The sequence below is a fragment of the Arachis hypogaea genome, chromosome 16 (assembly GCF_003086295.3).
Source record: "Arachis hypogaea cultivar Tifrunner chromosome 16, arahy.Tifrunner.gnm2.J5K5, whole genome shotgun sequence".
Classification (NCBI taxonomy): Eukaryota; Viridiplantae; Streptophyta; class Magnoliopsida; order Fabales; family Fabaceae; genus Arachis; species Arachis hypogaea.
The window spans coordinates 142297951-142368879 of NC_092051.1; the positions used below are offsets into that span (position 1 = coordinate 142297951).

Consider the following 70929-nt stretch of genomic DNA (forward strand, 5'->3'; position numbering starts at 1 on the left):
AATAACCATCTTGAAGCTCTCAAGGTCCTCATGCAAAACATATATTAGGCATTGATGTAACATCTGAAATAATATTGTTATGAAAGAAGGACACCCTGCATACGCTGATACACAGAAGCATAAGAATAAAGCAGCTTATTTAATTATATATGCTGCTAACATTCCAAGATTTTAGATCTTACATATTTGTGACTCTTTGACACGAGAGAAGGTATACCCTGTTCATACCTGAAGAAATTAAGAGGATCAACCTTGGTCTTCACATGTGCCAACCTACTGAAGTTGTTCTTGAAATACTTCTCACCCCAAACGCTAGCTTACTTATAGCTTGAGTAGCCATTAATGTTATTGACCCCAATGCAAGGTCTCTATAGTTGACATATGCAGCTCTAGGAGACTTTGAAACAAAAGGTTCCATATAGCTATATAGCCTTCTAAGTCAAATGATGTTCCTTTGTGCTGCTTCATCCCCTTCTTCCTGCCGAAAAACTAGGTAAAGAACTAAGCACTAGTTTCCAGATCTGTCTGAAAAGGGAAGTTCAGACTCAGAAATCTCATCCATTCTGCCCCCAAAAGGAAACAATTGCATAAATACACCTTTGCCCTCATCCTTCTAATGACTATTTGTTACCCAGATCGAACATTTTAGTCCCAACAAAAATTAATACACATATCAATCCCCAATGTTTTATTCCGACAGACAAATCAGTCCCCAATCTATTTTCCGGCAGAATAATTATCCAGATCAGTTCCCAAAGATTTTAAAAATGAACATTTTAGTCCAAAAAAAACTAATGTACAAATCAATCCCCAACATTTCTCTCTGTTAGATATAATAGTCCTCCGTCCAAAAATAAAATAAAATAAAATAATTATTATTATTAATTGAACAATAATATTATACTATATTTTTTGGACAAAAATAATAATAAATTTATTCATTAAATTTTTATATAAAAGAAAAAGACTTGCATATTTTTTTCTAATTTATTAGAAAAAATCTCTCTTCAGAAAGAGAGAGAGAAAACGACGGGGTCATTTTTTTTGTTCCTAAGCGTATTTTTTTGTGCAAATCAAAACAAAAGGAGTAAACACTCAATCTGGTCCTTGTCCATTTTTACAAAGGATAAAGCGATCCCTGTCCAAAAAAAATGGACACTTCGACCCTCAACCTTTTTATTTTGGGACGATATGATCCCTCTGTTTAAAAAATTATTTAAATAATAACAAAAATTGATTTTGTGAGGTTTTATTTGTATTTTGTGAGTGAATGGGGGTGGTACCTGCAAAGACACTCCGATGCCTAAGTCAGCAAAGGGTTAGCAGGTCTAGAGAGTATTGGAACTTAGAGATACTTGAGGGGTGTCAGTGTATTTATAGTGGTGAGCCAATAACCACCGTTGGAGTAGTGCCACTTTTCTAGGGTGTTAACCGTCCCTTTATCTTAGGGAAGTTAAGATATTGCTTCGTGAAATGGTTAGAGAGATTTTAGGGGCAGTTACTCATTCAAATGAGTGTCTATCTGTCAGTTAATCCTCGTTCCCGACTTCTTTAGAGCAAGTCGTGACTAGTTCCGACTTCGTGGCGACTAATCTGGCGAAAGATGAGGCCAACCCTTTGGGTTGGGCCTTTTTATTTGGATCCTGGGCCTTATTCGTTGGGCCAGGGTATGAACAATAATAATAATAATAATAATTTTATTTTATTTTTGGATGGAGGACTGTTATTTCTAACAGAGAGAAACGTTGGAGATTGATTTGTACATTAATTTTTTTTTGGGACTAAAATGTCTATTTTTAAAATCTTTGGAGACTGATCTGAGTAATTACTTTGCCCGAAAAAAAATTGGGGACTGATTTGTCTGCCGGAGTAAAACCTTGGGGATTGATCTGTGTATTAATTTTTCTTAGGGACTAAAATGTCCAATTTTAAAATTCTTGGAACTGATTTGGGTAATTATTCTAAATTTTATTTGTTGCATGTACATAAAAAGTTGAAATATAATTTAAGTAAAAAAGATTTCATATTATATATCAATAGTGACATGTATTAATTGGGTCATTAAATAAATCACGTGTATTTAAATTATATTTTAAATTTTTAAATAGTGGATAGTTAAAAAAGCGGTAACCATATTAATAGTGGGCAGTTTAATAGTTTTAAAGTCTATCATTTAAAATGTACTAAAATTGATCAAACATATCTATTTTAATCTCTTCTATCAATTTTTTATGTACTAACCATTTTATATACTAATTGCATGCCAAAAATTTGCATTATTGATATTATTAATATTTTTTATTATTTTTATTTTTTTTTAAAATAATACATATGTAAACGATATAAGAGAGAAGTATTTATTTTGATAAATATTTTTTAAATTATTTATTTTGGTAATTATTACATTTATTTAATTTATAAAAATAAAAAATCCAAGGAGGTTAGCATTTTTAATGAAAAAAAGAATGGAGAATTAACTAATATAAGCTCAAATACAAGGAAAAAAATTTATTTATTTAACGTTTAATTTTATAAAAAATTCAATGTAGATCTTTAAAAATTTTCTTATAAAGAGTATTTTATATACAATATTTTTGGAACCTAAATCTGGGTTTGCCTCTAAGTATTACCATCAAAATCCTAATGAAAGAACCAAATAACCTAACAATCTCTATACTATAATATTTACTATTTAGTATTTACCCAATTCTTATTTATCTTTTTATCCTTAATTTCATTAAAATACTTCAATTACTCGTCCTTTTTAAACCCTAAAACTAACAGCTAAGTCAATAAGTATTGATTCCCTCTTGTTCCACAAAAGAAATAGCAATAACCGTGCAAGCCCTTTCCTGAATTCACCGAACTCTCTTCTGTCTCCGGAAACTTGGATCCCAATTTCACTCTCACCAGCTTCTGTCGCGATCTCAGCTTCAGACTCAAAATCGATGACAGCGATGCTCGAAAGGTTCAGAGCCTACATGATGGAGAAGAAAATAAAACTTATTGGTGGCATCGTTGAAGCACCAAATGTTGAGAATATGATCTTTCCTGAGATGATTCCTCCTAGCAATGTCGCACCAAGAAGAACTCGCTAGATTATAAGTTGATGCAGAGGTCATATTCCACTTCTTCAGAACCTGATCATGGCACACTTCACCTGATGGTTCTATGAGCCCTACTTGCATCCCAATCAAGCGCCCCTTCCCATCCCGAGCCTCAAGAATCCTCAGAATCTCCGCGTCTTTGTGTGCCAAGAACTTGCACTCCTCGTTTATCTGCTTCTCCGGCATTGCTAACCGGCTGTTATTAGGCTCTAAATCTGTCTTTGTTAACTTCCGCTGCATCACAAAAGTTACATCAAATCCTCCCAGTGAAGCGATAATCGCCTTGAAAATTTCCGGAAGCTCTGGAATATCAGTCTTTGTTGTTGATGTAGATGCCAATGTGGGTACTGTTGAAGGCGATGATGCAGCATTCTTCTTACTCGGCGTTTTCTTGCCTTTATTCTCTATCATGCGTGCCTTTCCAAGTGAGTGGTGCTGCTTCAACGCTTTGGAGAACCTCTTGAGTACCGCATGGTCCTCTTTGCCATAGAGACTCTGATTTGCCTTAATTGCTGCCCGGTTCACCTTGCAGTACTCCTGATCCTGCAGGGACACTAGGACATCAATTCTTGTAAGGCGGAATGGATTCGGAGCCATAGCTTCTATTGTTTTCAAATCCAGCTTCAACAACTCCTTCAACGTTTTCTTGCTTCTCATCTTGGCAACCATGATGACACTAGAAACACTTTCCAAAAACAGGCTAGACTTTCTTTCACAAGAATGTGAGACTCTTGAATCAGAATTTATAGGATGTGCTTTATTTATAGTTTAAGGCTTTAAGCTATGATAGAATTAAATACTTTCTGTTTTTAAAAAATCAATTACGGAAGATTTTGATTGATTTTAATCTGTGTAAGTTTAATTTAAGATATGATATGATAAGATTCTGTTTCAAAATAATTATTTGATATGATCTTAGTCTTTAATATCTCAATTGGCAGGTTTAACTGGACACAACACAAGTTTTCACTACTTCGTTTTTGTTCTTTCCAAATTGGTTTTCATTTAAGTTTAACTGGATAGTGATACACGCAGTTTTAACTTTTAATTGAATGTTAGATATGATTTGAATTTTGATTTGAAAAATTTTCTTCTGTAAGGTTTTAACTGATTTTTCAACCCAAGCATTTTTCGATCTCTTAACTGATTTTTTTTCCTCGTAAAAAAAAGAAACGGATTTTCTTTTATTTCCCTTTTTTTTATCTCTCGTCTTTTTGTTCTCTGGTCTTCTTGTTGAAAAAAAAAAAAAAACAAAGAAAACAAAGTTTTGGAGAAACAATTCCTCATTTTTTAATATCTTGACTTTGTTGATTTCCAATCTTTTTTACCGAGACTAGTATTTAAACAAAGTTTCTACTACACTTTTTTTTAGTGTTTCCTGTTAGTTGATGTGGGTATCTTTTCTATTCATGTGTTGTGCAGACCGGACTATTTGTATATGACATTTTCTGCAGTGAGTGCTTTTGAGTTCTGAGAATTTGTACTGATTCTTTGAAGAACAAATGTCACAAGCTAGTTGAACAATAATGACAAAATACTACTTTAATTTTATGATATCTCTCTCCTTTCATTTTGTTTCTTTAACAAACATGAGCAGTGGTATTCATTCTGCAGCAATTGGTGTCCTTTGTTTTGTCATGTCAAGAATGAAATTTGTTCCCTCCAATTTCCCTCTCAACCTTTCAAACTTAAAGCAGTGTGGTAAGGTAAGGCAATTCAATTTCTAGATGTAAGCCTTTATTGGCATAATTGAGTCATTTTATCAGTTTATCAGTTTATCCAATTCAATCTCTCATTAGAAGTATAGATAAATGTAAAGCACTTGTTTAAGAGCGATTGAAAATATTACATGGATGGATATTAGTCTGCACTCACTGCAACATATTGGTTGCTACTTTTGGCAAATCATGTTCTTTGGGTTATACAAATCATGTGTTATTACATCAATGGTTCTACTCATATTAAACCGGCAGATTCTCAAACAAGCAGAGTCCTATAAATAAATCTTTGGGTTAAGTGCTACTTGGCCTTTAATGCTTACTTTGATCTGAAATTTTGATTAGTCCAGATATTGATTATTCTTCCCCTCATGACAGAGAGAGGTTTTCTGCATAGTCCATGAGAAATTTGGTGCCTCTTTAAGTAACTAAGTAACCAAGTCCTTCAATTCGGCCTTTCATTCTCTCCTCACTTCTTGCTCCAACCACGTACACTTCTTTGTTTTCATTTACTACCCCTAATAGCACCTTTCTATTTGTAAAATTGATCACTAATCTTCCACGAGGATTTAGGTTAATATGATGCTGGTACCCTTGTATTTTACCCTTACTTTTTTCATGCTGCAGGATCCTAAATACTATATGCTAAAGGAAGACGTCAGTCCTTGTATATTTGGTCCAGTAGAGAAGCAGAGATGGTCTTATGCTTGTGCAAAGCAAATGACCGATAGGCTAATATATGGTAAAGAATCTACTTTTTCTCTTTTTAATGGACCCTCAAACTGGGAAGAAAGTCTGCTATGTCCAATTTCCTCAGAGATTTGATGGTATTGATACACATGATCGGTATGCTAACAGGAACACAGTTTTCTTTGAATCAGAATTTATAGGATGTGCTTTATTTAGAGTTTAAGCTATGATAGAATTAAATACTTTCTGTTTTTAAAAATCAATTACAGAAGATTTTGATTCATTTTAATCTGTGTAAGTTTAATTTAAGATATGATATGATAAGATACTGTTTCAAAATAATTCTCTGATATGATCCTAGTCTTTAATATCTCAATTGACAGGTTTAACTGGACACAACACAAGTTTTTACTCGACTTCGTTTTTGTTATTTCCAAATTCGTTTTTGTTCAAGTTTAACTGGACAGTGGATACACATAGTTTTAATTGAATGTTAGATATAATTTTAATTTTGATTTGAAACTAAATTTCTTCGGATTATCTTTTATTTCCCTTTTTTTTCCTCTCTTGTCTTTTTGTTGTTTCTAAGTTGGTTTTCACTCAAGTTTGACTGGATACTCATAGTAGTTTGAAGTTTGAAATAAAACTTAAAATTTAAATTTAAATTTTATATTTTATTTAAATTTAAATAAAGATAATTCTGTATTTATATTTATATTTTAAAGTTAATAAATGATAAAATAAATAAAAATAGCAACTTAAAATTGAAAAACAAAATGTAAATAAAATGTTAAATTGCTCTAAAACTTTTGAGTTGATGAAAGGTAGATGCTAGGAGAACGAGATTATCGTTTTTAACGGAAAAAATGAAAATTTGAATAATGTAAACCAAATACAAGACAAAAAAAATATGATTTAATTTTATAAAAAATTCAATGTTTATTGTATATGGTTAAAAGTTCTTAAAAAGAGTATTTGTGTGTACAATATTTTTGAAACCTAAATTTGGACTGGCCTCTAGACATTGCCATCAAGATCCTAATCAAGAATCAATGAAATAACCTAACAATATCTAATACGGTATATTTTTGCACAAAAAACGTAAATAATAGATCTTTTAATTTTTTTTAATAATATTACTCTAGTTAATTTTTTTTAAATATTTGTAATAGTTGCTGGTTGGATTTTGAAAGCAAAAAAGAGGGAGAGCGCTCTTTTCGCCGTTTAGCCACCTTCACCACTCTTTGCAAAAGATTTGTGATCGTTAATCATTACTCATTCTTTTTCATCCTTTAATTTCCAAATAACCGTTTATTTCTTCATTTTTTTTCCCTCCCTTATTACTTTCCGTTTTTATCATTCTTCTCAACAGTACAATGTTTTAAGTTCATCCTTTCACCACCAAAGAAAGAAAGAAAAAAAAGAAAGATAATATGTAATTTTGGAGAACATTTTTCAGAAATAATAATAATAATAATAATAATAATAATAATAATAATAATAATAATAATAATAATAATAGAAGAAGTAAGAATTACTTAGAAGAAAAATAAAAACAATGGGTTCGATTCGGACGATGATGATGACAAATTGACAATGTTATACTTTTCATCGGTTTTCATGTTAGTTTCGGGAGAGAGAATTTTCATGAAGCTGGAAGGGTCAAGATTCAATGATACGAGGGTTATGCTTATGAGCAGAATTTAGTTACCAATAATTGTAGTTATATCATTTACGAATAACATTTTTTATACATTTTAAATATAATAGATTATCTTAAACCTATTTTGCAACTAAAATATCCAAATATAAATTAATTGTCATATAATTAATTATTTTAAGAATGCAATTATAGAAATAAGACCCCTAAATTTAAATAAGTCAAAGTATTCCCTTTAGATAACAAATGTCATAAGTCAAATTAGTTTTTTGAAATTCTTAGAGACTAACTTGACGCGTGCACATATACAGCAGATTCTTTTACAACAATACAACCTTTACAAAGCAATGAGAAATTAAGATACAAAGGTGAATAGGGGTTTCAAGATCTCCATTATTTGTCACATTATTCTGTTTCATGAAGCTGCACATAAGGGAAAAAAAAATGTACACAAGAAATACAATTATTAATATGGTACAGGTATACGAACTGTAGGGGGTGCTGACTCCATGTCTTCAACAATAAGATTGAAGAGAGCCTTCGTTATACGGCCTGCTTTCCCTGCAAGGAATACATAAACAAATTTTGGTTCAACGGGATTAGGGAGAGTCCAGAACCCAATCGATTGGGGCCGAGATTCAAGTTAACAGATTAATGTGATAAGTGATAACAAAAACGACTTGGATGCTTCATCTTAATCTGAAACTTTAAAGAAGTGAGTTTATGGGTGTTTCCATGTGATCACAACTCACTTGAAATTCCAACAAATAAATAAATATATAGATCATTTCATGAAGATGAAAGTATGACATTCAATCTGCTAATTATTACAAGAAATGCACAATGGGAACTATCAATATATAAAGTGTAATTAAGCTACATCAAATCTGTTAAATTATTATTAGGATATGGCATTTCAAAAACTAACCAAACATAAACCAAAATTGTCCTGCATAAAATGTTAAGCTCCATATAACTGAGAATATACACTTCTTGCAGTTAGTTACAATGTACAGGAAAAAAATTATAAGAATGAGAAAAAAAAAAGGATTCTTTGGCATGATCAAGCTATTTACACCACCAAATATGAGGGCAAGAAAATTTGAGTTTTTTCTTTATCCTAAGCAAGGAAGGAGCCCACATTTTCCTGAAACTATATCCTATACTTATTGTTTACATCAGTAGTTGTAGTTTCAACAAACCAGTAGTAACAAGAACAAGATACTACCATAGAAAGAATAGATGGCAATTTTTAAAGAAACACAATAACAAGCCATTGAAGGAACTCCCGCATAATCCACCTAAGTTCTTATGACAAATTGTCTCTGTTAAAATATATATATATATATAGTGATTCACAAGAAATTCATATCATTTTTGGAGGAAGTAATGAAAGAACTCACCATCTCCAATAACTTGCTCATCCCACTGCACTACAGGGCAAACAAGAACGCCACTGCCAATAAGCATCATTTCAGCGGCACTCTTTCCTTCCTCAACAGTCACATGTTTCATCCTTATCCCACGAAGCTTACCCTTGCTCAACAACTTCTCGGCAAGCGTCAAAATTCTCTTAGCTGTGCAGCCACTAAGAATTTTATCAAAGTGGGGCATTATAAGCTCCTTCTCTTTAGTCACAAAAGCCACATTCATATTAGGCCCCTCAGCAACAAATCCCTCGTGATCAAGCCAAATGCCGGCAAAGGCACCAGCTTCTTCGGCTTCCATCTTCGACAGCACATTTGGGAGGTAATTTACGCTCTTAGTTGTTGCAAACTGTGGCGGTTTAATGGGTATTGATGAAGTAACAACTTTAACTCCCCTGGAACTAGTTGATGACAATGACAGATCCTGTATTACAATTGCATATAGAGAAGATTGGTGGCACCCTGCAGGGGATAGCTGAAAATCACCGGGTCCTGATGAGAGCCAGTATCTTAGTGATCCTTTTCGACATTTGGAAGCACTTACAGTTTGTATGAGGATTCTTCTTATGCTTTCGCGATCAAATGGAGGATCTATCTTAGACATGGATGCTGACCTCAAAAATCGATCAAGGTGTTGATCTAGCTCATACAGGTACCTGTCATGCACAAAATACATCACTTGGAAAGTGGAAACATCTTTTTGTAACTACTATATCCTTTTTTAGTTGATGGAGACATGCACAAGCGAGGAAGTGAATATCTTTCATTAGCCAAGAATTGTACACTGCTTGTCAACATACCACCCATGTGGTAGCAATGTGACTCACAACCCATCCAATGGTGGTTGGGTAGTATGTCGGCTTGGAATACAATGAAAGCTACATTCAAGGAAGAGTATCTGAAGAGATTCATCATATAACATCCACATGTAAAATTGGAGAAACCCAGCCTCTATTCTCAAATAGTACAAATGCAAACTCCAAAATGAAAGAGTGGCATTCATGAGTTGGAAATTACTGACCCATCCATTATTGCTGCAGTATCGAAGACACCATGGCCCCTGTGTACCATGTGGTCGTCCATAGGAATAACCATAACAGCAGGGTCTGTCGTTACCCCACCAAAAATGCTTGAATACATGGCAAGGTATTGTTGCTTGCCTTTTATTGTTTCTCTGAATGTTTTCAACCTTTCAATAGCCTTATACATGAAATAAATAAATAAATAAATATTTTCTGTTAGTTTTTATCAGTAATAGGAAAACTGAATATATCGTTCAAAAGAGAGGACCATCTTTGTATGTGTTTTTCTTCTAATCTAATGTGTCCATTAAACATTGATGAATAATTAGAATTAGGTCACAATAGAAGTTTATATTATAAGAAACTTCCAACACCTCTTCTTCCAGTTCCCAAATCTATTGTTAAAGAGTTACAACAAATTTTCACTTTTTTTTTTTTCCCTTTAGGTGTTTTGATTTAAACTATTGCTAAAGTGAATAATCCAATAAGAGAAATGCTAGGGGCAGCAATTTTGGTGTTTTGTAACCATTAATTGGCTATTAATTGGCCATTAATAGTATTTTTAATAGTGTGAGATTACATCTAATGGTGGGAGATCACTCACTTTTGTTTTGATGGTTAAGTGCTGGCCAAAAAACACAAAAGTTGCTGGCCCTAGACTTTTCCATCCAATAATTCACAAAGAAATGATTACAGGGAAATAGTTGAAGTCAAAAGAAAAAATGTTAGACCTCATTGCAAGATAAAAGTGGAACATCAAATACTTGAGAAGTAGCACCTGCAAAGTCAAGGCACTCACTCCTTTAGTTTTCCGGAATCAAATCATCAATAACCATTAACCGTATGTTTTCTTATTTGCAGAATCCAGAAAGCATCTGCAATTTAAACGAACAAATTTTGAGTAGTTAGTGACATACCAAACAAGCCTCCACCTCCGCCTCCGACTCCGACTCCGGAGTAGTTAGAATCCGTCAGAGAAGTTGTTATTGGGAAGAAACGGCGTTGGCGGTGTTCCACTTTCGAAAAGGAGAGAGTTCGCGGAGCGTAATGAAGAGTGGAATTGGAGAATAACGGAACGGGATTTTGTGGAAGGAATTGGAGCCGGAGAGAAGCCATGGCTCAGCGGTTTTCGTTTCGCTTTTCTGCTTTGAAGGTAACAAGCTGACTATGTCTCTGTATGATAGGTGTAGAAAAATGTAAATATATCAGATTTTATTTTAAACAGCAAATATTTTTTTATTTATATAATAAAAAAAAAGCGTTAAGAGTTAACAGATTTTGTGATTTGTAGTTATTAATTAGTTATTATTAATATTTTTAATAATATAAAATTACATGTAAAATTACTTATTTTTTTATTAGTTAAGTTTTAGTTAAATTTTAATAAAAATACTGAGTTGCTAAATTTATTTTAATAAAAAAATGAGAAGTACTGCTACTACCTAGGCTGTTAATTTGGCTAATTTTTGTTGATATTGTATCATTAAGTATGTATTACGTATATATTATATATTTTTTATATAGAAAGAATTTCATTGTTGTAATATCTAAAAAAATATGTATTCTTTGTAAGTATTTTTATATTATAATATATGTATTATAGTAAAAGAAATATGTAATATTGTAAAGCATTTTTTTATTCCAACGGTAAAGGAAAATATGTATTATAGTAATTAAGAATATAAACAATAATAATAGATTTTGTAAGCATTTTTATTTCCAATATACGTTAACAATATCAATATTTTGATAAAAATCTTTGTGAGAATATAAAAGAATAATTTGTGAGTTCCATTAGAAAAAAGAAAAAGTATAATTATATGTTTGATTAGAGTGTGGATAATATAAGAAAGGTCAATGATGCCAAAAGGTCTCTCCCATTGGGTGGATCTACGTAATGAAGTTGAGTAATGGATTTGGACAACAAATAAAGAAAGATGACAAAACATGAGTCCACATCGCACCCTCAATTCAGGTCGCCGCATGCCCTATGCCTCAAGTTTCAACCACTTCAACCCACATCAAAATGTCCACCATTATTATTACTATTTAGTTTTAGATTTCGCTGTATATAATTACGATTCTTGTCAGATACACAGTTATTTATATTTGTAGACATAAAAAAATAAAATTCATCTTTATTATGTTTGTTTTTCTAAAATAAAAAAGTTAAGCATAAAACATAATTTACATAGTAAAATATTAATAATATTTTTAATTAGGAGTAATTTCTAATTATATTATCTTTGCTATTTTTGAGATCAAAAACTTACAGAGCGAAAGAATTGTGGTTGTGTATTCAGAATGAGTAAATGATACATTGAAATGTACACATACACACACACAAAATATATATATATATATATAATAATGCATAACTCTTAAGAAGATCAAGAAGAGGTGATTAACAACTACAACTAACTCACACTAACAACTACTACCTAACTAACTTTGACTAAATTAATTAACTTCCTAATACCTCCTCAAACATGGATGAGTAATTAGATATCTTAAGTTTGTATTTAAATCTATCAAAGAGTTTATTAGACACGGATTTTGTCAATATATCTACTATCTAATCTTATGTAGATATATGAATAATATACAGATTTTTCTGATTCACTAACTCTCTTACAAAATATAAGTTCAGTTGTAAATATATCTACTATTTAATCTTATGTAGATATATGAATAATATAACCCAAAATAAGTCATGACTGCGCTCAAGAAAATAATCCTATAACAAGCCTAACATACTCAAATATAAGTTGATAAACAAGTTACAAATATTTTACAAGTTCTAAAATAAATAATTATATATTTTTAACAAAAAAAATTAAAATAACTAAAAATGATTGGATCCTGCCTGTGACATATGGAACATACACTTCTAGGAATTCGACAAAGAATAGGTACTCATTGCAGATCGTTACTCTTGAATAGAAAGTCTCACATAGTCAAATATTTGTTCCTGAAAAATATTTTAAAAAAACGCGGGGTGAGTTTTGCAACCCAGTGACTAGACAATACATATATAATCGATATGAGACCATATAAATATTATTATCAAAGTAATATTAATTAGAAAGTAATAGTTGATAATAATAGGTGAATCAATAAAGGAGTTCTCATACAGAAATCAAATCAAAAGTCCACACATGGGTGGCTCCACCTCTATGGGTAGCCCTTTCCTCTTGTGTGTCATAACAGAATAACAGATCTAACGTGTGGCCTACACGTTAGGCTAGCAACACCCCTGCTAACTGGAGTCTGAGTCAGATGCATCTAAGTTAACATCATAACCGCCGTTAACTACGGTTTTCTAATACGAGCCTCCCAAACCAATTCAAAATATATAGTTTCAAATACAATAAATCTTTAATCTCTCAAATATATAAGGTATCGAATCAAATCAATCATAATACTTTTTTTATCAAAAATCTTTTCAAATCATATTTTCTCAATCATAAAAACATATTTCATAATTTCAAAGTGAGTGCCAACAAATACTTTAATATTTCAAAAGTATATATTCGAATAAAATCAATATTTTAAAATAATATAAAACTTTATCAAACATATATATAGTCTCATGTAAATCTCTAAAGTATGAATTTCATAAAAAAAAAAATCATTCAGCTATAATAAATCCATTATTCTAATCAAATCAAAGTTCTTCAATAACAGTTTTATAAATATAATTAAAAACTCCTAATAGCATAAACCAAAAGCTTAACGGTTATAAATGTAAAGCCTACTCACAGCATGGTCCTAATGGACCGAAGAGACCAAACCCGGAGTGTCGAATTCAAGATAAGGAGAATTGAAGTAAAATAAAACGAATGAGCGCAGAATTTGGACCGGAGTAGCGACAAAATGGAGCTGGCGATAGTCCCGAAAATCTAAAACAGGCAAAACTAAAATCGAATTAAAACAAGGACAAGACAGATTAAATAGTGGCATAATAGGACATGAAAGCTAGAGCAGAATCAAGGAAAAAGGACTGGACCGTGATAATGACAGGAACAGTTCAGCTCCGGTGGCAACGACGACTTGGTTCAGGTACATCCGAACGGCGACAGGAACAACGCAGCATCGAACGGTCCCTCTTTGGCGTTTCTTGGCGGCAGAGGCGCGACGGCCATGGCAGCAACAGCAGTGGAGTTTCAACGGCGGCGGAACCTCCCTGCGACCACTTCTCTCTCCATGCGTGTTCTGTTTCTCTCCCGGTGACAGATCTAGCGGCGCGAAACGGAGGCACGAACGGTGGCGATGGTGGCTGGGATTGACGGCAACGACCCTTCCCGTGGCGGCTCTAGGTAGAACGGCGCGTCTTCCCTCTGTTTGCAAACCTCTATGGACGGCGACGATGAAGACCTTGACGGTGACGCCTCCTTCTCCTTGCGCGGCTCTCTCTCTCCCTCGATTCTGGCCTTCCTCGCGACGACACGATGGCGGCGACGGTGGCAGTGACGCCCACCGGCACCGCCTCCCTTCCTTCCTCTTCTCTTCCCTCTCCGGTTCTCCCCCTCTTCTCTTTTCCCTTTCTGTTCTTTTGTTCTGCTGTTGGAAGGGGTAAGGGCAGCTAGGGTTTTGGTGAGTGTGTGAGGGAGTGTGTTATGTCAAAATTAGGGCTAGAATTTTGGTTTGAAAAAAAAAGAGAAGGGTATTATAGGGATATTACATTCTACCCTCCTTAAAAAAAATTTCGCCCTCAAAAATTAATATAATCTGCAAGACTTTACTTGGTTTTATCACTTTACCAAACATGAGAAAGAATTATAAAGAGATGCAAAAGTTACAAGATAGGTTTTTCGTTAAAAATGATGCGGTTGACATTCACCGACTCACATTTCCTTGATAGCTCAGATGTACATAGCACTCTTCACTTCGTTCGTCAATCTCCTCAAAATACAATCTTACTTCATACTCTCCTTGGTTCTGTAGTATATATCCATCGAAGCAACCGGTCTTACATCATGTCTTAGAATTACAACTTTTCGAACTTCAGCATCGATAAGCTGTGTCCTAATGAATTAACGTATCGTTTACTATCCGAGAATCGCACGTAACACCGAAACAAGCACGGGTTTACTCAAAAGGATTCGAAACCTAGAAAGAGAAGAGTAAACATCACAGATGGTGTTCGCACGAATGTGGAAGGATGTTTAAGATTGCAATTAAACAATGATGTACAGAAACAATGAAGTGACCCAGAAAGAGAGTCAATTGAATCTTAACAAAAAATCTGAATCAAGAAATTTTGATAGAAACAATAAAATAAAAGATAGTGCATTAGGTCAAAACAAGTTTAAGTTGGATCAAAGAAGTACAAAGTTCACTAAAAGAAGGTAACCAAAGTCAATGGCAGTATTTTTTTGTTTTTTGTTTTTTTTTTTCAAAAAAATTTAAGTGGATGATTAGGGACACGATAAAGCAAGAAAAGAATCAAATCAATAACTTTTCCAAAGAAGATCTGAAATAAGAATTCGAGGAGAATACTAGAATATATGATGTATCACAGTAAAGCAAGTTCATATTTCATCAAGGAGTTACATAATTTACGTAAAGGGATGCAACGTCAACACCTATGTTGTCGAGAATCTATGGGATAGCCAAAAGCACGACGATAAGATCGAGATATGCATAAGATGTAGGACGTGAAACAAAATAATCAAATTTTCAATTTCAACAAGGATTAAAACAAGGAACTCTTGATATGAAATCTAGCGGAATGAATGATAAATAAAATCACGCGGCATGATTATAGCACATACTTCAACACAAACCATCCCAAGAAGAACACCTAACGTTTCCAAACTTAACGATTACTATAACTTAAATAAAAAAAAACCAAAAGAGTTTAGAAGAACTATTTTTTGCAGGTTATAATTTCTAGCTCTCCATATGCACCATGCTAAACAATCATACCACAAGATGTGACGACGCTAGATAGAATATAGATTTTTTTTTCAACAAAATTAGAAAGCGGACAAAACAAAACAAAGTCCAGCAAAACAATATCATCATAGCATAAGAGGCTTTAGGGCATAAGTAATTGTTGAAATCACCGAAAAAGCTTCACCATATTCCTTATTCTATAACCATTCCTCATCAACATCATCATCAATACTCTAAAAAGGCCAAAAATAATGAAAGTATTGCAAATAATTGAGAAAGTAAATTAGGAAAAGGACATAGATGTTGCATCCAAAATTAGAAACTAGCATATATAAAAAAAATGGTATCACTTGAAAATTTTTATTTCTAAACATCAATAACCATAACAAAACGAAATATTCAAACACAATTAATCAAAGCATACAGATAAAGGAAAGATTCAAAATAAGTAAATGCAACGTATGATAAAATCCAAAATAAATGAACCAATTAAAAAAAGGAAACTCATGAAAAGAAAGAAAAAAAAAGATAAATTTTACATCTTCAAGATCAAACTGTGATCAATCCATACCCATTATTCCCTAGGTTAACAAGCTATGATGGAACAACTCAAGATTAAACCCAAAGACTTAAAAAGAACTCACAGTACAAAAATTTATTCATCAATTTATTTAGAGTATAGACATCCCCAATTTTTCATACATTGCAAACAAGAAATTTTTCAATCTCCATCGCCCACAATTTCAATGCAAGGTGTCAAATACAGATGGATTGGCAATTTAAAATATTTTCGACATAATTCTATAATCATAAAAGAAAACCTATGTAACATATAGAAGTTTATGACTCAACATAATATTTATTGTACAAGCACATGATTCTCAAGTGAGCATTACCATACTAATCATATGAATTTAAAAAGAAAAATTCTTCTTTGATATCTTAAAAGCGAAATATCTAAAAGAAATAGCATCAACTAATCGAGAGCCATCACTATATCATAAAGCCAATGACATATAAGTTGAGCAATTAGAATTTAGTTCTTTCACTTTTTGTTCATGGAAGAATAATAACAAAAATAACAAAATAAATAATCGCATAAGTATGAAAGTCAAGTTTAAACCATAAACACTTTATGAATAAGATAAGATATGAAAACCTCCTAGCTCACTATTAACTTATTTTAGCAATTCTCAACCAAGATTCATCAAGTTACAACTACATCAATCACCAATTCAGCAACACTTACATATTATTAAACTACTTTACAGCAGCAACCAATAACCTCATGCATCCCTCAAAAGCAATTAACTCAGATTACTTATTTGTTATGTTAGTTACTGTAATAATCACTAATCAAGCAACATATATCAACAAAGAACTATCTAAATTAGTAACTAACTCTCATATGCAAGCTACAATTTAACACATATTCAAGATAATCAGCATATGCTTTATAATCATTAGAATATAACAAGGAAAAAAACTTGTATATAAACTTTGTTCAGCTTTGAGGATTTAGATATCTAGTCTTTTCCGTTGAAAATCAATAAAAATTCTTTTCAATATGCAAGATCTATAATCCTAATCTCACAAGGCACTACAAATCAAGAAAATTAATCTCTCTAAACTTTTGAGAATAAAAACTAGTTAAGAGCAAGAAAATTTTCAAAAAAACTAAGATCGAGAGAATTCTCAAGTTTTAGATCTTATCCAAGAGCAAAATTCATTATCTAATCACCAACAAAAAGCAAACGTTCATAATCTAGATATCACCTGAATAATCAGAAAAATAGTTTCAAAACAGAAAAGTCATATTTGACAACATAGTATCATAATAGAACCAAATCAGCAAATTAAAAAAAACTCAACCAAACTTCTAGATTGAAAAACATTTTCAATCCAGCCAATTAATCACCCAAATAATTCACCACACCTAAGTAGAGAAAATCATTAATCTAACAAACAACAATAACACTTCATTTATATGCTTATCGCATAATTCTTCTCCTTGAGCATTGAATAGCAATTTTCAAAATTATTGATTCAAAAAAAAGACAGAATCACAAACAAATCAAACCTCATAACTTCAAATATTATTAATATAAGAAGATCAACCTCCAATATCCAGAACAAAGCATCTCGATCAACAACTAAAAAAATTTATGCAATCCGTAAACTCAAATAGAGTTATATAAAGGAATTAGATAATGATGCACATCAAACACTAATCGAATCTTCTAAATAATGTATAAAACCTTATCATCAGGAATCGTACGGTACATGAAGACGAAGAAGATTAAAGCATGCATTTACAAAAGCGAGAAAGATTAGAACTGACTACGAAAGAAATTGCAAATCGGAGCCGAAACTGAACCCATTGAAAAAAACGCGTTCAAGAAATCTACCAAAGGATAACCGAATATTTGGTAGAAGAAAAAGGATAGGAGTAGCAAAAGCGGCAGAGGACGCATGATCACAATAATCAGAAGACAACAATGAGACAGAGGACAACGATGACATTCCTATAGGCCTCTGATAGTGCCACAACTTGTACAAATAGGCGCGCTTCTATTTATACAATTGTGATCCTACCATAGGACACTTGCTCCACATTACACAGATTAAACCTAAGCTCTGATATCACTTTGTCACGACCCAAAATGAGTCATGACCGACGCTCAGGAAAATAATCCTATAGCAAGCCTAACATACTCAAATATAAGTTGAATAAACAAGTTACAAATATTTTACAAGTTCTAAAATAAATAATTATATATTTTTAACAAAAAAAATTAAAATAACTACAAATGATTGGATCCTACCTGTGACATATGGAGCATACACTTCTAGAAATTCGACAAAGAATAGGTACTCATTGCAGACCGTTACTCTTGAATAGAAAGTCTCACATAGTCAAATATTTGTTCCTGAAAAATATTTTTAGAAAACGGGGTGAGTTTTGCAACCCAGTGACTAGACAATACATCTATAATCGACATGAGACCATATAAATATTATTATCAATGTAATATTAACTAGAAAGTAATAGTTGATAATAATAGGTGAATCAATAAGGGAGTTCTCATACAAAAATCAAATCAAAAGTCCACACATGGGCGGCTCCACCTCTATGGGTAGCCCTTTCCTCTTGTGTGTCCTAACAGAATAACAGATCTAATGTGTGGTCTACACATTAGGCTAGCAACACCCCTGCTAGCTGGAGTCTGAGTCAGATGCATCTAAGTTAACGTCATAACCGCCGTTAACTACGGTTTTCTAATACGAGCCTCCCAAACCAATTCAAAATATATAGTTTCAAATACAATAAATCTTTAATCTCTCAAATATATAAGGTATCGAATCAAATCAATCATAATACTTTTTTTTATCAAAAATCTTTTCAAATCATATTTTCTCAATCATAAAAACATATTTCATAATTTCAAAGTGAGTGCCAACAAATACTTTAATATTTCAAAAGTATATATTCGAATAAAATCAATATTTTAAAATAATATAAAATTTTATCAAACATATATATATAGTCTCATGTAAATCTCTAAAGTATGAATTTCATAAAAAAAAAAAATCATTCAACTATAATAAATCCATTATTCTAATCAAATCAAAGTTCTTCAATAACAGTTTTATAAATATAATTAAAAACTCCTAATAGCATAAACCAAAAGCTTAACGGTTATAAATGTAAAGCCTACTCACAGTATGGTCCTAACGGACCGAAGAGACCAAACCCGGAGTGTCGAATCAAGATAAGGAGAATTGAAGTAAAATAAAACGAATGAGCGCAGAATTTGGACCGGAGTAGCGACAAAATGGAGCTGGCGATAGTCCCGAAAATCTAAAACAGGCAAAACTAAAATCGAATTAAAACAAGGACAAGACTGATTAAATAGTGGTATAATAGGACATGAAAGTTAGAGCAGAATCAAGGAAAAAGGACTGGACCGTGATAATGACAGGAACAGTTCAGCTCCGGTGGCAACGACGACTTGGTTCAGGTACATCCGAATGGCGACAGGAACAACGCAGCAGCGGACGGTCCCTCCTTGGTGTTTCTTGGCGGCAGAGGCGCGACGGCCATGGCAGCAGCAGCAGTGGAGTTCCAACGGCGGTGGAACCTCCCTGCGACCACTTCTCTCTCCACGCGCATTCTGTTTCTCTCCCGGTGACAGATCTAGCGGCGCGAAACGGAGGCACGAACGGCGGCGATGGTGGCTGGGCTTGACGGCAACGACCCTTCCCGTGGCGCCTCTAGGTAGAACGGCGCGTCTTCCCTCTGTTTGCAAACCTCCATGGACGGCGACGATGAAGACCTCGACGGTGACGCCTCCTTCTCCTTGTGCTCTCTCTCCCTCGGTTCTGGCCTTCCTCGCGACGACACGACGGCGGCGACGGTGGTAGTGACGCCCACCGGCGCCACCTCCCTTCCTTCCTCTTCTCTTCCCTCTCCGGTTCTCCCCCTCTTCTCTTTTCCTTTTTTGTTCTTTTGTTCTGCTGTTGGAAGGGGTAAGGGCGGCTAGGGTTTTGGTGAGTGTGTGAGGGAGTGTGTTATGTCAAAATTAGGGCTAGAATTTTGGTTTGGAAAAGAAAAAGAGAAGGGTATTATAGGGATATTACAAAAAATGATGGAGAAGAAGAAAAAGAAGAATAAAAATAAAGTATTTTGGTGAAGAAAGAGAAGAGTATTTTGGTCCGAATGACGGTTTTAAAACTAAATTAAACCTTAAGGATAATTTTGTGTGTAAAAAAATATTAAGGACGACAAAAATTTTCGACCTTTACCTTATAGACCAAAATCATACTTCACGTCACCTTAGTCTTGAGCAACACTTTTCTACTCAATACTGGAACCCTCCTCCAACTGGGATAAAATTTTTGTTATTTAGTGATGTTTCTAGAGTGGTTCATTCTCGTAATGTGTAATTTATGTGTAACTTAGACCTTTGTCCTTTGTTAAAAAAAAAAAAAAAATCTGTACTTAACTCTATATATTAAACTTCTTTCCATAGTTGTTTATTCTTTCTCATACAATTGTTATTATATGAACATTCATTATATTTTTATAATTTAGTTAAGAATATAAAATCTATTTTATTTACTTAGATTATACCAGAAAACTACATAATGTGATAAAATTAAATTTTTAAATTTTTATTTTAAAGGATAAAATATGATCTTTTTTATTTTTAAATAAATTTTTTTATATTTTTTTAATTTCACCTATAAAATAAATAGTAACAGATCATATTTTATTCTCTAAAATAAAATTTAAAATTTAAAAGATCAAATCCAATAAAATTATAAAAGAAGGTATGCGGCCGTTTGGTTAGGTTTTGTTTAGAAGTATTTGTGCTTTTGATTTTGTAGTTGATAATAATTAAGAAAAAAAAAAAAACTGAAAAAAGATGTATGTTTTAATTTTTATCTTTATAAATTGTATATGAAAAGAGAGAGAATGTATGCCGCCATTGCACAAATGCCATGTTTCTTTCTACCGTTGATCTTAAATCTAACGATGTTAGGATAATTTTTGTAACAATGAAATTGTTAATAATGATTTAATTTAATGGGTTACTTACGATTTCATTAAATTCAAAATAACATCTTATAATTTGATATTATACACCAAAAATACACCAAAATCATAATTTATCTGTATTACTCTAATTTTTTAAATATTAAAAAAATCTTTAATTGGTTCACATCACATTTTTTGGCATGTTAATTATTTGGTCAGTACAAATATTAAATTATCAATAAATTTTACTAATTTATAAATATAAATTCTAAAAAATATAAATACAAATTATATTAACTCATGTGAACAAATTTTTAATAAGTATAAATATAAATTATGTATTTATATATAAATACCTATAAGTATTAGTGTAAATTATTGTTCACCTAAAATAATAATATTTGTCTTTTCCTAGACATTTTAAAATTTTTCCATGCATTTCTGGCGCTGCTACATTCAAACTCTGCACCAGAATTTTCATTGTAACTGCTACACAGTACACACATTTCCGCTGCTGAGTGGAAATTCAATTCAATGCATAAATCTTTCTGTCATTTTAGCTTGTTTGCCGCATTGGTGACATTAAAAAGAATCATAGGCAAAAAATGGCAACAGTTTTATTTCAATTACAAATAAAGTCTTATCACTGTATAAACGCCAATGCCAAAAAATACAAATATTATGTATATGTATTTTTATAAATATATTACTCAGCATTTGCAACCGGTGACCTTTAAGCCATTGGCGATGAATCTATCTACAACCCTTCAACAAATATGAAGAAGGGCTTGAGAAGTTCACAGGTGAGGATTTGCTGTTATCACCTTTGCTTGGTGTTGTTTCACATTCACTAAAGTCAAGTATGCGTCGTTCCATCTGAAAAACCAACAAAATTCAATTCGGCCATCATAAGCTAAAGGTAAATCAAGAAAATGCAAGAATTGGCCAAGTTAAGAAATAGAATTTGGCTTAAGAGACACACAAGCATGTCTAAATTTGATTTGAACCACACATCTTCATTGCAATTCAGGGCAATGTGTACCATAAAATGTGGATTACAATGAGAAGTGGGGAAGGAAAAAACAGTTTTACCAATGCATTTGAAGCTGCCTGAGAATGCTTAGCAGACTGTTTCTGCAGATGATTATCATCCTGACCACCTTCTTCGTCATTTAAAGATGCATTTTTAGGCAATGCTTCAGGAGTTTCATTTTCCAAAACTTCTTGAGCATTAGCATATGTAGCAGCAGTTTTTTCACTGATCTGTTTCATCAGACCGATGGCGTCATAGCTTCTATTGCCTGAGCTCATTAAGTACCCATAATCCTGTAGATGTTTGTCAATTGTTTTTCGCAAGGCAGAAGGTTTCAGTAGTTAATCTAGTTCAAGATCAAAGAGCAGTTAATCCAACATATCCTACATTACCTCAATTGAAATTTCAGTAGCAATCCTGGGGCTGCACAGAAATGTTGCGTTGATGAACCATGGAGATTTCCATGCAGAAGGTGATTTAATGCTTTTCATAAAAGGTGTGTCACCAAATCTTGCATCAAAAAGCAGGCAATCAGAAAAGGGGACAAACTGAGAAATGAGAATCCAAGTGCAATATTTAGAAAGAAATTCAACAGAGAGAAGCATTCTCCAAGGACAAAGAATAAACCAATAAGCCATTATTTACTGTCGTTGAAGGTTTTCAAAATAATTCAGCATCACTAACCATAAAATTGCTCAAAAACTAAAGAAGTGAACATGTAAAAAAAGCAAAAGACAAAATGACAACTAATTTAAGGATTACATGCTACTTGTTTCAAAACCACCATCATTTTTGGCTTGTTTCCCTGAAGTCGTCCCTACACAAGTGACATCAACTGAAAGCTTTTCATGCTCCTTTGCCCGGACACACTTGACCCTTGAGCATGGACTGCGCTGATTCGGAATTGCTTCCAACCTCCTATTGCTCAAGTTCTTGGGAGTTCGAGCACTTGAACCTAGAACTGTGTCTGATCCAGGAGAATTTGGTGCTATATCATTCATATTACGTTCAACCAAAATTCCAGAAGGCTGTTCAACCTAATAAGCAGAATAAAGAAGTAATTTATCAACTGAAAGAGAGAAGCACAGTTCAGATAAAAACACATTTTGCTTTCAGGTAAAGAACATACTACTTAGTACTTACATTATCATTATCATTATCATCATCATTATCAGTGTCAATATCAATCTTCTTCATCTTTGAATCAACTTGATGCTTAAGGCTATCCTGAGAGCTATTTTTGACAGTCCCATTTTCTCTGTTCTTTTCATCCGAAATGGCAGAATTATTTTTCTCTTCTACTTGTTTATCTTTAACAGTTTGACCACAATTTTCTTTATCATCATCAACAGACACAGCAATGCTCCATTTTTGTAATGAAGTCGGAGAAATCATATCTGCCTCCCGATTCTCATTGTCATCAAACATAAAGTCCAAGCTGGAAAAGCTTTTTATCAAGCTGGATGGCATGTCTGTCACAAGTTTCTTGTCAGTTCTTTTATCTGAAAGTGGTGATAACAAATCTCGGTGTCGTTTACTTAATATGGATGGTGTACCAGTAAAAGTTTTGGCTGCACTTTTAAACAAGGCATCTAGATTATCACCACCAGAGGGTGAGTCCCACAACCTGAAAGGAGTTAGACAGGTTACAGGAGACATCAGAAGCTGGCGGATACCAAGGGGACTAAATTCTTGCTGCATATCAGGCTCAGATTGTGCAAGATCACAGCTTAGAAAAGGAATATCCAAGCTTGGAAAACAGGGCGGTTGGTAGCATAAAGTTCCTGTATCTTCCTTTTTTGAATGCTCATTCAACTTCCCATATTTTGCATAACAAGTTACCTTAGAATTTGATCCATAACCAAAACTATTTACAGGGACCAATTTTGAAGAATCCTTCGGAGTTTCTGGTTGCTCTTGCTTTACTTCACTATCTATATTGTCAACACAAGGAGAACTGGATGTGCCATTAGAAGAAATGACATTATCAGGTCCACCAGAGACAATTTGATGATCCTCTTTCCCTAATAACTTGTTGTCTTCAGCAGCATAAACGAATCTAGAAACACTAGCAGAAAATACTGGTGGGAAAGATTGAGAAGATGAACTTCCTTTAAAGTTGTTAGAACACTTTGGACAAGTAAGCTGTGAAGTCGAAGATGATTCACGAGGAGAAGGTATCTGTATATGACATGATTGACATAGAAACATATTGCATCCAGAAAAATCAACCATGTCCATGTCTTTAATATAAACTCTGGGAGAAAAGCATCCATCACTAACTGCCTCCGAAAATAGGAATCTGCAACATTCATCCTCAGATATTGACATGTTATTTGGCTTAGCAGGATCCATAGATGCAGGTCTCATCAAAGTTGAAATACCTAACCCCTCAGTCTGAAAGGGAACATTTACCATGTTACACATTTCACTATTATCCACACAATTAAACTGGTAATCCCCAGTTAGGGCATTTCCAGATTTGTGTGAGCATATCTGCTCAGCAAATTGAGAACAGCAAGCATCTTGGCAAGCAACTTCTGGGATGCAGATATCCACATCATCAAGAGATATGTAGTAATGCTGTGGACACGATGCTTGACTCAGATTATGATCCTTTCCTAGAATAGATTCTTCCTCTGGCTTATACACCTCTCGAGTTTGTAGATCAACATTACTAGTCAATCCAGCAGAATCAGCTGATTCTTGGCTACACTCTGAAACATCCTCTCTATCAGTCCTCTTAGGACCATTACCATCTCCAACGGAGTGCATCTCTGAAGTTAAAACCATCTGTTGATCAGGATTTCCAGCAAGTGGTGCAGATTGAAACTGAGCAAGCAACCCTGATGCCAAGTAAGAATCCAATTTCTTTTTGACAGAACTGTGCCAATGGTTCTTAATAGAATTATCTGTCCTGTTTCCACAGAAGCAAAAGTATAACACAAAAATAAGAAGATTAAGAATCAACTAACTATTGCTCATTAAAAAACCAGAATTTATTCCCTAATAATTGCTGCAGCGATCCTGTAAGAGAAAAAGTTTGACTTATTGTAAAGTTTACTTTATTTTTATGTCTCTTCCTCATACCAGAACCTACAAGTACTACTTTGGGTATCCAAATCCCTCACTCAGTTTCAACCTGCTTAATAACAATAGGGGGGGAAATAGATGTTTACCTCCCAGGCAAGAACTTCGTTAATTCAGCCCATTTGTTTCCATAAATTTGATGAGCACGGATTAAGGTCAACTCCTCTTCCTGTGTCCATGCTTCCTTGTTTATACCAGGATTAAGATGATTATGCCACCTAATAAATTTTTAGCAGTTCAATATAATCATACATGAGGCTATATCCACTAAATAATCTGAATAGAAAACTTACTTTTTTTTGCCCATGAACAGTAGAAAGATAGTACAATGATATTAGAAGAACAAGTAGATTCCAACAGCCATACCTTTCTCGACATTGCTTACCAATGCGTCCTGGTAAATGATGAGCAATAGTAGACCATTTTTTAGGTCCATATTTATTCACCAATTCAATAATTACTTCATCTTCCTGTTTGCATTTGAATTAATCAGGTATTTTCATATTTGAAATTAGTAAGAATTAAGACCAACACAAACAAGAAATTAGAACTCGAGATCACCTCCTTAGACCATGGGCCCTTGACAAGTTCAGGATTTAAGACTTTCTGCCACCTATGTAGGCATTGTACATCAGTTCTATCCTTGAAACACTCCGCTAGAAACAGACATACATGGCAATTAGACAAGTGAGAGGACAATCTAAGAAGGTTATGAATAATTTCATAAAGTATAAGAACAAATTGACAACGTTACAATACCTATTTTTTTCCAATTCTTTCCTTTGAAATGCTGAACAGCCTTCCGCAAGATCTCATCCTGATGACGAGGGGAATAAATGTTAATAAACAAGACAGAACTTCATAACATGGAAGTTAACACATTTTTACTCATAATTGCAACCAAACTTAAGACTTTATAATCTATTCAAATAAAATTTGTTAAATCCAGAATTCTGAAGCCTAAATATACTTCATGATACTAACACATTAGATGAAAATGGGTCACGGTAGAATATATTTTTTATGATAAAAACTCATAGAAGGGTAAAAAATAAAAAATCAAATAAAATGTGTTAAAGTTGCATGATTTAGAGTGCAAACATAACATTCCCAATCACTATATAGAAAAAAATAAGTCATACCATCCATTAGCACTGACAAAAACAAAGTTACCAAATTTAAGAAACGGTAAACATGTTCAAGTATGCAAAGTTTCACCTGTTCAGGTGTCCAATTCCCTTTTGTAGAACGCCTTGTTGGACCAGTAGTCCTCCTGTAATTCAAAATAAATGTTGGATAAGTTCCATATTCAGAGTGATGCTGAAGCCACAATCAAATAAAAAAAGGAAAAAGAATAAAAGTTATTGAATTACCCATGCAATGCTCTAATCTTCTGAGCACCATCAATCTGTTCCTTCGATGGAGAAACAGGGATTTTCCGGTCACCATTCATTGTTTCATGGCACAAAGAATGCGGCGATTCCTGCTCGATCACAAATCATTCTACTCCCCCCTTAAAGGAGCAGCAGCACTCAACTCCTTTACAAACACAAACATAGAAACAGGTAAAGAACAAAAAATCAATGAAATCGTCATCGACAAACAATTCAACCAAAGAAAATGAATATGCGAATCCCCAATCATCTGAATCACAACACAAAAACTTCAACACTTGCCTTCACAGTTACTTTCACTATTGATGTAAATCCAATTGCTCTAAAATTACGAATCCACAGTGCAATGGGTACTTCACTTTGATGATTTAATCTAAACAAAAAGATATCAAATCAAAACCAAAATATGAAAACAAAAAGAACACGAACGAAATCAAGTTCGAATTGAAGATACCAGAAGACAAAGGGATCCAATTGCAGAGCCAGATGAGAAACGCAGAAACGAGAAGTACGAAGATTGCAGTGAAAGTGCAAGGATCGCAACACGAAAGGAAACGGTTCAGATTAGAGAGAGAAAAATAGAACGTTGGAAAATACTTTGTATTCAAACAAGGAAATCAAACTGAAGGGGCGGACTCGAGTGAATGAGTTTCGAACTGTATATGCGTTTTAAATCTGCAAGTCTGTAACGTGCTCGTGGCTTTGGACGGTCCTGATTTTGACACGTCAGAAAATGTTATGCTTATGTGTGCTTTTTCAAATATTTAACGGCCAATTTTATTTCATATATTCATATTGACTATTGAGATGTCATTTTATCTAATTTGTTTAAAATCCTGAAATTTTATTTTTTATTATAATTTTTTTTTGTAGTACTCCTGTTAAGTGTTCAAGGTTTTTTTAATTAAAAAAAGGAAGGTTTTAATGTCTATATTAATATATAAAAGTTTGAGTAATTATCTAAATTAGTCCCCAAAAAATTTAAAAGTAGACATTTTAGTCTCTAAGAAAAATTAATACACAAATCAATTCCTAAGGTTTTACTCCGGTAGATAAATCAGTCCCTAGTTTATTTTTCGGTCAAGTAATTACCCAGTCTCCAAGGATTTTAAAAACGGACATTTTAGTGTAAAAAAAAATTAATACACAAATCAATCTCCAACATTTTCCTTTGTTAGACATAATCGTCTTCAGTCCAAAAAGAATAAAATAAAATAATTATTATTATTATTATTATTATTATTATTATTATTATTAATTGCATAATAATATTGTACTATAATTTTTTATATTTTTTTAACAAAAGTAATAATAGTCATTAAATAATAATAATATTCAATAAAATTATTAGAGATTATTCTACAAAAAATTTAAAGTTAAAATTATTTTATATTTTTGTATTTTATATAATCAAAAGATGTTATTTTAAAAGTCATGTTTGTATTAAAAAAATATTTTAATTTAAATTTCAAAACATCATTATTCACCTTACTTATTTCTAACGAAAAAGAGTATAATAATAATAATAATAATAATAAATATTATTATTATTATTATTAATTGCATAATATTGTTATTAATATTTTTTTGTATTTTTTAGACAAAAATAATAATAAATTTGTTCAATAGATATCAAACGATTTTAATATAAAGATATCAAACGATTTTAATTTTAAATTTTTTTAAAATAATCTCTAATAATTTTATTATTATTATTATTATTATTATTATTATTATTATTATTATTATTATTATTATTTAGTGAATATATATATATATATATATTATAAATACATACATAAAAATTTAATGAATAAATTTATTATTACTTTTGTCTAAAAAATATAAAAAATTATGATACAATATTATTATGCAATTAATAATAATAATTATTATTATTATTTTATTTTATTTTTTTGAACGATAAAATCTTTAGAGATTGATCTGGGTAATTACTATGCCAAAAAATAAATTAGAAACTGATTTGTCTGCCAGAGTAAAATTTTAGGGATTGATTTGTGTATTATTTTTTTTAGAGACTAAAATATCTACTTTTAAAATCCTTAAAGACTGATTTAGGTACTCTAAAAATTTTATACAACAATCCAATCACATATCAACATATAAACTAAATAATACTTTTCAAAGTCAATATTTGAAAAATTATATAGGTAACTGAATTTCGTTAGACAATAATATTAAAAAATATATATTATTATTGTATTAAAACTAAACTCATTTACTTATATTTTACTATCATAGGATTTGACTTTGTTTTAAATGCAGGTAGAAGCACTTTAACATCATTTGAAATATTAGCCAGTTTGGTTTATATGCTTTTGGTTTCTATTTGTGAAAATAATAATTTTTTTTACAAAATTCTTAAAATAAAAATCTTAAAAATAAAAAAAAAAACTAAATACACCTATAATTATATATTTATATATAACCTAAAACTATTAACAAGAAAGTTTGGCGGCTATTTTCAGACTAAGTTTAACATTCTTTAATAATGTTATTGTCGTCTTTTTTTATTCATCTTTAACATCGTCGTCTTCTTCTTTTGTTAAATTTATCTTATTTTTTTCTTTTTCATTATCATCATCGTTGTTATTATTGTTTTCTTTGTCTTCTTCTTCTCTTATATATGTTTAGAGAACTATAACACAAACATTTTAATTCAAAATATAAAAATTTTTAAAAAATTACATATCCAAAACATTAACACTCATAAATTTATGGTATGTGTATTAATTTGTGTGTTATATATAAAATTTTTTATGTTACATCAATCAATTTTTGAATTATCCAACAAAAATTTTTATACTAAAAAAACATTAAAAAAAATGATAATACATACGTATATTTTTTTTTTAATTAAAATTACGCCAACTTCATTAGATTTAATTAAAAAAATACTTGTACCGACCACATCACTAAACTATTAATTTTCCATATATTTGAATGCACACCTTACTCTCTTATCAAGCAAAATCCGCGTAACTATGCTTTAGAAGAGTGTAATCGCTTATGACATACATTAGTGGGTATTTATTTATTTATTTACGATAATAAAAATTATCACTTTTATTTTGATAAAAAAAAATTAAATTTAATATATTAACAATATAAAATATTTTACACTTTCATTCAATCACATTATTTTTTTAAATAATTATTTTTCAATTAATATAAAATATAATTATTTTTATTCGCACGATGTTATATAATTGCATACACGAATTAAAATTACTTTACACTTTTAATATATAAAAATTAAGTTCTTTTCGTAATGTCACTAATCGCAAACATATAATACCTATGACTATAAGAAATAGTTGATATATACAATTACTTGGAGATCGATAATCTCTAAAAACATACAAAATCCAAATATATATGTTGCTAAAATGTTCTACCTATATCAGGTGACCCTTTTAAGAGAATATAGACTATACAATTCTTTTCATTAAAAGAAAATTAAAGGAATATAACCGATACAACAAGAGCTAGAACATAAAGAACATTAATTAGAAATTTATAATCTAATTCAAATTCATAGTCCCCTATTACTCCATGACTTGGAAAAATAGCATAAAAGCCTTGACACAAATCTCAAGTAGTAAAATTTTAATAACCTTGGGTTTTGTGTATTGGGAGCTTTTGGATGATGTAATTGTAAGTAAGTATCAGAAAATAATCTTCTTCCATTGAAAATTATATACCATACTTGCAGAGATTATCAAATCCCATATATTCATGACTTTTGATCTTTTCAATCATAGCTAAGATGCCGACTCCACCTATTAAGAAAAATAATCAACGAAAAATGCTTCAAACTTTTTGGTCATGCATGCAAGCATGTATATCTAATAATAATTTAAATCATTTTAAAATGTGAAGATAACAAAATCAAATTATTAAGAGAAAATTGCAGGGACTATATATTAAATTATTACCTAGTGTAACTGCACTAATAAATATTGTAGATGCTAATATAAAGATGATGAGAGAGGCTCTTCCAAATATGTCAATAAGCCTTCTCACAATATGTTGTCCTACAACGGCTGCAATTGTAGCAACCAAAGTGAAGTATAAAGCTGCCACAAAAATCCAAAAATGCAAAGCTAGGTTAACAGGCAGTTATGATTTGTATCATAGATGTGCATAATTTGGCCACAATGTAGTGATATTAGTTTTTCAACCAATCAATATCCAAAGTTTAATATTGGATATTTTAATTCTATAAAATTTAAAAATACATATATATTTATTTTTGTTAGATAATATAATTATTTTTCAATTTGATTCATTTAATTAAAATGACTTTTTTTTTTAATTTTTAGGATTTGTTTTGAGAATTTTTAAATTTTTTAAAGATTGTTTTATACTTCACTCTTAAAATTAAATTAGAAGAGGAGTGTATTTTAAAAATATTTTGTATATTTTAGAATTCAAAAAATTAAAGTGTCTGCTTTTATAGACAAAAATACTATTTGTATATTAATATAAACTACTAAAATCAGTCACTAATGTATTTGTATATGTGTGGTTTAATTTATTTTTAATTTAAATTTGTATTTTAATATGTAATTTTTACTGGTGGCTGATTTTAGTGACTGATTTTAATAGGATTTGGATCCTCTAAATTTTAAAATTTACTTTAGAGTGTAAAGTGTAATCTCTCACCATTTATTTTATAAGTGGAATAAGAGAAAATATGAGAGAAAAATTATTCAAAAATGAGAGATCACACTTTATTTTCTAAGGTGAAAATTCAAAATTTAGATGATGCAAATTTATTTTTAATATACACATAAATTGATGGCTAGTTTGAGTAATTACCCTAAATGCAAATATTGATGCAATAAAGGCCACAATTATTGTAAGGTGAAATTTAACTTTATGTAAAGATAATCCTTAAAAATGGTTAAATAATAATTTAGTTAAATATATCAAATTATTTATTAATTTAATTCTATTAGATAATAATTTGACTAAATATATTAAATTATTTGTTAATTTTTAATTATTATTTTTAGTTAAAAGAAATTATGTGAATAGTCACCTCATAATAATATTGAAGCCGAAATCAAAATGATGAACCACAGTTTAAAATGCTAAGGTCCAATTTAGATACTTAATTAAATTCTTTAAAAAAAATTAATTTAAATAATAAATATTTATATTAAAATTAGTTTATAAATAAATTATTTTGTATTTGATTTTTTAGTTTTAAGAGTATTTATTTAAAAAGAAATGTGATTGAAAAAATTTTATTATGGGAGAAGTTATTTTTTTATTTTTTTATAATTATTTAAATAGCTTCTTAGAGAGCTATAATTTGGTTTTGAAAATTACACTAGATATTAATACTATATTTTTACATAAGTTAAAAGTAAAAAAAAAAAAAAACTTATGAACCTATTCAAGTAGGCCTTAAGGTAGCATTTAAAAGAGAGATAGAGATTGAGATTGAGAGACTGAGACTGAAATAAGTCTCTATTGTGTTTGGTGTAAAGTGAGAGATATAGAGTAAAATAAGAATGAACTCTAATTTAATTTGTACAAAGGATAAAGTTTGAATTAATTAATTGAAATAGAGATATTTTAGGTATAAAATATTATTAAAGTTTAAGTCTTCATTCCAAAAAATTTCATTCCCTGTATCTTCACTTTTTGGAGGTACTGAAATACTCAAATTTTAGGAATAGAAACTAAAATTTTAATATCAATCTTTACTAGTATCATAAAACAAATGCTACCTAAGTGTTATTGGTTTACTCTTTTTCCAAACTTATCTAATAAAAAACTAAGAAATATGAAGTAGAAATTAACCATAAAACGGCCGAGTTTAAATAAACAGCGTAATTAAACTTCTTTTAAAAAAATATTAAATAATAAATATTTATATTAAAAATAATTTATAAATTAGTTATTTTATATTTAATTTTTTAATTTTAAAAATATTTATCTTAAAAAAATAATAAATTTTTTTATTATAAAAAATTATTTTTTAATTCTTTTATAAATATTTAAATAATTTTTTAAAAAGTTATAATTTAATTTTAAAAATTACAATAAATATTAATACTATAATATTTTTTAAAAGTGAAAAATAAAAAAAAAATTATATCCATATATCAAAAGAAAAGGAAAAAAAAAAAAAAAAAACTAACCATAAGGAACCGGAAACCGTTTCAAGAGGTAGTACTGTACGACAGACATAGAAGAGGAAAAGGTCATGGCAAACGTGGCAGTCGCACTTGAAACCTGAGGTGGGACCCCCAACTCAAGAAAGAGAGGTCCCATTATGAATCCTCCACCAAGACCCAGCAAGCCACCAACCACTCCAGCAACCACTCCAAAGAAACAATACATGATTAGTTGAAACACACTGAAATTTGTTCCTCCTTCTCCTATGGATGAAAGTGTTCTCCTTCCCTTATACAATGAAACCGCCTCATATACACACACCCCTAATGCAACTGGAATCTACATTAATAAAATTAAATACAGAGAATTAGTTTTTACAATAATCTTATAGAAATAATAATTTAAAATTATCTTATTTAATTTTAAATATACGTACATTTATAATTATACATTTTTACATTTTTTTTGGTGACTATACATTTTTACATTTAATATTACTCAATTATTTCAATGATAATAAAAAATATAAATGTGACAAAATAATTTTGGACTACTCTGACCTAATTTTTTGTGTTTTTTTTAAAATATTTTTATAAATTTTAATTAGTTAATATTACTAATTTTTTGTTATTATAAAATTATTTTTTTAAGTGTATAGAATTTAGGACTAAAATTTAAAATTTAGAATTTATGATTTAAAATTTAAAATAAAAAATAATTTTAAAAAATTAATATTAGCTCAAAAAAGCTAACTTCTTAATAAAACTCTATTATTAAACTAACATGTATGGCTTCTAACTTCTAAGAGCTACTAATTAATTAAGCTCTAATATTCCTAATTAAGAATATTGAAATGGGCTTAATATTCATCTCTGAGAATATTGAATATTAATTGATGCACCTTTACATACCAATTACTTCCTAATTAAGAATTAAAAACCCTAAAAAAGCTCAATCCACAAATTAAATATTCCTTTACTATGGCAATGAGACAATGCATGAATATATAATTTACCTGTAACCCTTCCAATACCCAATATGATGTTGAACAAGTGGTTGTATAGTAGTTCTGTTGCCAAGAGTAGGAGATTGTGCAATCATGTTAGTTATGGAGAGTTTACGGTTGCAATAAACTTTCTATTGAAGATATGAAGAAAGAAAATTAGCATGCATGCCTTGGTAATTTGTATTGCAAGGAATAAAATCCAAACTAGAACAAGAAGTCCAAATTCATTCCAACATACGTTTTCAATGAGAGTCACCTGCACAATGGGTAAATCAAAATCAGTTAGATATATATAATTCTCATATATAATAAGATACTTTCACGGTTGCTATAGTTATATAAGTGTTGTTAAAACTAAACACATATTTTGTTATATTTTGATATTTTTTCATTTTTTAAATTTAAAAATATTATTAAATAATAAAAAATATTGCTTTAATTTTTTGCAACACATCTTAAAGTACCGGACTCATAGCCATATATATATGAGATAAGTTTTTGGTTACTATATTATGAGATAATATTATTATATATGTACACAAGTTCAGTTCTTTAATTATTGTTATATGTAGGACCGTTAAAATGGGTTAAATTTATTGGGTCAACCTATTTATTCATTTAAATAGATGAATTTTGCCTCTAAAATTAAATCCGTTTAAATTTCGGGCTAAACGGGTTGAGCCTGATTAATCCGAAAAAAACAGCGAATTAAATGGGCTAGCCCGCGGGCTAAACGGGTGGCCCGTTTATTTTTTTTTGACATTTTTTTAAGAAAAAGTAGTATTTTTAACCGATATTTTTCCCGATTTGACCCGAAAATTCGATCTATCAACTAAAAAAATATTATTTTTTAAAAGGTTTTTGACCTAAAAATAGTATTTTTTGTCAAAATATTTTTTAAAAAATAAAATAAAAAATAAAGAGATTGGCCCGTTTAATCCATTGGGCTGACCATAAACGGTCCGGACTAAAAAATTATGGCCTACGAATAAAGCGAACTTAATAGATCGGATTTAAATGGGTTAGACTAGCCCGTTTGACCATCCTAATTATATGTATATATGAATTTAATTTTAATACATTATTAATATAAAATAATTATTATTATACATATATAAATTTAATTTTGATGAATTATCAGTATAAAATATTGTTATAAGTATATATGTATATAAGAATATTTCATGGAAGTATTTAATCAGAGTATGCTGACCTCATGCTTCTCTATGTGTTTAATGGCATTAGGGCCAGTAGGAATTGGTCTGTATTCTACTTCAGACGCAGCACCTATATCAAAAGGAAAAATAAATAAGTAAGTAAATAAATAAAAAGTGTATATATTCCGAAAGCTAATTAAGGAGAAAGAAAATAAATTATTCAGACCTAATCATAAAGTGAATGAATAGATTCTCAACTCACCGTTTGACTCTAGTCTCCTCATAGCTTCCTGGAATCAAACATAAAGCAAATTAAATAAGACTATCTAGAGAAAAAATAGCATAAATTTATTTTATTTAGGTTAATATTTATAATGATATATTTATTAATATTTAAAATTATCAATTTATTTCAGTAATAATATAATTAAGGAATACAAACAAAAAAATGAATACATTAAAAAACTTAAAAAAAAAAAATAAATTATGACTCCATATGGTTCTCAAAATAGACTTCCAAACATTTTTGTTGAATAATAATATACTTCTTTAATTATATCTTGAACAAAACCTCACCTATAATTAAATACATTAGCTTGAAAATAATCTAGTTCTTGAATTCATTTTAAATTAAAATTTCAATGTTAATAACAACATAATATTTAATATTTGGATAGACTATAGAGATCTCTTTGAATTTTTTCTTATTACTATTCTTGGTATCCATTAATTTATCATATTTATACTGATTATCCCTCAATAATACTTGGTAAGTACATAAAGAAATAAAAAAGTGAACGATTTGTGTGTGTATAGCGTTATTGAAGAATAACGAGACCTTTTTCATTATTGTTTCCTTTTTCCATGTTTCAACACCTTTAAGGAATGCTTTTGTTGATGTTCCTGCAAACTAGCAAGATCAATCAAAGGAATCGGAACAGAAACATAATGACTAACCAAATTCATAATTAAAAGAATAATTGATTTTGACAATTATAACATGATAATTACACACTACACTCTAACTGAAAAAAATGTATGTGTATTTTTATAGGAGATTCACTGTGTAGTTATCATGTATAATTGTTAAAAATAAATAATAAAAAATATCAGAATTTATTATTTTTTTATTATTAATTAATTATTAATATTTAAAAATATAGAATAAAATATGTGATTAAATTACTAAACTAATCTAAATAATGACAAAAAATAATAAATTATAATATCCCTAGCATTTCCCTCATTGTTAAAAATTAGGACTGTACATGACAAAACTAAAAACCGATTAGTCGGTTAAAAATTTTTAACTAAATTTTAAATAACTGGGTTTTTAAAATAGTTTATAAATTATAACTAGTTTAAAAACGTGGTTAATCAAATAAGTAAAAAGTTAAAAACCAATTTGTAAATCGGTTAGTCAAATCATAACCGGTTAATGGTTTTGAATTTTAAAGTTAATTTTTCTAATATAAATGTGTTATAGATTTAAACTTACTTTATATTAGGAAAAAAACGGCTAAATTAATTTTTGAAAGTGTTAAAACCGGTTTCTAAATGAAAAAAAAAAGTTTTTATGAAAAAAATCGGGTTTTAAATTAAAAAAATATATTTTCAAATAAAAAAATTGGCTATTTTTTTAATTGGTTTTTGTTTTTAAAATTGATTTTTTTTCTTTTTTATAACTGGTTAATAATCAATTTTGTTACCTAGATTATTTCTTTATCAATAATAGACTTACCATTGTAATTATTTTTTAGTTAGAGTATATAAATAGTACATAGTATATAAGGTGTAATAACTCAACAAATAATAAGTCTATTATTTGATAAAGAAATAATCTAGGTAACAAATTTAGTTTATCAATCTAAACTAATTTTTAAATAAACTGAAATCAAATTTGATTTTTTGTTTAATCTTAACGTGTAACCACTATTACAATTTACAAACTAATTATATTTATCTAATATTTTTAATATTTAGAAATAAACAAGCAAAAATCATTACCTAAGAAAAGAACAAGCAGCAAAATGGTGACCAGCCATTCAGGAAATATAACATTAAAAATCACTCCAATGCTTATGCCAAGCATGAGCATTGGTTGAATGAGAAGTGCCAAATCATAGTCAATCATAGGAGCATTCATTGTAGGATGCCTCAGTTTAAGGTTATAGTGAACACTTGACAATGCTGCACCCATTATCATACCTAAAACAAATAACAACTAACATACATGAGGTAGTGATGTTTGTGAACCTATAAATATAATATAGGTGTCTTTTTATATTATTTGTTAAAGTGGCATATTTAAGAAAGATTATAAAAAAAAAATACATGCATAATTTATACACTTATTTTAATTAAAATAAACATTTTAAAAAATTAATTAAAAAATCTAGCTATTTCCACATTTTAAAGAAATAAAAAAATAATTATATATATATTTTAAAATCTAAAGACTACATACATAACCTAAAATATTTTAACCTGTATAACATGTAATTAACCCTAAATATTATATAAATAATAAAGATACATTATTATTATTTGTAGGATGGTGAACTCTTACATTTTGAAATAGCTGTGGATGATTTCTGATCAAACCCAATAATAAGAGTAAGCATAGGAACGTATATGCCACCACCACCAACACCTCCTACACTTCCAAATGCTGCTCCACAGAAACCTATTATTGTGCCCACAACTATTTGCCACCCAAGTTTCATATCCTGCTTATTAATAATAGTTCATAATTAATAATAACACTAATACATAAATAACATCCAAATCCTAGATATTACACATGTGTGACTACATTAACGTACGCAAAGTGTCTAATTAAGATAACAAAAATTAACTTGCTATAGTAGTACACAAAAATGTAAGAGGTATTTTTTTCCCCCATGAAATCAGCACAAATTTAAAAGGAAATTATGCTTTTTCATTAATTAAAAAAAAAAGACAAGGAAAGGGTAAACAATTTTTGTTCTTTTTTAGCATGCCATACAAATTATCACAACTTAAATCCCTTTGTATAAATTTTGTATAATATGAAAAAAAATTATACTGTTTTTTTTCTCTGTGTATGTAAAAAAAAAATTATAATTTAATTTTAATAAACTGAAAATATAAAATAATTTTACACATATATTTATTTACATAATAACACTTCAGTAAAAATAACTATTTTTTATAGTGATAGCGCTGAACCGTCATTGAAAAGATTACTAACTCATTAGATTTATGTATTTCATTGCATTAATGAAGAGCTTGCTTACCGGCCAGACATGTTGATAACCTGATTCTCCCGGTTGCCATAAGAACTCTACAATATTGGTAACTAAATTCTGTTCATAAGCATAATCCTTTGTATCATTGAATCTTGACCCTTCCAGCTTCATGAAAATTCTATCTCCCGAAACTAACATGAAAACCGATGAAAAGTATAACATTATCATCACCATCGTCCGAATCGAACCCATTGTTTTTCTTTTTCTTCTAAGTAACTCTCACTTCTTCTATTATTATTATTATTTTTATTTTTTCTGAAAAATGTTCTCCAAAATTACATATTATCTTTCTTTCTTTCTTTCTTTTTTTGGTGGTGAAAGGATGAAACTAAAACATTGTACTGTTGAGAAGAATGATAAAAACGGAAACTAACAAGCGAGGGAAAAAAAATGAAGAAATAAACTGTTATTTGGAAATTAAAGGATGAAAAAGAAGGAAAGGGAGAAGATTAAAAAGTATGAGTGATGATTAACGATCACAAATTTTTTGCAGAGAGTGGTGAAGGTTGTTAAATGGCGAAAAGAGCGCTCTCCCTCTTTTTCGCTTAGCTTTCAAAATTCAACAAGCAACTATTACAAATATTAAAAAAAATTTAACTAGAGTAATATTATTAAAAAAAATTAAAAGATCTATTATTTACGTTTTTTGTGCAAAAATATACCGTATTAGATATTGTTAGGTTATTTCATTGATTCTTGATTAGGATCTTGATGGCAATGCTAGAAGCCAGTCTAAATTTAAGTTTCAAAAACATTGTACACAAATACTCTTTTTAAGAATTTTCAACCATATACAATATACATTGAATTTTTTATAAAATTAAATATTATATAATCTTTTGTTTTTGTTTTTGCCTTGTATTTGGTTTACATTATTCAAATTTTCATTTTTTCCGTTAAAAACGCTAATCTCGTTCTCCTAGCATCTACCTTTCATCAACTCAAAAGTTTTAGAGCAATTTAACATTTCGTTTTTCAATTTTAAGTTGCTATTTTTATTTATTTTATCATTTATTAACTTTAAAATATAAATATAAATACAGAATTATCTTTATTTAAATTTAAATAAAATATAAAATATAAATTTAAATTTTAAGTTTTATTTCAAACTTCAAACTACTAAAGGAGCCATTAAAACAGACAAGACTTCCTCTTGATCTTGTAAACGTGTCTAAAATCAAAGCAAAACTGAGTATCCAGTCAAACTTGAGTGAAAACTAACTTAGAAACAACAAAAAGATAAGAGAGGAAAAAAAAGGGAAATAAAGATAATCCGAAGAAATTTAGTTTCAAATCAAAATTAAAATTATATCTAACATTCAATTAAAATTATGTGTATCCACTATCCAGTTAAACTTGAACGAAAACGAATTTGAAAACAATAAAAACGAAGTCGAGTGAAAACTTGTGTTGTGTCCAGTTAAACCTGTCAATTGTGATATTAAAGACTAGGATCATACCAGAGAATTATTTTAAAATAGTATCTTATCATATCATATCTTAAATTAAACTTACACAGATTAAAATGAATCAAAATCTTCTGTAATTGATTTTTAAAAACAGAAAGTATTTAATTCTATCATAGCTTAAACTCTAAATAAAGCACATCCTATAAATTCTGATTCAAAGAAAACTGTGTTCCTGTTAGCATACCGATCATGTGTATCAATACCATCAAATCTCTGAGGAAATTGGACATAGCAGACTTTCTTCCCAGTTTGAGGGTCCATTAAAAAGAGAAAAAGTAGATTCTTTACCATATATTAGCCTATCGGTCATCTGCTTTGCACAAGCATAAGACCATCTCTGCTTCTCTACTGGACCAAATATACAAGGACTAACGTCTTCCTTTAGCATATAGTATTTAGGATCCTGCAGCATGAAAAAAGTAAGGGTAAAATACAAGGGTACCAGCATCATATTAACCTAAATCCTCGTGGAAGATTAGTGATCAATTTTACAAATAGAAAGGTGCTATTAGGGGGTAGTAAATGAAAACAAAGAAGTGTACCTGATTGGAGCAAGAAGTGAGGAGAGAATGAAAGGCCAAATTGAAGGACTTGGTTACTTAGTTACTTAAAGAGGCACCAAATTTCTCATGGACTATGCAGAAAACCTCTCTCTGTCATGAGGGGAAGAATAATCAATATCTGGACTAATCAAAATTTCAGATCAAAGTAAGCATTAAAAGCCAAGTAGCACTTAACCCAAAGATTTATTTATAGGACTCTGCTTGTTTGAGAATCTGTCGGTTTAATATGAGTAGAACCATTGATGTAATAACACATGATTTGTTTAACCCAAAGAACATGATTTGCCAAAAGTAGCAACCAATATGTTGCAGTGAGTGCAGACTAATATCCATCCATGTAATATTTTCAATCGCTCTTAAACAAGTGCTTTACATTTATCTATACTTCTAATGAGAGATTGAATTGGATAAACTGAATAAAATGACTCAATTATGCCAATAAAGGCTTACATCTAGAAATTGAATTGCCTTACCTTACCACACTGCTTTAAGTTTGAAAGGTTGAGAGGGAAATTGGAGGGAACAAATTTCATTCTTGACATGGACAAAACAAAGGCCACCACACAATTGCTGCAGAATGAATAACACTGCTCATGTTTGTTAAAGAAACAAAATGAAAGGAGAGAGATATCATAAAATTAAAGTAGTATTTTGTCATTATTGTTCAACTAGCTTGTGACATTTGTTCTTCAAAGAATCAGTACAAATTCTCAGAACTCAAAAGCACTCACTGCAGAAAATGTCATATACAAATAGTCCAGTCTGCACAACACATGAATAGAAAAGATACACACATCAACTAACAGGAAACACTAAAAAAAAAGTGTAGTAGAAACTTTGTTTAAATACTAGTCTTGGTTAAAAAGATTGGAAATCAACAGAGTCAAGATATTAAAAAATGAGGATTTGTTTCTCCAAAACTTTGTTTTCTTTTTTTTTTTTTTCTTTCAACAAAAAGACGAGAGATCAAAAAAAGGGAAATAAAAGAAAATCTGTTTCTTTTTTTTTACGAGAAAAAAAAATCAGTTAAGTGATAGAAAAATGTTTGGGTTGAAAAATCAGTTAAAACCTTACAGAAGAAAATTTTTCAAATCAAAATTCAAATCATATCTAACATTCAATTAAAAGTTAAAACTGTGTGTATCCACTGTCCAGTTAAACTTAAATGAAAACCAATCTGGAAAGAACAAAAACGAACTCAAATGAAAACTTGTGTTGTGTCCAGTTAAACCTGGTCATATCAAATAATTATTTTGAAACAGAATCTTATCATATCATATCTTAAATTAAACTTACACAGATTAAAATCAATCAAAATCTTCCGTAATTGATTTTTTAAAAACAGAAAGTATTTAATTATATCATAGCTTAAAGCCTTCAACTATAAATAAAGCACATCCTATTAATTCTGATTCATGAGTCTCACATTCTTGTGAAAGAAAGCCTAACCTGTTTTTGGAAAGTGTTTCTAGTGTCAATCATGGTTGCCAAGATGAGAAGCAAGAAAACTTTGAAGGAGTTGTTGAAGCTGGATTTGAAAACAATAGAAGCTATGGCTCCGAATCCATTCCGCCTTACAAGAATTGACGTCTTAGTGTCCCTGCAGAATCCGGAGTACTGCAAAGTGAACCGGGCAGCAATTAAGGCAAATCAGAGTCTCTACCGCAAAGAGGACCACGCTGTACTCAAGAGGTTCTTCAAAGCTTTGAAGCTGCACCACTCTCTTGGAAAGGCAAGCATGAAAAAGAATAAAGACAAGAGGACGCCGGATAAGAAGAATGCTGCATCATCACCTTCAACAGGATCCACATTAGCATCTACATCAACAACAAAGACTGATATTCCAGAGCTTCCGGAAATTTTCAAGGCGATTATAGCTTCATTGAAAGGATTTGATGTAACTTTTGTGATGCAGAGGAAGTTAACAAAGACTGATTTGGAGCCTAATAACAGCCGGTTGGCGATGCCGGAGAAGCAGATAAACGAGGAGTGCAAGTTCTTGGCACACAAAGACGCGGAGATTCTGAGGATTCTTGAGGCTCGGGATGGGAAGGGGCGGCTGATTGGGATGAAAGTAGGGCTCATAGAACCGTCAGGTGAAGTGTGCCATGATCAGGTTCTGAAGAAGTGGAATATGACCTCTGCATCAACTTATAATCTAGCGAGTTCTTCTTGGTGCGACATTGCTAGGAGGAATCATCTCAGGAAAGATCATCTTCTCAACATTTGGTGCTTCAATGATGCCGCCAATAAGTTTTATTTTCTTCTCCATCATGTAGGCTCTGAACCTTTTGAGCCTTGCAATGAAATCAAGACTTGCTAAGCTTGTGAGCGGGGGAACATGAAGGGAGTAGGGCATTCTAGTAAGACTTCTTTCCCTCCTTGCACTGGGTTCGGCCTCTGTTCCTCTCCCGTTGGTCGAGTTATTACTTTCTCCAAGACTTCTAGTTCAACCTCTGTTCCTTACTTCTGTCAAGACTCATTACTTTCTCCAAGAGCCCTAATCTAATAGGGGAGGATGGTGCTTATAGGGAAAGAGTTAATCTGAGTTAATCTTGTTTAACCTGCTCTGCGGTTAGTTTTAGGGTTTAAATTGAAGTATTTTAATGAAATTAGAGATAAAAAGGTAAATAGGGATTGGTTAAATATTAAATAGTAAATACTATAGTATAGGAATTGTTAGATTGCAAAAACATTGTATACAAATACTCTTTGAAAGAACTTTACAATTTACATTGAACTTTTTATAAAATTAAATATTAAATAATTATTTTTTCTTGTATTTGAGTTTATATTAGTTAATTCTCCATTCTTTTTTCCATTAAAAATGCATTCTTTTTTCTATTAAAAATAATTAACCTTCTAGCATCCACCTCTCATTAATCAAATAGTTTTACAGCAATTTAGCAGTTTATTAACATTTCGCTTTTCAATTTTAAGCTACTAACTACTATCTTTGTTTAATTTATTATTTACTAACTTTAAAACATAAATATATATACAAAAATATTTTTTATTTGAATTTAAATAAAAATTTAAATTTTATATCTTAATTCTAATAATTAAAAATATAAAATATATTTTTTGTTTTTGAAAGTTTTTATTTGTATTAAATATACTCTTGATAGCTAAATTTTAAAAAAATTTATGAATAATTCAATAATAATAAATAATAACTATATTTGATTTGCTTATGTTAAAAGTTGTGCTGATAAAATTATTGGGGCAAAAAACAGAAATAAGCCAAGGGAGAAAATAATTTACGTGAATCAGCCAAAACGAAAACTGCTTCATGAATCCACCCATGTACGTTTATATGTAATTCGAACCAGCTAAATTCGAACTCCATTCCTACATAATTCGAACCAGTTGGGTTCGAATTATATACAAACACACGCACACACTAATTCGAACCAGCTTGGTTCAAATTACACACAGTAATTCATGGTATAATTCGAATTATGCTGTTAAAAAATTAATAATTTATTAAAAAAATTTTATTAAAAAATTTATTAAAAAAATTAATAATTTAAAAATTAAAAAATATATTTTTTATTTCATATGTTAAAAAAAAGCTAACAAAATATTTAATTACGAGACTTCTTTAAAATATTAATGAGCTATCAATTCGAATTCTATACAATACTTTTCTGTCCATTTTTAATAGCTCATGAATATTTTTTAATAAATTTTTTTAATAAATTTTTTTAAATTATACTACAAAAAATATTTTATCCTATGCAAAACAATTTTAAAAAAAATGGTTTAAAAAATGTTAGGAGTACTATAAAAATTTGTAATGTTCTAATAACTTAAGTAAATACATGCATGTACTCAAATTTTAAATAAAATATTCTACATAGTCAATAATAATTTAGAAATGAAAGAAAATATTTTATTCCATACAAAATAATTAAAAAATATATTTTATTCTATACAAATAATTTTTAAAAATGGCTTAAAATATGTTATGAGTACTATAAAAGTTTGTAATATTCTAGTGATTTAGGTAAATACATGATAAAAATATTTTTTCTCTAATTTCTAAATTATTAGTGACGATGTAGAGTATTTCTTTAATGTCCTAAGTCATTAGGACATTACAAATTTTTATAGTACTTCTAATATTTTTTAAGCCATTTTTTAAATTATTTTGCATAGAATAAAATATTTTTTTGGTATAATTTAAATAAATTTATTAAAAAATATTCATGAACTATCAAGAATGGACAGAATTTCTATTGTATAGAATTCGAATTGCTCACCATATAATTTGAATCAGAGTGATTCGAACTTCCCTATGCGTAATTCGAATCATGTAATATCTCACCATATAATTTAAATAATTTTATTAAAAAATTATCATGAATATTTTTTAATAAATTTATTTAAATTATACCACAAAAAAATATTTTATTCTATGTAAAATAATTTAAAAAATGGCTTAAAAAATGTTAGAAGTACTATAAAAATTTGTAATGTCTTAATGACTTAGGATATTAAAGAAATACTCCACATAGTCACTAATAATTTAGAAATTAAAGAAAAAATATTTTTATCATGTATTTACCTAAATCACTAGAATATTACAAACTTTTATAGTACTCATAACATCTTTTAAGCCATTTTTTAAAATTATTTTGTATAGAATAAAATATATTTTTAATTATTTTGTATGGAATAAAATATTTTCTTTCATTTCTAAATTATTATTGACTATGTAAAGTATTTTATTTAAAATTTGAGTACATGCATGTATTTACCTAATTAAAACATTACAAATTTTTATAGTACTCCTAACATTTTTTAAGTCATTTTTTTAAAATTATTTTACATAGGATAAAATATTTTTTGTAGTATAATTTAAATAAATTTATTAAAAAAATTTATTAAAAAATATTCATGAGCTATTAAAAAAGGACAGAAAAGTATTTTATGGAATTCGAATTGATAGCTCATTAATATTTTAAAGAAGTCTCGTAATTAAATATTTTGTTAGCTTTTTTTTAACGTATGAAATAAAATATATATTTTTTTAATAAATTATTAATTTTTTAACAGCATAATTCGAATTATACCATGAATTACTGTGTGTGTAATTCGAACCAAGCTGGTTCGAATTAGTGTGTGCGTGTGTTTGTGTATAATTCGAACCCAATATAGAAATGAAGTTCGAATTTAGCTGGTTCGAACTACATGTAAACGTGCATTGGTGGATTCATGAAGCAGTTTTCGTTCTGGCTGATTGGTGTAAAATTTTACTCCCTTTAGCTTATTATTGTGATTTGCCCAAATTATTGTTGAATTGGTCCTAATATTTTTAAAAAATCAACTGTCATAGATATATTTGATACAATTCAAAAAATTTTGAGACAAAATTGAAATAAAATAAAATTTATGAATATTTTTAACAAATTTTAAGGAAAAAAAATATATTTTACCCTAATTAAAAACGCCATCTAACAAAGAAGGCTTCCTCTTGCAAACTTGTCAAAATTATGTATACTCAGTGAAAACGAATTTGGAAACAACAAAAAGATAAGAAAGAATGAAAGGAGATAAAAGAAAATCGGTTAAGTGATAGAAAAATGCTTGAGCAGAAAAATGGGACTAATGATATATTTCTCAATCACAAATCTTTTACAAATGTATGCTGCTGAATAAGCTAGCATTACAGGTAACTGGGGCTTCCAGAAAATGACTATTTCTTCTCCAACTCCAATATTTCAATTCCAAAGAGTTATGGTATGCAAGTTTATTCCACCTTTTTGCTAGATTTGGGATCACTGCCTTCTTGAGATGAGTTGGCTATCTTGGACTCGTCGAACTCCAATAACTGATTTGAAACAAAATCAAAAAGTTGTTATGCATAAATTCTACAGGTCTAAGTCTAGTTAAACATACATTCAGTTAGTCTTCCTCTAACTATAACTCGATTCATAAGGATTGTTATTACTACGATAAAATGTTAAACATACTTAATAACCTTATAGAAACCTTAACAGGAAACTTTAGGTCAATTTACATTTGTAAATATGTACAAGATTTAGTTTTGATCTGTAACATGATGCAGTTTTTTTAAAAACAGTTAAAACCTTACAGTAGAAGAAAATTTAGTTACAATGTTATAGTTTCAAACCAAAATTAAAACTCACACTTTCTAGTGGTTTCTAACATTCAATTAATATCCAAAATAGAATTTAACTTTTGATCCACTATCAATGAACCATTAGGTATTTTTATTCTAAAAAGAAAATGCTTGAAACTTTTATTGCCATTACACTGTTGCAATTTGCAAGTAATTTGTTTTTACAAAGTACCCTATTGGGTATGTACTGCCCTCACAAAAAATTAGTAAGAATTTAACAATGAACAGATCAGAGGTAAAATTAGTAAGTCAAACGAACCTGTTTAACATCAGCATTCCATATGCAATGAACAGCCAAAGATCCAATTACAGCAGGTACAATGTATAAAAGAGCAGGCTGAAACAAAGATAAAAGGAAAGAAGGAGGGGGGAAGGGGGGAATCCAATCAATCCATGTTAAAAGAGAATGCATTTCCTATATGAATCTAAAAAAGCTAATTTCAATAGTACTCTTTTCTACTAAAATGTACTAACACTTCAAAGTTCATTTATAATTGATGAATATTTTATGATATATGAGTAAACATAAAAACTGGAGGAACTTTGCAACTTTAGTACTTAATTTTGTAGGTGTTTTCAAACTGCAGGATGGCCCAGCACACTACATGGCCTTAATTTTGTCAGTCGGATGCACATTTCATCATATTATTCACAAAATTGTCAAAGAAACATGATATTTTCACATGCTTGATCAGCCATATGTGTCAATATGATCTTCAAATACTTTCTATCTTAAACTACCATGACATCATAATTGAGAGCCAAGAACAGAAGAGGGAAGTAAAAGAAGAAATAAGTACTCAGATCCAGTCACCTGAGCAGCTTGAAACCAATTCATCACAAAAATTGTAAGCGCCAAGCCAATAGTATATCCTAAAAATGAGCTTTTGAAATACTGAGGCTGTTTTCCTCTAGACACATCAAACCGCAAAGCCAATGCTATGAAGATACCTGAGGGTATTTTATAAAAAAAATGAAATAACAAAATTATGACATAGAAGTCACTGACTCTTCACCCCAAAATGCACATAAGTATGAAAATATGAAAGATGAAAACTGCATAAAATTCTGCAGTACATGCAGGGTATACAATAAAAAAAAGTATATAATCTTTTCATGACTAATTCCACAATGTGAAGCATATAAGAAAATATGAAACATGTTTCATAACAGAAATGAGATAGGAAAAGTTCCCTATTCAAATGGTCACATAGAGAACAATGGTCAAGTAGTGCAAGTGCAACATGGATGGAATTGAAACAACCATACAGCCTCTATAAAATAGTCATTGACTAAATATGTGGTTAACCATAGGTGAAACAAAATTGAAGATCAGAATAATCTCAAAGAAGAATTTTACAGACTTAAACTAGGTGAAGATCTTAGAAGTTCTGGTTAGTAGAGGATGACACTACCACAAGAATTTACATTTAACTTTTTTGTTATATCAGGTGTAATTAGGGAGATAACATTTGTTATTTTATTTTGTTGCTGTTTGTTGCTCTACCAATAGCTTTTGAGGTTTCATGAAGCCAAAGGTGAGAGCAACCATTCTTCCTCATTCCACATGAAACTCACTTTTGTGTCCCTATAAATTGACAGATAATGTGGTGAAATGCATTACCTTTGTTTTAAAAACTTGCATTTTAACATTCCTCAAGTTGAGCCACTTAAAAATTTAACATCCCTACTCACTCATTAACGTACAACTCTTTTCCTACAATATATCAGAATCCAATACCAGATATAAATTAAGAAGTTCTACACTAATCTCACTGCTACAAAAAGCCGGATACATTTGCAAGAAAATACATCAATAAACAAGTCAGCCTACCAGGGATGACAATGTCACCAAGGCCAAGCATTGAAAATGGCCGGGTAGAATCTGCTGTGGGGAACAAAAGCTGAAAAATAATTGGAATGATCAATATTAGGAAGATATTGTATAATGTATACTATTTAACTTCATATAAAGGAGAAAATAAACTCAATTCACTTATATAAGACTTTAACCTTTATCGGAGCATCAAATGATTTAGCAACGCTAACCATCACTGGAGTGAAGAAAACCCAGAAAATGTCATATACAAATAGTCCAGTCTGCACAACACATGAATAGAAAAGATACACACATCAACTAACAGGAAACACTAAAAAAAAAGTGTAGTAGAAACTTTGTTTAAATACTAGTCTCGGTAAAAAGGATTGGAAATCAGCAAAGTCAAGATATTAAAAAATGAGGAATTGCTTCTCCAAAACTTTGTTTTCCTTTTTTTTCTTTCAGAAAAAAAAAAAAAAGAAAAGAGCTTATCTAAATTTTCTCAAATGAAGAACACAATTTTGAGCAGCTTGATTTAGTTGCAGACAAATGACGGGTGATCCAGTGGGGGAAAACAGTAATTAAAACTTAGTAAAATTAAAATTAAAATTAAAACAAAACGGTTCTAAAAACACCATTAACAATGAGGATAATTGAAGAAAATATTCTTACCAAGAGAATAGCACCAGTCTTGAAAGATCCAAGAGAAAGCATTTCAATTCCCTGCGAAGATTAAAGATTAAGCCAGTTGTCACTCCACTAGTTACTAATTCAAATGTGATTTACACAAACAAGGTATTATCAGTTAGTTTCTAAACCCTTGCTCTTCGGAGTATAATTATCATACTTTCAACATTTATGATATAAAAGAATATATTTATTATTTAATGCATTCAATTCAGTTGCTCATAATATGTACAAAAGCACAACAATAAAGAGAAACAAAGAATGCTAACCTTACAGTTCTAAAAGATACCTTTTCCAGGCAAGAGAAATGTAAGTAAAATGAATGAGTTTAAGGAACAACACATTAAGGATCAAACCTGAATACAAAAAGAAAGCCCCAATATATTATTTGCCAGCCAATGCTTCTGCCTAGCATACCAAGCACAGAAAAAAGTTCCAGGGATTGCAGCAATTATCTGTGACTTTGTAAACTCAATCTCCAAAGCTGTGTAAGAAAGGTGTAATGAAAAATATCATTCTGCATGATGGAAGCAAGTTACTGTCAACTAGACCAAATGCAAACAGCCAAAAAAATGCAAAATTCAAACACTTTGTCGCTATATATGTCCCCTATAGGTATTTTGTTCATATAACTTTTATGTACGTGTTTGCTTCAAATATAGTCATTAACTAAACAAGAAAAAGAAAGTATACTTGGCAAGGAAAAATTCTCAGGAAGTTATACTTCACACGTACATCACAAAACTAGCTGCCGTAGTCAGCAGAAGCAAGTGATACAAGTTGAAGAATATCATCACTGACTAAAAGATGACTGGTTATATATAACTTCAGGGTTGATACCCCAGTTAAAGAGTTCACAGAGAGAGTAGGGTGAAAGAAGGAGGCAAGCATGTCTCACATACAACGGAAATATGGGAAGCGCCAGACAATGATGTCCTCGTTCCAGTGCTTTGGTAAATACCGTTTGATAAGTGGTAATACCGTCGCCCTGTAAAAAGAGAAAGAATAAATGTTAGAAAGATGGCAAATATGAAGGGGAAAGAATCTACATGGGACATAATGGCCCTAGGTAAAGAACATACGAAAGCGCAATAATCCCAAGTAAAATGAAGTAGGCTGTCAATACAGCATTCACCAAGTCCTTTGATAGAAATTTGAAGAGTAAGAAAAGTGAGAGCAACATTGCACTCCCAACAAAGGGAAAACGCATGGCATGTTCATTAGACATTGTTTCCTGCATTATTATTATATACATGCCACATTTCAGGGAAGTCAGTTCTCAAGATGAACAAAGAGCAACATATGAAGTAACTGAGCATGAAAGGTACTACTCACAGAAGGCGGAGTTGGTTTGACGGAACGATAACATCCCACAAACACAGTGAGGCAAGCAGTCAAGATAACATTTACATTTGGTTCTACTTTAATTACAAGAGGTGCAAAGGTTAAACCTGCCACAAAAGATAGAAACTAACTAATTAACAAAAAATTATCTCAAAAAAAAAAAAAAGAAGCAAAAAACAAAATGAAAAAAAGAGAAAAGAAAAAGAGAAACGCTTTTTGGCTCCCTATGCATGTAAAATTGGAGAGAAAGGAACTTGAAAGGCCTACATATATCTTGATTTTAACTCCTCTCATGGACAATCCAAACGGATAATAGCACAACCATCTGAATTCAAGAACCTATTAAGAATTCTAAACCACAATCACTTTATCACTCATTCAACCCTACAGCTTAGTGAATTTACATTCCAAGCCATCTATGTTAATCAGTAGCAGGAGCAGAGATAAACATCAACTGAATTATCCTAGAATTCTTAAAGGTAATTTCAGGGAAACCAAAGACTAGTCTTCATTTTCACCCATTTCCAATTTACTCAGAAATATTACCTCCAAAACATAAATTAACAAAGCAAAATTATTTAAAAAATAAAATAAAAGAAACGATCAATTAGTAACATTGAAGAGAAACTTTCCACTAACCTGCTAAAGCCAAATTGGCAATTTTCTCAGTGCTTTTCATGTTTCAAAAATCTACCTTACAAGTAGCAAAAAAAAAAAAGATCTTCTGAAGTATAATCTTCCGAATATGGACCTCCCCCTGCGATCACAAAACGACGAGAACTTCAGAATTCAGAAATCAGAAGTTCATCATTGTTCAATTTCAGAAATGAATTTCCCAAAATTATAACGTTTAAAAAGGATCTCGGAAATAAAATGAAATGAAACCTCTTGCAGCGACAACACTAGGCACAGTCGCAGACTTTGCAGATCGGAGAGGCCAGGAACGAAAAAATAAAATAAGACTATGGTTTTTATCAAAAATGAAATAAATGGATTCAATTTTAGGGTTTTAAGATTATTTCGTTTTAATATTTTGATATTGATTTGTTTAAATTTCTAAACATCTAATTAAATTGTAGATCACGCGGTAACGAGGATGAAAGCGGATTTAGCTTCTCCTCCACGTAGGTGGAGGTGTGTAAGCCAATCAAATGCCTTCAAATTGCCACGTCAGTCAATATTACCCTTTTTAGATTTTAGTTTACCCTTTAGCCGTTGAAAGTTGAAACTTGAAACACAAAAGTCTCCAAACATGCCAAATCAGCCGGCTCAAGTTTGTTTATGTGTTATTTGTTTTCTAATGCGAACTGATCCGGTTAGATCGAAAATTTCGTCATTCAATCATTAATTCAGATTAAATCATCATTTAAATTGATTAAATACTTTTAATTTGGTCAAATTTAATTAAATCCAATAAAATATAATTAAATATATTTAAAATTAGTTTAATTTTATTCATCAAATTTGGTTAAATTTGATTAAATTAAAAAATATGTATTTTTTATGCATGTTTTTTCTATTAAATGTATTATGTAAATAAAATTAAATCATATTTTTTATCTCAATGATTGTTATTTTTATTTTTTTCTATAAATACTTAAAAAGTATAATAAATATAAATTTATAAATATTTAAAGAGTATAATAAATATAAATTAATTGATGAGTTATTAAAATTTAAAAATAATAATTAATTGAATATAAAATAAAACAAAAAAAGATATTTATTATGAAAAGAAACAAATTAAATTAAATTTTATATAATTATTTAATTATGACCAGATCAACTGGTTCAATCTATGACCCACCGATTAAATTAATGACCCAATAATCTAATAGTCTCATTGATTCGATTTTGATAACTATGCTAATATTTAGTCAGAATAAAAAAATAAAATTTGATTAATGATTCACGAGAGTGAAATATAAATAGAAACATAGGTACCTCATAAAACATCGGATAATATTCCGATCAAGAATATTTTTAAATAAAAAAATAATTCTTTTTATTGGAATAAGAGCAATAAAAAAATTATATACATATTTTTATTAATTTAGTGAGAATCTTTATTTTTTATTCAATTTTCTTCTTCACCAAAAATATTCTCTAAATAAAAACCTTTATCACCAAATTTTAAAAAATATAGAATACAAACATGAGTTAAACATATGTATATTTATATAATATGCAACTATTTGCAAATGCCAATTTATCTATTCTCTACTACTAATATCCTAACTACTAATGTTGACCATTTTTAATATTACTATTGATATTTTATTCAAGAATAAAGTGATGATTTAGTCCCTAAAAAATTATTGCATTAGACAAATTAATTTCTGAACAATTAAAATACTAAATTGGTTCTTGAAATTAACTCTTGTTGAACACCTGTAGTCCTTCTGTTAACACTGTTAAGTTTTTAAGTCGCCAAAATGTTTTTTGTGTTTTTTAAAGTAGTGTTTGTTTTGAGGTATTGAGACAGAGATGGAGAGATTGAGACTCAGTATTATGTTTATTGGTTCAGAGACTGGTACTAAAATTTTTTTTTCTGTCTCCAAAATTTTATTATTTCAGTACCTCTAAAAAGTGAAGACACATGGGACTAAAATTTTTAGAGATATAAACTGAAACTTTAATAACATTTTATACCTAAAATATCCTCATTTCAATTAATTAATTCCAATTTTATCTTTTGTTCAAATTAAATTAGAGTTTCATTATTGTTTCAATTTCTGTCTCCTATTTTACACCAAACAGAATACTGAGATTTATTTCAATCTCTACCTCTTAGTCTCTATCTCTCAATTTCAATTTTTCTATCTCTTTCTCTCAAACAAACGCTACTTAAAGGACAGAAACGTTATGACTCTGATATAAAGTGCTATTAAAAGACTGATTTGTCTAATGCGATATTTCTCTATCTTTTCATCGAACGCTACTCTATTCAATTTATATTTGAAATGGCTATGAAAAAGAATAAAAAATCTCGTCAAATACAAGTATATGCATAACATGTGTTGTACGAGCATATTTGAGTGTTAGACACTAACATGAATTAGACGGACATTTAACTTAGTTGATATGTTTAAAATTCTAACTAAATTCAACCTGGTAGCGAAAGTAAATGGATCAACTTTTACACGATTCTCGTGCATTTTTTCCACTCGTAATAACTATGGAAACTTTAACACTTAATCACATGTTCTCGAATAAAAATAGTTGTGCAAATGGATTAATTAAAGTTAATCACACCTAGATTTTTTATTTAATTGTTTATGATTGCGTTTTTAGAGTAATCTTTTTAGAAATATCTTTCTCTAGAACAATTTATATGTAATTTTGTATTTTGAATTTTTGTCCGTTGTTTAAAAAAAAAAGAATATCAAAGGATCACACATTTCTTAACAAAACAAAATAATATTGGCTATGCTTTGGTGAAGAGTAACGGCTATTTAATTTTTTAAGATAATGTGGTTTCAGATGAAAATAAAACAATTTCGCTAGATAACTAACTAAAGTACCAGCCAAACAAAAAAATATATTCTCAATGCACCAATCAACATATTTGTTTACAATAATAAAAGTGTAATAGCGAAAATTCATTCTACATGACAAACAAAAGAACATTAATTTTTTTTGAAACAAAAAATACTCAACACACTAAAATAAAAACAAAACTCGAACACAAGGTTATCAAAAAAAATATTAATAATCATAACGGTTTAGTAATTAAGTCTTGAGAAGGAAGGTTGAGTTAAATTTGCGTTTAATTGAACTCCAAATATTTTCTAAGTTTTTCTAGTTATGCATGATCTTTTTTCATTTATGGAAAGAAGATGATTTAACCATGTATTAGTTAGTTTTTTTTTTTAAATATTGTTGAAACAAACTTGCATATATTTAATAATGACATAAGTTATGGAAAACTCATATTTATTTGTAAGTTTTCGTGTCATAATCAAATAACTAATTGAACCAAATCATGTCAATAAGAGAGTTATATGTTTGTCCCCTATAAAACCCGCTTTACAAATCATCATAATCAACAAAGGATTTGACATAACAAAAGACATTGATAATCGAGCATTGAACCATGGCAACACTCCTTAACATTTGTGTATTGTTCATCGTCATGGCTCATGCTTCTTTGTTGGTCGAAAGTGGAGGTGCATCTAATTTGGCGCCATCACCACTTGCAATGTACCAAACCTATTTGAGCCGCTGTTCACAGAAGGTAGCGCAAGACTGTCGCGACGAGATTCATTCGAGTGTAGTTTATGGCAATCAAACAGTTACTGAAAAATGTTGTTCCAACCTTGTAAATGTTGTGGGAAAGCAGTGTTATGACGACATGTCCAAATATGTTGCCACACTTCCAGATCTCAATCCCAAAAAGGACGAAATTCTGCAGAGGAGTAGAAATGTTTGGAATGCTTGTGCTACACACTAGTTGATTTCAACTCAATAACATATATATTGTAAATAAAATAATGAAATATTCTGTGTGAATAAAAGGTTATATGCATTTTTTCGCTTGTAACAACTTTCCAAACTTTGTTAACTAAGTGAAACATAACACTTAATCACATGTTCAGAAATAATTGTGCAAATGGATTAATTAAAGTTAAACACACCTAAATTTTTTATTTAATTGTTTATGATTTTCTTTTTACAATAAATTTTTTAGGAATATTTTTCTCTAAAACAGTTTATATGTAATTTTGTTTTTGAATTTTCGCTCGTTATTAAACAAAAATATCAAACTTGACTCATATTCATTTTTGAAAGGATAAGACATTTAACAAAACATGGGCTTTGCTTTGGTGAAGAGTATCAAATCAACTATTTTAATTTTTTAAGATAATGTGGTTTTAGATGAAAACAAAACAATTTTGTTAGGTAATCCAACTAGGATATTAGTCAACTGCAACCAACTAGTGTATAAACGGGAATGGATCCTCTCAATTATTAAAAAAAAAAATTGAAGGAGTAAAGTGTGATCTCTAATCCTTCATTATTTTCTCTTTCATGATTTTTTTGTCCCACTTATTAAATTAATGGTGAGAAATGAATAAATAAGGCGTTGACAACTTGAAACACGAGAAGTTATCCTAAAATAACACCAAAAAACTCCCTGAGAGTGTGCCCTGAGCGTTGGCAACACCAGGTTAAACTGGCACCACTTTGTGATAACACCGAGAAGCTCCTGGGAGTGTGCCCTGCCAGGTTTAACTGGCGCCATATACAAGTAAACCCTGAGATGACTTAGGAATGCAAGTTTCAACAAGTGTGCGTACGCACAAGTGTACGAACTGATACAAATGCAAAAAGGCGTTGGCAACGCCAGGTTTAACTGACGCCATATTCAAATCACTCTTCCACGAGCTTCAGTTTAAGAGATGGATGGTCTACAAAGAAGCCATCCCAGAGATAGCCTTTAAGCTTGAGGAAAATACATACTCTTTCCTAACCCTAACACTAAATGCTTACCCTAAGCTTAAATATTTTACTCCTTCAATTGTTAAAAAAAATTGAGATAATCTATGTCCGTATATGAACTGCAAAAGAAGCCTAACAAGTAGGGAAAAAAAATTATAAATCAAGAGTAATCTTAATCCCACATTCACTCTTATATACAGTAAAAAATAAAATAACTACAAAACTCTTTCTCTTTGCTTATGTATCACTGACGTCAAAGACCCCTATGTCCGCTCCCGCCACCAGCAGCTGGCCACACGCCCACACGTCCTCTTCCGCCACCAGCAGTTGCCAATTCTCCACTGTCAACTACGCATCACCTTCTACCACCTGCAGTCACGCGTGACGTCATAAATATTGTGACACAAACTTCTCTTCTCCTCTTACTCGAGTTAAGCCTCAATGTAGTCCCTGAACTTAAAAGTTCCTCAGAGTCATCCCCGAACTTGCACTCCGGGACTCAAAGTGGTCCTTCCAGCAATTTTTGGACAGGTGGCGCAATCGTAAAGCTTAGCTGGCAGCGTCGTTGACACGTGGGACTCACAGAAACGACGTCGTTTTGACTGTGGCGCCAAAATGACATGAAACGACGTCGTTTCACGCTGATTACGTCCCTCCCTCAATGTTTCAATAACGTATTGTCTCCCTCCTCTCTAAACACGAAACAAACACAACACAGAGTGAGGTTTCTTCTTCTCCCTCCCTCAATCTCCAATGGTGCATGTGCTCCTCCATTAACCGCTCCGATTTCAGTGGAAGACATTGGCTTTGGAGCATCGCTGCTTTCCTCTCCTTCATACACAAAGTTGGGAAGCCTGATTGCTCTGAAAGAGGTAAGCCAAAAATGAAAAAAAAATGTGGTTCCTCTGTTTTTTGATGTTGTTGTTAATCTAATATTCACAAAAGTTTAGGCCATTTTTTTCGATTGTCTTGGTGGGTATGAACGCCTCTGTTCTGTTCTCTGTGCTAGGGTTTAATCACTACTGGCTTTCGTAGTGGTTTGGCCAAGAAAATTATAGAGTAGGAGTGTTTCCTGTGTTTTGATGATATGAAAACGTGTTCTTTATGTGTTAGGGTTTACTGCTCTTAGTGGAGGAGTTTCCAAACTGTTAATGTGTTTCAGGACAATGACTCTGATCAATGAATTTGTTAAACAGAGTTTGCATGATCACAGTAGAAGTAAAGATCTTTTGGGAGTTGAAATTTTTTGTAACTCTGATAACAGATGCTGAATTTGACTGATTTACCTAATTGCCTTTCTTTGTATTGGGTTGGTTTAGTTAAATTGAATGAAATATGTAATGCTGTTTAGTTAAACAGAATGTGTGATCATAATGGATTCTTGCATACATATGTTAGAATAATATAAAGTAAGTTTTGCAATTGCTAATGAAGTTAAATTAGCTATTGGAATAGTCAAGTTGTTAGATGAATTTGGCCTGGACTAGTGGATTAGTTGTGGGAAAGGGTATGTAAATTTGAATGGTTTGATCCATGAAGATTGAAGTTAGTGTCTAGAGAACTGCTATCTTTAGTTAAACCAAAATAATGTTCTTGATTTCACACTTTCTCTGCATAGCTAGATGTGATTTCTTGGTATGACATCAGTAATGTTTATTCATTTCTTATTAGTGGACAATAATTGATTATTCTTTACTTTCAGATTCTTAATCTATTACTAGCAGTGATGTTTGATTTCAAACAATGGGTGTGATCAATTAATTTTTTTTTTGTAAATATTGGCAGATGGGTGATCCGTTAATTACCATTATATTTCACCATGGAGGGTCGTTTATCACAGGGGCTGATAGGAGTATGTCTTACAACGGTGGAGAGACTTGTGAGTTGCTGGATATTGATACAGACACGCTGGATGTATTCTTCATCCGAGACTATCACAACAAAATTGGGTATGACAAGGTTAGCCAAACTTGGTGGTTGGTGCCTAATTGGCCTATGCAAACTGGTTTAAGAGCAATAGCAGATGATAATGAGCTGATGGAGATGTGTTACCTGGCTCAGCAGAACAAGGGGGTTATTCATGTGTACTACGAACATGGAGTATCTGAGCCAGTGTATATTGAGGAAGTAAAACTAGTGGTTTCTGGCAAGGAGCTGATGCTGATACCAACCATTATCCCCACCCCAAAACCCACCACCAATGCCACAGCTGAACCAATTCCCAGCACAACACCATGCAATCCAACTTCTGAACCAAAGAATACTACTGAATCCACAAAACCAAAGGAGCCACCTACCTCATTGGCTGCTGGTAACCGAGACAAAGCAGAAAAAATTTTCCCCCAACCCACTGCAAGTCTTGGACCTAAGCCCAATCCACCACCAAAAACAATGGCCCAACCCAGTAAAAGCAAGCCCAAAATCCCACAAAAAAAATGCCCCAACCCACAGCAATTCCGAAACCTTGGTCCAAAGGAAAAGAAACCAAGAAGGCTAAAACAAAGAGAGGCTGTAAGAATGTAAAAACAGCAGCAGCAGCATGTGGAAGGAGGCCACTGACAAGAGCTGCTGCTACTGGAAATATTACAAGAACAATTGGTAAAGGAAAACAGCCCAAGACAGCCTTTGTTGCTTTGTCTAGTTCAGAGGGATCCTCAGACAGTCATGACAGTGACGATAGTGCAGAGGATGAAGCATATAGGCCTGGTGGTGATGAAGTGTCCAGTGAAGAAGACTTGCCTTCGGATAGATCAGCAGGAAAGAGTAATGTGAAATTGAGAAGTAGGCCAGGGAAGAAACTTACAAAAGGAAAGAAGTCTGTTATAGTTGAAGAAGATGGTCCTGTTTGTGCAGACTCAGATTCTGAGGATGATGAAATCATTTTTGGATCGATTTTTAAGTTTGGATCATCAGTTGCTCCTTATCATGATGTGTAGGATGATCCTTATAATGATTTTGATGGTGGAGACTCATGGCACTCAGAAGAAATGAAGACTCCTTCAAACTCTGAGGATGAGTTGGAGGAAGTTGATTCAGATGACGTATTCCCTGCATTTAGAGAAGGAGGGAGGTTTGGAGAGCTTAGGCTAAAGGTTGGAATGACTTTCACTACAAAAATGGAGTTCAAAGAGGCTGTGCGTGAGTATTGCATACAAGAGGGTAGAAGGATTTGGTTTAAGAAGAACGATAACGTGAGGATGAGAGCTGTGTGTAAGGATGCGAGCTGTGGCTGGCTTGTGTATGCCTCTAACAATACTGAGAACAACTGCTGGCAGATCAAGACATTCATGGATGACCACACCTGTGCAAGAGAGACAAAAAATAGACTAGCTAATAGGAAGTGGCTAGCCTACAAATTGGTGAAGAAACTAAGAAAATATCCGAATCTGAGACACTCCGAGGCTGCACAATATTTTAAGACTAAATGTAATCTGGAACTAAACAAGTCTTCACTGACCAGGGCCTTAGGAGATGCTAGATCTGTTGTGTACGGTGATGCAGCTGCCCAATATGGCATGGTGAGAGATTATGGGCTGACACTGCTGAAGAGCAATCCAGGATCCACTGTCACAGTTGGGGTTATACCTCAGCCCAACCCTGATGATGATCCAATTTTCGAGAAGATGTATGTTTGTTTGGAGGGATGTAAAAAAGGATTTCTGGCTGGTTGCAGACCCCTCATTGGCTTGGATGGGGCTTTTCTGAAGACCCGGCATGGTGGTCAGATATTGTCTGCAATTGGCCAAGATACAAACAATCATATATATGTTATTGCCTATGCAATTGTCCCTATTGAGAACACTGAAAACTGGAGATGATTCTTGGAATTACTTCATCAAGACCTGGGGGATTATAAGAAGAACAAGCTCTGTTTTATCTCAGATATGCAGAAGGTATGCAATATTTATAGGTTGTCACTTAAAATGATGTGTATACACTAGGCTGCTGATTATATATGCTGAATTAATCTATTGTGACTTAAAATGATGTTTATACACTGGTTGTGACTTAATAGTTCTTAGTTATAACAAGTCACTGGTTGTTACTTATTAGTTACCTATTGGGTGTGTTTCAACATGATGATTATACACATGGCTGCTGTCTATAGTTGCTGAATTAATCTATTGTGACTTATTTATGAAGTAGTTGTGACTTAAGAATTCTAAGTTATTTAGTGTCAACCTATCTATTGTAGTTATCTATATGATGTTAATACACTGGGCTGCTGTCTATATATGCAAAATTAACCCCTGGACTGATTATATGCTGCATAATGTTCTGTCAATCTGTTGTTACTCATTTATCCTGTTCTGCATAATGTTCTGTAATAGTGCTGTGTAGGGACTAGTTTGATGTCACTTGAACAAGTCTAGGGACTATATTGATGTCACTTATATAACTGTAGGGACAAATTTGCTGCCCGATAACAACTATCTGACCCCTACTTTGGTATCTGAAACAGGGCCTTATAAATGCAGTTAAGGAGGTTTTTCCAGATGTCCATTACAGATTCTGTGTTTGGCATCTGTGGAAGAACTTCAACAAGCAATGGAAGGATCTCCAGCTTAGAGCGCTACTCTGGGATTGTGCAAGGTGTACTAGCCAAGATGGCTTCCTTGATATCATCAAAAAGATTGAAAGGGTTAATAAGGAAGTCTGGGAGTATTTGAACAAGTGGCCTAGAGACTCTTGGAACCGGGCATTCTTCAGTAATGCACCTAAAATAGATAACATCTGCAACAATGCCTGTGAAGTCTTCAACTCCAGGATCAAAGATGCTAGAGCTAAGCCTATTATCACACTCTTGGAAGAAGTCAGAATGTATGCAATGAGGTCGATAGCTAGGAACAAGGTGAAGCTGAATTCGAACACTGGAGTTCTACCTCCTATACAGCGCAGCAGGTTAGAAAAGATACGGAAGGAATAAAAAAATTGGGTCCCGATGTGGTCTGGTGACGCAGATTATGAGAAGTTAGAAGTACATGGTTGGCCGACCAACATGGTTGTGGACTTGGGAAAGAGGCTCTGCACATGTGGTTTCTGGTAATTGAGTGGTAATGTTTTTTTAAATTCATTGTCTTAGTCTTATTATCATTATCAACCTTTGTTGTAGACTTACTATTGTTGTCTTCATTGTTGTGTGAATGCTGTTTAGGGATGCCATGTGTGCATGCGTGTGCTGCACTGGCAAGGGCTGGTAAGAGACCGGAGGACTACTGTCATCCGTGGTTGACCATGGAAGCATATAATAACACATATGCCTTCCATATCAATCCAATTCCAAGTCAAGCACTATGGGAAAAGTCACCATATAACAGACCACAAGCCCCAAAATTTAGAAACAAGCCCGGACCACTTAAGAAAAAAAGAAGAAAATATGCAGATGAGGAGCCAAGTGAGAGTAAGAAGTTGAAGACAAAGATGAAAATAATATATAAAAAAGGTCGATGTCGTTGTTGTGGCGAAGCAGCACACACCAGAAGGAACTGTCTAAAGAGGGCTGCTGCCGAAGAGGCTGCTGCAGCTGCAGAAGCTGCTGCTGCAGAGGCTGCCGCTGCACAACCCACTGCTGCTAATGGTGGTGAAGGTCAGAATGACTCCGCTACCCCTGTCCCAGAAGTCCCAACCGAAATCAATCTTGACCAAAGTCAACCACCCTTGGAAGCAACTGATGACTCTCAACAGGTTCACGAGCTTATATGATTTTAAATTTATCATACTCACATCCTTACCTAGTTTACTAACTATGTTACATTTTTTTTTGGCTGATAGGTTCTATCCTCACCTGTTAGGCCGCCAAAGCTCCCTCTAAAAAGAAAGTTAGCCAAGGATTGTGAAAAATCAGCTTCAGGAAGTAGCAATCCACCAGTAACCACCCCACCTGCTGCTACCCCACTAGGAAGTTGTCATACATCAAGGAATCCCCCCACCTAACCCTATGCAAGGTGCAACACAGGGAACTGCTACAAGGCTTGCAAATTTCATGAAGTTTGTGCTGAATCTTGGATTCAAGGCACCCAGACACAAAAAATGAAGATTAGGATGATTATGTTTAGGGAAAGCAGGCTGTCTTTTTGTATCTATTTTGCTGATGTTATTTACAATGCCTAAAACATTGTCCCAGTGTTGGGGATTTTAGAAAAAGCAGGCTATTTTTTTGTATCTATTTTGCTGGTGTTTTGGCTCTATAATGCCTTTTTTGAATCAAACATCACCAATATGAATATGAATTATGAATTATGATTTTATTCAATTAAGTTTTCTCAGCCTTTTGTTTATATATTATCCTCTGTTACAAATTTAAGACTAGTTCAAGTGCTGTCCATTTATATTTCATTGAAAAGAAGTCCAGGAAAAGAAGTATGCATATAATCAAACACCTTAATTTCCATTTCTTTCAAACAAAAGGATAGGAACAACTACATGAACAAGGAATGCATATAACATGCATATCATTTATTTTTTGCTAGATACAGTTGACCCTCCTGTCTATCCAGCTTTAATACAAGAATACCAATTACAATCAGCAGCATGAACACAAACATCAAAATTCTCCCCATTTTTATAACCCTAATTTCAGCTTCTAATTTACCAAATTTTCAAGCCATCTTCATCTTCCATTCCTCATCATCAACTGAATGTCTTGTTCTATCATCACATGGCATGTCATTTTCCAAAACTTTATCAACCCACAAAAATAATCCACACCATTTCTTACCCACTGTCTGCACATCAAAGAAAATTCAATCAGCAAAATTTATATCCATAAATACAGCAATCAACAACAACAATACTTACATTGTAGTTTGGGCAACCCAGGAACGGTCTCCCTGGATTAGAATCCGTCCCTGACCACCGCAGCACTGGTCTCGACCTGCATGCACACCATTCTGACAAACGAGCTTCTCTGTTTCTGTTCATTCTCCTCATGATGCTTCCAAATGATCGTGGGTTGTTCGAGCTCCTAGCTGCATTGCTCGTGCTAGCCATAACCGACGGGTTTCAGAAAGGGAGAAGAGAAGAACACAGCACCGACGAGAAGAGAGCAGAGTGAACAATGTGGCCTTCAAATTTGGGGATTAGGGTTTTAACTTCACCTGAGGGACCAAATTGAGTCGGAAGACTTTACTCTGCCACATCAGCTAGCCGTTGTGAGTCACACGTGTCAACGACGCTGCTAGCTAAGCTTTCCGATTGCGCCACCTGTCCATAAATTGCCGGAAGGACAACTTTGAGTCCCGGAGTGCAAGTTCGGGGATGACTTTGAGGAACTTTTAAGTTCAGGAACTACTTTGAGACTCGAGTGCAACTTCAGGGACTACATTGAGGCTTATCTCCCTCTTACTCCGTCTTTTCTCTTCCTCTTTTTTTTTAAATAATTTTACAATAATTTTATATATTTATTATTATTTAGTATCAAATATTTTTTTAATTTAAAATTTACATATTTTTCGTAATAATTTGAATTTATATCCTCTCAAACAAAATTTCTAAAAAACAAATTTATTAGTTGACTGCATCTGGTTGGTTGTACCGTATTGTCTCAAAAAATCAATAGCTATCCTAGTGGAAAGAACAATTATAAACCGCTTTGTTAATTTTGTTAAGCGCAGAAAACAAGTTTGATTTGAAAGCGCAAGCAGAGCAGAAAAGCAAATGTCTCAGGCCTTTGCAACTGCACTTGAGCCTTTGAAGTTACACTCATGCAGATTCACACACACCCCATCCTTCTTCTCTCTCCCTCCCTTTCCCGCCTTCAACGCCAAACCCTCTCTCACTCTCACACCTCTTCGTCTCTCTCCTTCCCACCCTCCTACTCTCACTCACATCCTCCCTTCCCGTTTTCGGACACCATGCACCACGCAAAAATCAGGTATACCCTTTCTTGTTGTTTTACTCTCAACTTCCCTTTGGGGCATTTTCTCAAACACTTGTGCTGCAACATTTTTTAAAACTTGAAATATACTCTGTTCTTCTAGACATGATTTCGCAGCTTGAGATTGGGAAACCGGAGCGAATCAAGAAACCCGAGAAGCGAGTCAATGGAATATTCTGGATCATACTACTCAACATTGGCATATTCGTTGCTGACCATTTCTTTCAGGTCTGCCTCGTTTTGTCTTAGTTTCTGTTTGGTTTAACTTATACTCTTATAGGAAAAGTACTTTAAATTTGATAGAATTAAGTAGAAAAGTTTACTTTTTGGAGGAATTATTTTGAAAAAAAAAAGAGTGGAATTCATGAATTCAGATTCAACTTATAATTAGATTTGTCCAGAATGCTGAGTTCGGCATTGTTAGATCAAGGTGTAAAGTTATGTTTTAGTTAACTCCCAATTTTGTCCCTGTAAAAAAATGGGCACTATAGTTTTCCCTTGTAGCACACCAGATATGTAGCCATCTCATTATTATATATAAGTATAATCCTTCAATAAGTTAATGAAAGCATGTATGCAGTTGCTGATATCATCTTTCATAATTTGTATTAGTTTCTATTGTTTAATATGAATGATCTCAACTAGGTTAATGGCATCAAATCTCTGTACCTGTACCACAACTGGCCTGCTTGGTACCAATTTGTCACAGCAACATTTTGCCATGCTAATTGGTCAGTCCTCTCTAATTTCTTTTTTTCTTTTTAAGACAAAAATTGTTTGTAGTTAAATTTTCATAGGATAAAGTATTTTTTTTTTTTTTGTATTCTGATGTGTTACTTTGTCATTTACCTCATTTTACAATCTTACTACTGTTTTTAACTCTTCCAGGAAGCATCTTTCTAGCAACCTTTTCTTCTTGTACATTTTCGGTAAGGTGGATTTTCTTCTTTTGATCAAGTGAATTGTAAGATTGCTTGAGCAGTTTTCATCTTATTGTTCTTGCAACAGGAAAACTTGTTGAAGAAGAGGAAGGGAACTTTGCTTTGTGGCTTTCTTACATTCTTACTGGTGTTGGAGCAAACCTTGTTTCATGGTTGGTTTTACCAAGAAATACAGTTTCTGTTGGAGCTTCTGGTGCTGTTTTCGGGTTGTTTACTATCAGCGTCCTCGTAAAGGTACCTGGAATTGTGTTCCAATTTATTTGTTCATTTGTTAGTCTCTAATCATCCTTCCATGTTCTTACATTTATTATAACTTATATCTGGATGTAGATGTCCTGGGATTGGAGGAAGATCCTTGAAGTTCTAATTTTGGGTCAGTTTGTTATAGAGAAGGTGAGCATGGACATATTTTCCCCCTCTTATTGTGTAAAATAACTGCAAATCGTTATCGATTTAGACTGTTTTCGTCCTCTCAAAATGTCAATATAGTGAACATACAATTCAAGTAATTATTGCATGAGGCTATGTGTGTCCATTATCATAATTTGTAGAGATGCTTCCAGTGTACTATGATATCCTCCATGTTCTTTAATGATCATTTGAATATTAATTTTTTGAAAAGATAAAAGTTGTATCTCATAGATTTCTCCCTAATGAATTAATCCATGTTTGAGTATAGATCTGTTATCTGTGACTGTTTTAGGTGATGGAAGCAGCCCAAGCTTCAACTTCATTATCAGGAACCTTTCGCGGAGGCTACGCATTGCAGAATGTCAATCATATTGCTCATCTTTCTGGTGCTCTTGTTGGTGTTCTCTTGGTTTGGCTCCTAAGCAAAGTCCCTGCTGATCCCTCAGAACCATAATATACTTTGCACAACAAAACTGGCCAAACTACAAATGTGACTTTGCTCAGCTAATATTTCAAGTCAGAGTCTAGGTTTTGTTTACTACTTCTGTGGCTGTTGGATATTTATCATCTATGTAACAGGAATGTATTAATTGTAAAGGTGTTGTCTAGTGCTAGCTGCCCTAGGAGAAAATATAAGATCATTATCCAAACGGAAATGCTGTAAATGAAGGAACATAACATAATTATTTTATCGAAATGAAATAAAAATAAAGTGAATTGAGGTGAACTAATTAATTGAATTTCATTCTAATTTAAATTCCTTGAAATTGACGAATACTTTATTCGAACGCCCTTACATACATAAAATGAAATGTTGATCCATCCGTGTGTTATTCTAATGAGCCAAAAACTTGAACATTGCATTTTTACATTCTTTTTAGTAATTCACAATTGTTGATAGGGGCATTTCTTTTCCTAGGTTAAGAAAAGAAAATTGTATTTTTAAAAAACAAAACATGTTCATTTTCTGTAGCAAAATTTTTCTCCGTATTCCATTTTCATTACATTGTGTAATAAAAGCTATAAAAAAAAGTAGTGTGAAAATCTTTGCTCAGTACCCATTCCTCTCTCTCTCACACACTTAATATTGGATAAGGGAGAATCAAATGCAATTGACTATAGTAGAACCTAAAGAATTAAAGTTGAAGAATGAAAAACAAGCAATTGTGATGAGGTAGTTTGTTTAACAACACAACTTTTGCTGCGTGAGCGTAAGAATGTAATTACATTGAAAATTTAAAAAAAAAAAGGAAGAAAAAAAAGAAAAAATGTTCACCCTGAACCTCACCAATTCTTTTAGTAGAATACTGCTGTACATGAATTTGCAAGTTGGTATGTACCATGTTGACATTGAAACTGCTTTTGGCACATGATGGAAAATCCTTCTCCCAATCTATACATTTGAGAATGACGCTTAAACCTTGCTGTGAGAAGTGAAGTCTCCAATTCACCATCTCTAAGAAGCCTTCGGTTCCTTCTAGTCGCGAAAGCCGAAGCTTTATGATCATTGAAACCTATAGATGGGATCTGTAAGAGACCACAGAAGGGAACACTAGTAAATGGCTTTTCGTAAATTTTATCCAAGCTTTCAACTGGTATATTGTCATCTTCCTCTGTCGAATTCGGCATCTTCTTGGTTTTCAGTCTTTTTATGGTACTTAGCAACCTATTTTCCTCTTCTCTTAATCCAGCCATTCGCCAAGCATCGGCAACAAGCATGATTGTGGATTTCTTGGGTGGAATGTGAAAATCTTCCATTATTTGGAGCATTCCTTCTGCATTCCATGGCTGTTTTGCTTCAGCATACCCTGAGATAAGCGTCTCAAAGGTCTTAAGATTTGGCGAAATACCGAACTCACGCATCTTGTCAAAGACTCTGACAGCATTGTCCATTCTTTTAGAACTGCACCATCCACTTATGATAGTTGTTAACAAAACAACATTTGGTTGGATGCCTGATTCGACCATCGCATTCAGCAGTTCTTCTGCCTTTCCTGCTTCTTGCGCTCGAACATAAGCTTTAGCAAGAATACTATAAGCATGTATATCTGGTTTTATACCAGATTTCAACATGTCATCGTAAACTTGTTTGCATTTCTCTAAGAATCCAGCTTGGCTCCATACATTCATTACTGTACTATATGTAACCACATCTGGCCGAACATGAAATTCCTCCATCAACTTTAAAACCTGTCAATGGATATTCAGAATGTGTTACAAGATGAACGCATATGTATAAGAAATTAAGAGTCAATCCACCATGCCAAGCAAAATAAAAGTGAGAGCTTCATTATTCTTCCCTCGTTAACTGAATTAGTTAGTTAGACGTCTTAATTGCTTAAAGGCAAACAACTGATTCAGAACAAAATGTTTCAGATACAGATGCCCAATACATCCAAATTGTTAATTTCTCTTTAGAAGAAAATAACTTGGATGTACACAGCACAAAGAAAATAACTTATAGAGGTTGTTTCATCTTTCCCTTATGTAGAACTTTGATCCACCCCGCCCAATTGCTTAACTTAAACATCATTGCCAATTGCTAATTGTCTTCTAACATAACTTCTTGCTTTACTCTATATTATTTTTATTATAAAATCAAGAGAGTATGCAAGTTGGTTCTATACGGAATGTGTCTACAGTATCATTTATCATAGACAGGTTCAAAGCAATTTTTCGTCAAGAAAGAAATTTCAGACCACAACCACAAGTTCAAACGTACCTCATCAACACCATCTCTATCCATCACACCCGCAAAGCCATTAATCAGGGAGTTGAATTCAATAAGATTTGGCTGCAGGCCCAGATCCTTCATCTTATACATAATCCTAAGAGCTTCCTTTACTTTGCCTTCTCTACAGTATCCGGTTATGATGATTGTGCAAGTTCTCTCGTTTGGTTCCAAACCATACCTCTGCATCTCTAAAATCATCGCTTCGGCCTGAGCAGTCTGTCCTGTGTTAGCATAAGCTGTTGCTATAGTATTGAAAGTAACAACATCTGGTTGCATTCCCGAACAAGTCATCTTATTTATCACATTCCAGGCCTCTGATATATTCTCCAGCTTACACCTTGCTCTGATAAGCATGTTATATGTGTTGAGATTTGGTTTCAACCTTGCATCTTCCAACATCAGATCTAGCAACTTCGTCGATTCATCAGGCTTACCTATAATACCATACCCTTTTATCAATGTGTTATAAGTGCTAGTGGTTGGTCTTAGTCCACTCTCTTTCATCTTTTGGACAGTTTTCATGGCATCATCCATGTTACCGGATTCAGCAAATGCATTTATAAGTGCATTATAAAATACCGGGTCGGGCTTCATGTGTTTTGCTTCCACTTGTGAGACGATAGAATGTATAGGCTTGAAGCACTTTTGATTGGTCAAGGCATTTAAAAGGGTTGTGTACGTTACTAGAGATGGTTGGTGCCCTTCTACAATCAGATTTTCAAACATGGGAATAGCTTCCTGAGATTTTCCTCTCTCTATCAGAAAATTCATTACCTTTGTTTTCGAGCGTACCACACGGCAACTTCTTTTATCAATGCAGAACGCGCAGCTGGGTTGGCTGCTGGAATTTAAAATCTTAACAATGTTATTCATTTGAGTCTTGCCATCAGAACGATTCCCCTACCATATTACATGCCAAAAGATAATCAATTTTGATCAGTAATAGCTTCTTATGAAGTGGATGTAAACTAGATTTTGAGCGATAAGAACATAAATCCTTACTAGCAAGTAAACATCTCCAAAAGCAAGAAAGAATCACCATCTATAAAGAAAACTAGTGTTACACCTTAGAAATTAAAATGTGAATCTTGCAATGATAGGCAACTATTTTCTTCGTCGGAACCATCGGTATCCTCTTCAGTTGGCATGCCTCTCCGGACACCAAATTTTTCCATACCTAAGGCTCAATCAACCATATATATTGAAGGTTCTTTGATATAGATCCAACTAAGCCACAACACAACATGAATCAAAACTCCAAAAAGCACTAAAATGGCAGCACTTCAAGATAATCAATTTGCATAATTAAGCTTAATACCTTGACGCTGTTTGATTGAAACGATCCTTTCTTCATGTTGGAATTTGCAGATTGATTATCATTTCTTCTGCCAGTTGCAGAAACTGTATCATCGTTTTCAGGTTTCTTCATTATTCTCCTCTAAATGCTGTTCCTCAATGTGAATTTCGAATCACTTCAATATAGAACAAGAACCGTTGCCACTCCTACGATTTCAATTCAGAGAAGATCATAACTGAAAAATTCATAAAATTTGAGAAATCGAACGTCAAATTAGATTGCAAGAAATCTGAATATCTTTTTTTTCTCTCAAGAAACTTACAATCAATTACTCTCTCTCTCTCTTTCTCATTCCGCATTAAGAAGGTTCTTTAACAAACAGGAAGAGTTGAAATGAAGTTTAAAACCGCAATACAGAAGATGAGAAAAAAAGAACGATAAAAAATAAAGAATGGATATTGGATTTTATTACCTGCTGAATGTGCAGGCAGAGTGGCACGAAATTAGAGATTAGTGTGGTTTATGTGAGTGGTGTAGCAGAGTTGAAAGTACAGGTGGGGTTATGCCATCCAATGGAAAGAAAATCAAAGAAGATATTCTTAGGTTAGTTAGAAGGTAAGAAATAGAAAAAAAAAAGAAAAAAAAGAAAAGAAAGAAAAAAAATTGAGTGAATTTTTATTTTTTTTAGATGTGTTTGGATGAAAAGAAAATAAGAAAAAAATATTATAAAAAGACAATCTTACTCTTATATTATAAAATATATTAAAAAAAGTGAAGAGATAATATTGAAAGTAGTGAAAGAAAATAAGTTTTTTCTCCATTTTCTTTTTAATATTGGAGAGAAAAAAAAAATCGGTGGATTCCACCAGTTTTTTCCATCCCTTTTTTTTTCTCTCTAATTTCTCTTCACAATCAAACAATGAAAAATAATCATTTTCTTTCCTCTTTTCTTTCTTTTTTTTTTCTTTCCTTGCATTTTCTCTTCAAACAAACATAGCCTTATGGATAAGTATTGATTTGATCCCTAAAATTTAGATCAAAATCAAAATCAAAATCATCCCTATCCTTATTTTGAATTTAAAATCTGTCCCTAATATTTTATTTAATATTAAAATTGTTCTATTTGACCATTTTATGTTTATTCTACTAACCCTATTCTCTTTCCTCTCTAACTCCAAATCCTATCTTCTTCGCTCCACCGCAAGAATACACAGATCATATTTCTCTTCTTCTTCTTCTTCATACACCTCGTTCTTCTCCTCCTCTTCTTTTTCTTCTTCACACACAATCGCCACACACACTTTTTCACCTCGACGACCTCCACCCCGACGGCGCGGCGACCTCCAAGTGCAGCAGCGGCCAACAGCGACCTCCACTTAGACGACGCGGCAACTTCCAAGAGCAGCAGCGGTGACCTCCATGCTTTTTATAAGATATAGTTTCATTTTTTTTGTTTAAAAGAAAATTTGAATTTGTTGTTAAATTTAAAAATTTTGATGTTATTCATCACAATTCCTAATTCTCTAATTTTTATTGTTAGTTTTGTTCTTGCTTTTATTTTTGGATTTTTGAATTGTTGTTTTTCTTTTTGGATTTTTTGTTTCTCTCTAATTTTTTTTTCTTGTTCTTGTATTTGATTGTTTTTTATAATTAAATTTATAGATTTTTGGTTTTTGTAATTGGAGATGGATTTGGATATTTTTAATTCTTGTAATTGGATTTTGTTAATTGTATTTAAGGATTTGAAGTTTTGAGTTTTGTTAATGGAAGAAGAACAAAAAAAGTGAAATGGTGAAAAAAAGGGTATTTTTATCATTTAGAAAAAAAATTTATTTAAAATTAAAAGGATAATTTTAATATCAAATAAAATATTAAGAACGATTTTAAAACTAAAATAAGATTAAAGACGATTTTGATTTTGATCCTAAACCTTAAAAAGTAAAACAGTATTTATCCCATATTTTTATTATCCACTAAAAAGAAAAATAAAAGTAAAATCTTTTGA

General features: G+C 31.6%; 7 protein-coding genes and 2 long non-coding RNA genes across 29 annotated transcripts; 2 read left to right on the forward strand and 7 right to left on the reverse strand.

Annotated features, from left to right (window-relative positions):
* Positions 1–7386: 7386 nt before the first annotated feature.
* On the reverse strand, positions 7387–10843 carry LOC112755434 (D-amino-acid transaminase, chloroplastic). 3 transcript variants are annotated; one of them, XM_025803522.3, is made up of 5 exons: positions 10542–10843; positions 10356–10402; positions 9624–9802; positions 8579–9258; positions 7387–7736 (listed from the first exon to the last, which is right to left on the reverse strand). In XM_025803522.3, the coding sequence occupies exons 1-5, from the start codon at positions 10738–10740 to the stop codon at positions 7642–7644; spliced, it is 1200 nt and encodes a 399-aa protein (XP_025659307.1). In that variant the 5' UTR covers positions 10741–10843; the 3' UTR covers positions 7387–7641. The 3 variants fall into 3 exon arrangements, with proteins under 3 accessions (XP_025659307.1, XP_072077475.1, XP_025659309.1); XM_072221374.1 differs by lacking the exon at positions 10356–10402 and having other exon boundaries at positions 10403–10833; XM_025803524.3 differs by lacking the exon at positions 10356–10402 and having other exon boundaries at positions 10542–10828.
* Positions 10844–12242: 1399 nt separating this feature from the next.
* On the reverse strand, positions 12243–20209 carry LOC140180399 (uncharacterized). Its single transcript, XR_011874615.1, has 4 exons — positions 19495–20209; positions 19249–19387; positions 18351–18455; positions 12243–12595 (listed from the first exon to the last, which is right to left on the reverse strand). It is a non-coding gene; the product is annotated as an uncharacterized lncRNA (long non-coding RNA).
* A 1453-nt stretch (positions 20210–21662) lies between these two features.
* LOC112755435 (transcription factor MYB3R-1) lies at positions 21663–27227 on the reverse strand. The gene is made up of 13 exons (XM_025803525.3): positions 27039–27227; positions 26867–26957; positions 26564–26729; positions 26409–26463; positions 25950–26007; positions 25752–25846; positions 25557–25660; positions 25280–25408; positions 23244–25017; positions 22863–23137; positions 22493–22610; positions 22160–22393; positions 21663–21943 (listed from the first exon to the last, which is right to left on the reverse strand). The coding sequence occupies exons 3-13, from the start codon at positions 26641–26643 to the stop codon at positions 21821–21823; spliced, it is 3045 nt and encodes a 1014-aa protein (XP_025659310.1). The 5' UTR covers positions 26644–26729; positions 26867–26957; positions 27039–27227; the 3' UTR covers positions 21663–21820.
* Positions 27228–32370: 5143 nt separating this feature from the next.
* Positions 32371–38309, reverse strand: LOC112755437 (sulfite exporter TauE/SafE family protein 3). Its single transcript, XM_025803526.3, has 9 exons — positions 38182–38309; positions 37473–37632; positions 36911–37111; positions 35742–35806; positions 35166–35193; positions 34960–35033; positions 33916–34002; positions 33756–33809; positions 32371–33079 (listed from the first exon to the last, which is right to left on the reverse strand). Exons 1-9 carry the CDS (start codon positions 38302–38304, stop codon positions 32759–32761), a joined length of 1113 nt encoding a protein of 370 aa, XP_025659311.3. The 5' UTR covers positions 38305–38309; the 3' UTR covers positions 32371–32758.
* A 1351-nt stretch (positions 38310–39660) lies between these two features.
* LOC140180400 (uncharacterized) lies at positions 39661–42741 on the reverse strand. The gene is made up of 4 exons (XR_011874616.1): positions 41675–42741; positions 40699–40795; positions 40205–40315; positions 39661–40065 (listed from the first exon to the last, which is right to left on the reverse strand). It is a non-coding gene; the product is annotated as an uncharacterized lncRNA (long non-coding RNA).
* Positions 42742–45817: 3076 nt separating this feature from the next.
* LOC112755439 (signal peptide peptidase) lies at positions 45818–51471 on the reverse strand. Its single transcript, XM_025803527.2, has 12 exons — positions 51109–51471; positions 50863–50980; positions 50215–50330; positions 49962–50113; positions 49782–49867; positions 49236–49363; positions 48865–48915; positions 48387–48473; positions 48208–48277; positions 47188–47324; positions 46633–46710; positions 45818–46061 (listed from the first exon to the last, which is right to left on the reverse strand). Exons 2-12 carry the CDS (start codon positions 50900–50902, stop codon positions 45981–45983), a joined length of 1026 nt encoding a protein of 341 aa, XP_025659312.1. The 5' UTR covers positions 50903–50980; positions 51109–51471; the 3' UTR covers positions 45818–45980.
* Positions 51472–54319: 2848 nt separating this feature from the next.
* Positions 54320–54676, forward strand: LOC112757733 (protein DOWN-REGULATED IN DIF1 11-like). Its single transcript, XM_025806289.1, has one exon. It carries the CDS (start codon positions 54320–54322, stop codon positions 54674–54676), a length of 357 nt encoding a protein of 118 aa, XP_025662074.1.
* Positions 54677–63192: 8516 nt separating this feature from the next.
* On the forward strand, positions 63193–65624 carry LOC112755441 (rhomboid-like protein 11, chloroplastic). The gene is made up of 7 exons (XM_029293761.2): positions 63193–63538; positions 63645–63769; positions 64187–64272; positions 64430–64470; positions 64550–64716; positions 64813–64875; positions 65186–65624. The coding sequence occupies exons 1-7, from the start codon at positions 63322–63324 to the stop codon at positions 65345–65347; spliced, it is 861 nt and encodes a 286-aa protein (XP_029149594.1). The 5' UTR covers positions 63193–63321; the 3' UTR covers positions 65348–65624.
* Positions 65625–65980: 356 nt separating this feature from the next.
* On the reverse strand, positions 65981–69624 carry LOC112755440 (uncharacterized). Of its 19 annotated transcripts, none has more exons than XM_072221383.1 (5): positions 69397–69624; positions 68946–69159; positions 68630–68804; positions 67616–68527; positions 65981–67083 (listed from the first exon to the last, which is right to left on the reverse strand). In XM_072221383.1, exons 4-5 carry the CDS (start codon positions 68498–68500, stop codon positions 66190–66192), a joined length of 1779 nt encoding a protein of 592 aa, XP_072077484.1. In that variant the 5' UTR covers positions 68501–68527; positions 68630–68804; positions 68946–69159; positions 69397–69624; the 3' UTR covers positions 65981–66189. The 19 variants fall into 19 exon arrangements, with proteins under 19 accessions (XP_072077484.1, XP_025659316.1, XP_025659317.1 ...); XM_025803531.2 differs by having other exon boundaries at positions 68694–68804; positions 68946–69130; positions 69397–69524; XM_025803532.2 differs by having other exon boundaries at positions 68694–68804; positions 69397–69519.
* Between the last annotated feature and the right edge of the window lie 1305 nt (positions 69625–70929).

Coding starts and splice junctions, on each gene's coding strand:
- LOC112755434 (XM_025803522.3), bottom strand. CDS start 10,740: ATGGCTTCTCTCCGGCTCCAATTCCTTCCACAAAATCCCGTTCCGTTA. Junction 9,803..10,355: donor CACTTTTATCTTGCAATGAG/GTCTAACATTTT, acceptor TTCATGTATAAG/GCTATTGAAAGGTTGAAAAC. Junction 9,259..9,623: donor ACTGCAGCAATAATGGATGG/GTCAGTAATTTC, acceptor TGTGCATGACAG/GTACCTGTATGAGCTAGATC.
- LOC112755435 (XM_025803525.3), bottom strand. CDS start 26,643: ATGAATGGTGACCGGAAAATCCCTGTTTCTCCATCGAAGGAACAGATT. Junction 23,138..23,243: donor ATGATAATGATAATGATAAT/GTAAGTACTAAG, acceptor TCTGCTTATTAG/GTTGAACAGCCTTCTGGAAT. Junction 22,394..22,492: donor CTACTGAAATTTCAATTGAG/GTAATGTAGGAT, acceptor AAACATCTACAG/GATTATGGGTACTTAATGAG.
- LOC112755437 (XM_025803526.3), bottom strand. CDS start 38,304: ATGAAGCTGGAAGGGTCAAGATTCAATGATACAAAGGATTATGCTTAT. Junction 35,807..36,910: donor GCTGCTTGTTCTTTTCTTAG/GTAATGATTTTT, acceptor GCTAGTTTGCAG/GAACATCAACAAAAGCATTC. Junction 35,194..35,741: donor AGGAAACAATAATGAAAAAG/GTCTCGTTATTC, acceptor GTTTGATTCCAG/GAAGCTATGAGGAGACTAGA.
- LOC112755439 (XM_025803527.2), bottom strand. CDS start 50,902: ATGAAAAGCACTGAGAAAATTGCCAATTTGGCTTTAGCAG. Junction 48,474..48,864: donor AGACTGGTGCTATTCTCTTG/GTAAGAATATTT, acceptor TGTGTTGTGCAG/ACTGGACTATTTGTATATGA. Junction 47,325..48,207: donor TGGTGACATTGTCATCCCTG/GTAGGCTGACTT, acceptor AAATACCCTCAG/GTATCTTCATAGCATTGGCT.
- LOC112757733 (XM_025806289.1), top strand. CDS start 54,320: ATGGCAACACTCCTTAACATTTGTGTATTGTTCATCGTCATGGCTCAT.
- LOC112755441 (XM_029293761.2), top strand. CDS start 63,322: ATGTCTCAGGCCTTTGCAACTGCACTTGAGCCTTTGAAGTTACACTCA. Junction 64,273..64,429: donor ACATTTTGCCATGCTAATTG/GTCAGTCCTCTC, acceptor TAACTCTTCCAG/GAAGCATCTTTCTAGCAACC. Junction 64,876..65,185: donor GTCAGTTTGTTATAGAGAAG/GTGAGCATGGAC, acceptor TGACTGTTTTAG/GTGATGGAAGCAGCCCAAGC.
- LOC112755440 (XM_025803531.2), bottom strand. CDS start 69,056: ATGAAGAAACCTGAAAACGATGATACAGTTTCTGCAACTGGCAGAAGA. Junction 68,805..68,945: donor TTCAATCAAACAGCGTCAAG/GTATTAAGCTTA, acceptor ATTGAGCCTTAG/GTATGGAAAAATTTGGTGTC. Junction 68,528..68,693: donor TTCACATTTTAATTTCTAAG/GTGTAACACTAG, acceptor GTAATATGGTAG/GGGAATCGTTCTGATGGCAA.